Source organism: Lycium barbarum, chromosome 7 (genome assembly GCF_019175385.1).
Source record: "Lycium barbarum isolate Lr01 chromosome 7, ASM1917538v2, whole genome shotgun sequence".
Taxonomy (NCBI): domain Eukaryota; kingdom Viridiplantae; phylum Streptophyta; class Magnoliopsida; order Solanales; family Solanaceae; genus Lycium; species Lycium barbarum.
This window is the reverse complement of record NC_083343.1, coordinates 115,096,725-115,168,813: the sequence shown is the minus strand read 5'-3', so window position 1 is coordinate 115,168,813 and position 72,089 is coordinate 115,096,725. Positions and strand designations below refer to the sequence as shown.

At 37.2% G+C, this 72,089-nt stretch overlaps 2 protein-coding genes, 3 long non-coding RNA genes and 1 pseudogene across 5 annotated transcripts; 2 read left to right on the top strand and 4 right to left on the bottom strand.

Annotated features, from left to right (window-relative positions):
- The first annotated feature begins 5,421 nt into the window (after nucleotides 1-5,421).
- Nucleotides 5,422-6,905, top strand: LOC132603900 (probable carboxylesterase 120). Its single transcript, XM_060317201.1, has 2 exons — nucleotides 5,422-5,992; nucleotides 6,287-6,905. Exons 1-2 carry the CDS (start codon nucleotides 5,485-5,487, stop codon nucleotides 6,748-6,750), a joined length of 972 nt encoding a protein of 323 aa, XP_060173184.1. The 5' UTR covers nucleotides 5,422-5,484; the 3' UTR covers nucleotides 6,751-6,905.
- Nucleotides 6,906-12,018: 5,113 nt separating this feature from the next.
- LOC132601791 (uncharacterized) lies at nucleotides 12,019-13,609 on the bottom strand (annotated as a pseudogene).
- Nucleotides 13,610-19,807: 6,198 nt separating this feature from the next.
- On the bottom strand, nucleotides 19,808-20,752 carry LOC132601790 (F-box/LRR-repeat protein 25-like). The gene has a single exon (XM_060314855.1). The coding sequence runs from the start codon at nucleotides 20,750-20,752 to the stop codon at nucleotides 19,808-19,810; it is 945 nt and encodes a 314-aa protein (XP_060170838.1).
- An 8,343-nt stretch (nucleotides 20,753-29,095) lies between these two features.
- Nucleotides 29,096-30,596, bottom strand: LOC132602462 (uncharacterized). The gene is made up of 2 exons (XR_009567787.1): nucleotides 30,376-30,596; nucleotides 29,096-29,458 (listed from the first exon to the last, which is right to left on the bottom strand). It is a non-coding gene; the product is annotated as an uncharacterized LOC132602462 (long non-coding RNA).
- Nucleotides 30,597-49,370: 18,774 nt separating this feature from the next.
- LOC132603899 (uncharacterized) lies at nucleotides 49,371-51,128 on the top strand. The gene is made up of 2 exons (XR_009568568.1): nucleotides 49,371-49,394; nucleotides 50,711-51,128. It is a non-coding gene; the product is annotated as an uncharacterized LOC132603899 (long non-coding RNA).
- A 3,104-nt stretch (nucleotides 51,129-54,232) lies between these two features.
- Nucleotides 54,233-54,791, bottom strand: LOC132602461 (uncharacterized). Its single transcript, XR_009567786.1, has 2 exons — nucleotides 54,651-54,791; nucleotides 54,233-54,542 (listed from the first exon to the last, which is right to left on the bottom strand). It is a non-coding gene; the product is annotated as an uncharacterized LOC132602461 (long non-coding RNA).
- Between the last annotated feature and the right edge of the window lie 17,298 nt (nucleotides 54,792-72,089).

Here is a 72,089-nt window from a genome sequence, read left to right as displayed (position 1 = left end):
GTGATATAACTAATGGCGGTAGTGAATGATGATGGTGAATTGTGATATATAGTGATAGCTGGTTGTAGTGATGTCGTTGGTGATTGGTGGTTGTAATAGTGATTGGTGTTGATGATTGTAAATGGTGGATAATGGTGGTGACAACTGACTTACACGATTGATGGTGCTAGTGGTTGTGGCTAGGAGTGTTCATGGTTCGGTTTGGGTCGGTTATTGATTAAAATCATAACCAAACCAATTTAGTCAGTTTTTAAATATCTAAAACCATAACCAAACCAAATAAAATAGTAACCACTGGTTTGGTTATTGTCGGTTTGGTTCGGTTGGGTTTGATTTTTCAGTTTATGACTAGCAGCCATGAGACTTATCAGTAAAACATTAAAAAGTTAAAAAAAATATGTCTTTTTTTTGTTCAAACGATAACTTTTATTTATAATTTAAGATGGAACATACATCGTAGAAACATTTTCACTATTAGTGATAGTGCAGTACTCAAGTTACCTAAAGTTGCTAAACTATTACATATAGAGCTAAAAACTAACTTAGTAGTGGTTGCACCATTTTTGTCATCTTAATACACATATCTGGAAATAAAGTAGAGCATAGGAGCTTTTAGTTGTTGTTACAAACATACATATTAATTAAACATAAAGACTACCTAAAATTAAAATGAAAATATATGAAATAAAAAAACTTTGTGTAATGATCCCAAACTTTGGGGCAGTACTGCATTTTGCCCTCAATTCTCCCATTTTATTAAAAAAACTTTGTGTAATGATCCTAAACTTCAAATGTTTTTCTATCATTATCCCCAAGGCTAGGGTCTCGACTACTAGGAGTTGTTCTTTTCTGCTTTTTAGGAGGATTACCCACGGAAGAAGTATTAGGGCATTACCATGTGCTTGAGCTGCAGCAAATGCTGATGTTACTGAAGTATCTTCTATAGGAACCTCTAAATCTACAACCTCTGTTTTTTTTATATGAAAAATATTAGAAATTTAAGACCCATTCAGACGAGAAAAAAGAAAGGTATAAATTCAAAAAAAAAAAAAACAACCTAAAATCAAATGGCTGACAAGGAAAAGCTAAAAAATTAAATTAAAGACATTAGACACTAACGTGAGCTTCTGAGTAGGTTTACACTTAAAAGAGTTAAAAGACTTAAAGACATGGGCTTAGACATATTCCTAAAAACATGGGTCTGGACATATTCTTAAAAACATGGGCCTTAAACAATCATGTGAAATAAGTAGACCAAAAATCAAATTAATGATTAAAAGGTACAAAATATTTATAATTATTTATGAAAAACTAATATTATACATATAAATAATTATAACATTTATGTATAAAATTTATCAGTTTGGCTTGGTTATTTATTCGGTTATTTTTTAATAGAACCATAACCAAACTAAATATTAAAGGTTTTTAAAATTTAAAATCAAACCAAACCAAATGTCGGTTTTTTATTCGGTTTGGTTAAATTTTCAGTTTGGTTTTGATTTTAACCAAAATCGTGAACCACCCAAGTTGTGGCTGATGATGATGATAATGGTGGGAGGCGACGGTTAACGGTGACAATGAATGGAGTAGTGATGAACTCATTCCATCTTTGTGAAACATTTAAATAAACATCTTAATGAAATTAAGACTTTATTATAGATCTTCATCACTTAGATCTATTCAGTGGTTGTAAAATTAAAAAAAAAAAACACATTTAATAATTAAGATTGAGACCTTAAAATAAGACTTAATGACTGAGATATAAATGATTAAGATTAATACTTTCATTAAGTGCAAATAAATGAGGCCTTACTAACTCTAAGACTGATATAATAAAAGAAATCAAGTTCAATTATATAATGGTATGTATATTACTTATTGTGACTTCAAGGCATCTCATGTTTCAGTTGAGGTATAATAGTTTGGAAAGGAACAATAAAATAAGTGTTTAATAAAATAATTAATGTTGATAATTAAGCTTCATATTACATAAATTTGGCAATGTATATTTCTAATTAAAATAATTAGAGAAATCTCTATCTGCAGTATAAGTTTTTTCTTTTTCTTAAATACAATTAACCGCACTTGTCCCCAATTCTAAACGGAGGGAAAAATTATCTCATTTCAAATAGCTCAATGGAAAAATTGATACTTTTCCCTCTTGTTTTGCATAAACTGTTAGAAGGACGGGTGTTTTTGAGCTACTTGGCTAATAGGAAGGTTGATTAACGGCGAGGGCACATTTATGCCAAAAATGTACCAAAGGGTAAAATTGACCAATTTCGAATAGTTTAGAGGTATTTTTGACCTTTTTAATTCCTTTATTCTATTATTTTTGTATGCATTTCAACTTTATTTAAGCTCTTATTAAAGTAATTGATTTTGCAAGGACAACACTATAATTGGAGTACTAGTTATTAAAACTACTGCTAATAACCAATATATATATATATATAGTAGTAATAGGAGTAGTTTTTTATTTGTTCTATATACGATAAGAAAGTTTCTTTTATTTTTCATTTGGAGCCAAACTTTCCCTCCCAAACACCAAATCATTCCCCCAAAAATTTAAAATCCAAGCATAAGCCAAATCAGCAGTTCCTTCCCAGTTCCCACGAATTAAAAACTGGAATTCCAAATCCCTTTTTCCCAATTCCCTTTCCGTCAAAGTCAGGCCTCATCGGCAATTCACCAGCGGCCTATATCTTCTCCTTTCTCCCTTCGCCCCTTACATTTTCTTATCTCTTTCTGGTTGAAATTTGTGGGTCATTTACCTCTTTTGACTTGTTCTTTTGTAGGTTTTATAAAGTGGAGATCTGAAAGAGACGAATTGTATAATATGATTGTTGTTGTGTATCATACTTCTGTGGATGTGAAGGTAATCCTCTGTTGTGCAGGCTTTACGATTCACACTTGATTTTGAGATCTGTATCTTTACTTTTTCAATTGTACCGTGAATGTAGCATTAATATATCTTAAAGCCATTCGTGAATATTTGACTTCCAATTTTCGTCAAATTATATCCGACCTTTAATGGATTTCACGTAAGCCTCAATTCTGTTTTTCTTTGTTAAGGACCATGTAATAACTTAATTCTTGATTGAATATGATTACTGCTATGTCCTTGTAACGTAAGGCTAAATTGCTAATAAACCAATGCTGGCCTTGGTGATTAGTAAATCAAGTTCAGCTTCTTAATCTCTACCAATTAAAGTGATCTTGCTCCAAAATTGCTGGTGAAATGCTAGAGAATCTCATAAGGCATAACCTATACCCCAATTGTATCAAATGCTTCTTGATCTTGGATCATAAAGGTGGCTACTTAAATCTTCACACGTGAAAGAGTACTAGAATTACTATTACTAATTAAATGACAGCATTGTAGATTAAATTTTGATTGATATTTGCATGACTTACATATTGGGTTCTGTTATTCTTTCAATATGTTAAATTCACTAGATTCATAGGTGTTATTCAGGTAAACAGAATGGAACGTGAAGGACAAGATAAGACCAACTTATAAATTAACAATGAAGTGAGTAACACTTCAGACTACATACTAAATTCAATAAGCACCATGATCTGATTTCGGTAAACAGAGGCTTAGATTGTGTTTTGGGTGCTTACTTAGATTAGGAATAATTCATGAAGTTGTTATTATTAGCTATAGTGTGCATTGGAGGACATTAGAGACGTAGGAACTAAAATTTTATGGTGATATGTATCTACAATTTAGTTACTTGTTAGTTGATGCTAAATTACTACTTATTGTGGTTGATTCTTTTTGATAGTCCAATAACCATAATTGCTTTTAGGCATGCTATCTTAATTATCTATAAAGTTTCTAGTTAAGCCACCTGATATTGATGAAGATCGTATTTTTGTTACATTATGTTTGTGGTTTTTCTTTTACTTTGTCTCTCTAATTTTTGCTTTCTTATTGCAAAATTCTTCAAGCACAATAACATGTTTGACCATTATCAAATTAAATTTATCCTTCCATCCATGTTTCAATAGATCTTTGTCAAGATGAAAGCTTCGTATGGACTTGCTTTTGAGATGAATTGAATTATGAATTTTCTTTTATATGTTTGCATATTACTTTGGTTTATTCGTACAAGGATATGTTATTTTTCTAATTAGATATACATTTTGTTGATCATTTCAGCTTAGTGATGCAAATACTGAGTTTGCTTTACCCTGGGAAGAAAGAAGATAATGTGGTGAACCAACTCGAATCAACAAATGTTTAGTGCTTTTTTATGTTTACATGATACAGAATTATTTTTGAACCTTTTAGATTTGAAGTTGTAACATTTAAGTTATCATATACGAGTTTGTATTACTTAAGTTTGACATGAATTTAAATTTGTGTTGCTTCTTACTATGAATTTATTTAATGAAACCTGATTTACATTATATGTTTTTTAGTAAATTCTTTGTATGTATGTTTATATAGGCTTGATGTAATTCAAATTCAATTTTCTTTTTAAAATTAAAAAAAATCAATTTGTGGCGGTTATAAGCTTGCACAAATTAAGTCGTAATAAATAGTAGATATCATATTGTGACGGTTTTAATCTAATGCTAGTTTAATACTTTAAAATATTGAGATCATATTGTGGAGGTTTTAAACTGCCACAAATTAAAAAATCATTTTGCGGCGGTCGTCGTGGAGGTTGTAAGAAACCGACGCAAATATGCTCGTGGCGGACGTAATTGTAGCGTTTTTCAAAACCGCCGCAATTTAATTTGTGGGAGTCAAAAACCGCCACTAATTGAAGAAATACCCCCCACAAATTGAGCCTTTTCTTGTAGTGATATTTTGAATTGTTATTTATTGTGACTTATATTTATTTCTATTGTTGCTAAATATGTGAAAGAAATCAAAAAATTGAAGATTCTATATTCGAATTCAAACTGAAGGTTGGTTAGTTTGACCCTCGTCAAGCCACAAATTGATACAGCAAGAGTATTTTATTGAAACATAAATTAGTCACATACTACTCATGAATCTATACCGAAAACTATAGGTACTAAGGAAGAGGCAATCAAAGTGGAGAAGAGGGAAAAGAATTATCTCCATACACTTTGATTGGGTATGCAAATAAAAGTCCTGTATTAATCGTTAAAAGAAAAAGAAGCTACATTTTAGGTGAGGAATACTTTTCATGGTACGAGGCCTTTCGACACTCGGTTGACTAGTTTCTTAACTCATTCAGTTTAAAATAAAAAATAAAAAATTATAATCGGGGCATATGCCGTGCACATTCCCACATTGAATTTTCGTGGTGAACAATAGAAAAAAGATGCTTCCAAATGTCATACTTGACCTTGTCACTATGACTCCCCCACTACAACAACTCTCAGTTGTCAGTATAGTTTTTTCTTTCTTATATATAACCTCCAAATTAAGCTTTGCTAGATAGAAGTTAACTAACCTCCTACACACTTGTTTCCAACTGATTTGTGTGATCGATTATGGCTAGCCAAAAAATTGTTCGACCAATTTTTGACAATCCCTTTCTTAATATTGAAGAATTACCAGGTGACACAATTAAACGTACACCCGAACCCCTCACACAAGCCAATTCTGATCCCAGTGGTACGACCTTAGTTATATCTAAGGACGTGGCCCTTGACATCAACAAAAAAACTTGGCTGCGAATTTACGTCCCACGACGTTTAATTGGAGAGAAATTGCCTGTCATTTTCTACTACCATGGTGGAGGTTTTGTTTTCTTCCATGCCAACAGTTTTGGCTGGGATCTTTTTTGTCAGGGACTTGCTGAGAAAGTTGGTGCAATGGTTATAGCCCTCGAATATCGTCTGGCCCCTGAAAACCGCCTTCCTGCAGCTTATGATGATGCTATGGACGGGTTATATTGGATTAAATCAACTCAAGATGAATGGGTCCAAAATTATTCTGATTTGAGTAATGTCTATCTTTTCGGATCCAGTTCTGGTGGAAACATGGCTTACCACTTAGGTATATTTGAATTCAAGATTTAAATTTGATATGTTCAGTATATATTAATATATGTTCATTACAATTATCATTTAACAAGGAGATTAGCTAGCTTCCATTAAAGTCCATGCCTTCCATTAATTATACTTCTTAACTATATGTCTTCTTAAAAATACTTAAACAAAGTTTCTCATGGATTAATCTGAACGACATATTAGTACAATTTTAAATTAGTTTAATTGTGCGGATCAAAATGGGCTTAGTTAATAAATAAGCAAGTCGTTGATGGGCTAATTTTATCACCCGTACATGCAGGGTTACGCATAGCAGCTTCAGCATATAAAGAACTAGAGCCAGTGAAGATCAAAGGGCTAATTTTGCATCAACCATATTTCAGTGGAAAAAACAGGACAGAATCTGAAGAGAAACTAAAGGATGATCAACTTTTGCCACTTCATGCAATTGACAAGATGTTCGACTTGTCCTTACCAAAAGAGGCACTGGATCACGATCATGAATACTCCAATCCATTTGTTAATGGAGGGTCAAAGCTTTTAGATGATATGATCGCACGAGGTTGGGGGGTCCTTGTAACTGGTGTGTCCGAAGATCCTCTAGTTGATGCTGCAAGAAACTTCGCCAAGTTTATGGAAGAGAAAGGTGTAAAAACTTTCAAGCTCTTTGGAGACGGTTACCATGCTATTGAGTTGTTTGATCCCTCAATGGCGGCAACCTTATTTGATGCCACCAAGGATTTTCTAAATGCAACTAAAAATTAGAAAATTGTGTCGTTTTGATACATCGAGTGAGCTTCTTAGTGCAAATAAGAGAGGAGCGTACGCTCTCCTTCGTGTATGAGATTACTTTAAATTGTTGTATTTTTCTCTTGAAGATAAGTTACTGGGTTTGAGTTAAGCCTGGCATCTATTTCGTATCCGCAATATCCAATCTAGCTACTCTTCTCTTTCTTTTGTTTTTCTTTGTTAACATTTGTCTTTTCTTAATTATTTAGGCAAAGATGCAAATATATTCCTCGACTTTGCGATTTAGAACAGATATACCCCTCATTATAAAAGTAGTGTATATATACCCCTGCCGTTACAAAATGGTGCAAATATACCCCTGCCGTTACAAAATAGTGCAAATATACCCTTTTCGCTGATAAGATTTTTTTTTAAAAATCATTTAAGTTATTATTTTTTTTTAAAAAAATATGACCTGACTTTAAAAAGAAGTTTATCTTTTTTTTTTAGTAGATATATTTTTCTAAAGCCACGTTGTAATTTTGTTTTCTCGTGTGTGTCTGGTCTAATTCGTTTAAAAAAATATCAGTGTGACTTTAAAAAAATAAGTCTACCCATTTTTTTAACCAGACCGGACCCACCAGAAAAAAAATTACTATGTGACTTTAGAAAAGTATGTCTATCAAAAAAAATTGGTAGACTTTTTTTAAAGTCACGTGACATTTTTTAATTAAAAAATGACCTAAATGATTTTTTTTAAATCCCATCAGCCTAAGGGGTATATTTGCACCATTTTGTAACGGCAGGGGTATATATACACCACTTTTGTAACGAGAGATATATCTGCTCTAAATCGCAAAGTTGAGGGGTATATTTGCACCTTTGCCCACATCACGGGGTTTTCCTATTAAAAGAGGACAAACAAAAACGTCTTTAACTATTTTAAAATTAGGAGTGCCCTTTAGGAACAGTTTGGCCTTCCTAAAACAAAGTTTCTCATGGATCCCCTTAAGAGATAGGTTTACAACTTGTGAAGGCTAAAAAGATAACACAATTTTTGCTAAAATAAATGAGAATTCCGTTGCATCTCCTTTCCTCTAAAATTAACCAATTTTTTTTAAAGGTGTTGTATTCATCACTAACGCACAGAAACAGGGGAACTGGAACTTACCTCTTCATTACAATTTATAACACAGAATATACAACCATCTTAGCTAATAAATTAGGAAAAGCTTCTATGCACTGCCTTTCCTGTCTACTATGTCATACCTAATTTTTTTATATTAAGGAGTTGCAACTTATCCAATTGAAACATCATGTCCTTTAGCCTTTTTCTAGAAGTTGTTGGAAAGAGTAAAAGAACGTCCTTTATCAAGTGTGGCGGCTAATATGGCAAGACTCCCCACCTGATTGACTTCCCTACAGTAGTGTGGAATGTTGACATTAGCTTAGGGCGATGAAAGTAGCTCGTGAAAGTATAAACTATCCAATTCGTACAAGTTTGTACGGGTTATTGTCCGACTCAATTTATTAATTCAGCCTATTTTAGTTTATCCAAATTAGCACATCTAAGAGTTGAATTGATATTTAGTCCAAATAGATCTATGAGAAATTTTATCAAAATATTTTTAAATAGTTATTTTAATTGATATGTTATAAATAGTTATAATTAAAAAAAAATACTTTATGAAGTAATTTAACAACTTATAAGAAAATAAACAAAGGAATTGTAGTGTAGAACTTTGTGAAAGTCGGGTAGATTGGGCTATGACCCATTATATAATCAATTTTGCCCCAGCCATTTCAACCCAAGTAATATTTGGGCCATTAATAAGGGAAAAGAACCATTTTTTGCGCGGAATGCCTTCAAAGGCACTGGTCTTTAATTTTTGCCGCTCAAATTGTTAGTCTGCCCTTCGCCTAAAAACTCATGGGTTTCGAGTTTAAACTCTCGCTCAGTCAAAAATTAAAAAAAAATTCTCAAGAAAGAGTTTTGGATTCAGTTTGAACTTATAAGGCAAAGTTTGGGCAAAAGTCTGCCTTAAGGCAAAAGCTGGCAAGGCAAACCTCTGTCTTAAGGCCTAACTTTTGCCCGAATAGGTGTAATTTTGCTACAAACCTCTACCTTGCGAATTTTTCTTTTCTTGCTGAGCCAGGGTTCGAACCCAGAACCTCGAGATATTAGGCGAAAGACAAAAATTAAAGACCAGTGCCTTTGAAGGGCAATCATGCAAATGACCTGAAAAGGATGACCTGAAAAGGACACACAGTGGCCATCAGAAATTTGTTTGGCTCACGTTTGGGCTTAATACCGAGTTGCCCATTCGACCAAAAGTATTGCTAAGCGCTGGCCCAGCAGTCCATTCACTACAAAAAAAAAAAAAAGGAATCGCCACAAAGATCGAAAAGTCGTCACTAAAAGGTTCACTACCAAAAAAAGGAATATTTGTGGCGACGATCAAAACGTTGCCACTAAAAATCGACGAAAAATTCATATTGAGCCTTCAAAAAATAACCCAAAACATGTATAATATGTGTATAATTAGTAAGTATACATTTATTAAACATAAATTATACACCAATGATACATTTTCTAGTTATACGTTGATTATACATTTATTATACAACAATGATATATTTTCTATACATATACTTTAGGGATACATATTCTATACGATAATGATATAGTTTCTATACGGATGAAACATTTTCTATACATATTCTATACAGTTTCTATACGTATGATACATTTTCTATACATATACAGTAGTGATATAGTTTATATACATGTGCTGGAATTAGTTGAAAAATGGCTTGGAAATGGAATTATTTTGAAAAGGCTAAAAAAAGACTTATAAGATTCTTAGGCCATCGGGTGTCAATAGTTTCACCCGGATGGCCATTTGTGTCCTTTTCCCGATTAATAACTCATACATTTGTTAACTCAGCCCATTTTTATCTCCCCAAATTCAGCTCTATCCATCCATTTGGCACCTCTAACGTGGATCAAAGTCAGACCTCTCTATAACAACATCCTTATATGACAGCGCATCATTATAACAACGAAGTTTTTCTCAAAACTTTTTATGCTAAAATATTTTACCTCTGTATAACAATTTTTTACCTATAACAGTAGCAACCATCATATATAATCCTATTATGTGTTTTTCCAGTGAGCTGGTTCGGTGGGAATGAGGTGACAAAATCATATTTTTTAATACAAATTGAAAAACCTCTCTTTCTAGAGTGATAATTCTTAAGAGTAAACTTCTGACTCATTTTTTTATTTTATTGTTCTTCAGCTATACGCAATGGCTATCAACTCGAAGACGGAATTTCCGGACAATTTTTTCTACATGTTAAGCTTTGTTTAGGATTAAGATGATGTTAATTTCTGCCAGCTTGTTTGAAGAGCCTACATTTGTGTACTTTTTTTCCTAGATATCTCAATGATAAAATTATGTCCTTTAGCTGCCTTGTTTGAACAAGAACCACCGGTTATCTGCTTAATTGATGGAGTGCGATCTAGTTGTTCAATTTGGACCCTGATTCGGATAACATTGTATAATCATTTTTAAAAGTGAAGTGTAATTAGAGTTAAATTGACAGTTTCACTATACGTGCAATGATTAAACATATACTTTTAGGAAATTTTGCATCACCTGCTCGAAAACTTAATTGACGTGGTTTAAGTTCAGTTCAGCGTGATGGTGATTTTATGTTAACCCTTAGATTGGTTAACGGAATGCAGCAAAGTTTGAAAAACAGTGTGTTATGGATTCACAAATTATTTGATAAGTAAAATAGGAGGGGAAGCAAAATATGTCTCTATTAAACTAATTAATGAGTTCCCTCACAAATTGCGTGCTGTCCAATACTGTCCTCACAGCCAGGTTTAACACATCAGATTCCGCAAAGCTCAAAAGCAGATTATTATACAAGCATAAAACATCAGTGTACACATAATTGTTCCAGGATTAACATCATAGTCCTGAACTGGCTCAGGGAGCCTTTCTTGTTCAGGCTGATTGTATATGGTAAAAATCGGATATATGTTAAAACCGGTAAGACCAGAGATCGAAGGAAGAGAGGGAAGATCATCATTTGGTCCGGTTTCTCCATAGCCGAGTTGATCGTGGCCGTTGGTCCGTTTGATCGTGACCGTTTGTCCGGGAGATCCGTTACGCGATTGCCACGCGTCGATACCGTCCTACCATGTTTAACTGCCAATCGTACGGATGTTAGACCGTACAACCCACCTAATCCAACCTAATCCATTTCAGAGTTTCTTCTTTATTTTTGAGGGCCTCACGTTGTATGAAGCCCATGGGGCAATACTATAAATAGGGGTCATTGCCCTACTTTTGAGGGGTTGGTTTTTCAGATCAAGAACTTTTGTAATAGCAAAATATATAAAATCTCTCTCTCTAACGTTTGATTTTGGTCCAGATTATCGTGTTCATCCTTAAATTGGAATAAAGGAGGGACAAAATTGGGTGTCAACACCCTATATCGTCGACTTCTTCCAAATACCAAAACAACTCCCAAACAATACCAACAACATCAACAACAACATTCTCAACTTTCTACAAGACAAATGTATGTATTTTCATTCAAATTTCCCTTCAACTTCATCCACAAGCCAACAACATCAACACAACAAACTATGACTTTTATTCTTATAACTATTCCTTAATCAAGGTTGATAAAGGGAGAGATTCAAGGATTCATACCTTATTTTTACTAAAATAGAAAGATCTCCAATAATCACTTGTTCCCAAGCTAACTCCAACACAAAATGATATGATAATCGCGACTTCAAGTTGTCCGGTCTTCGATTAGTATTCTGTAGCTTGAATTTTTGCGCAAGATCCTCACTTCTATGTAATATTTAAGACCCCTTTTTGGTGCTGAATTTTCTGGAACAATTTGGAGAATTTTGGATGAAAAAAATGGGGTTTTAACCCTTTTTATAAGGGCTGGGGTCGGCTGCACTGTAGCAGTACTATAGCAGTGCTGCTACAGTACTGTAGCGACCCTGTTTCTGCTTTGTCAGTTCAATTTGTAACGTCTATAATTTTCTACTCCGATGTCCTATCGACGAGCGGTTTGTTGCATTATAAACTAGACTTGACGAACTTCATTTTAGGATTTTGAAACACCTTAAAAATCCTAATACACATGGAGATATATCCCTCCCAAGTTGACTCAAATCCTATTTCAATTTTTTAATAAACTTATTTTCCTTGACTTGTTTGGTCCCAGAGTCTTTCATAGCTTATTATATGAACTCAAACCCTCGTAACCATGAAATAAATGCTCCACGTCTAGACTTAGACAACTAACGCCTAATAGATTTCACGTACACGACTACGAGGTGTAACAATAAACTACATCACCAATCTAATAAAAAATATATTGAATCCATTTCCGTAAGGGTTGCGAGTTCTCCACTTCTGAATTCCACTGCCGAGCCAAATTTGTAGGCTCTTACTTCATTTAATTGACTATGCCAAGGCTTTCTTCCATGAGAAGTAGAATGACTCGAATTCTTCATATGCATTAAACAATTCATGAAGCATGTAATCATTTCAATAGTTGAGAATAGGTTGAGTTTCTTAGGATGGCAACTCCATAGCAAAGCATCCACCAAACTTGGGCATTCCTTAGATGACTTTATATACACATCTAAAACATCCACTTGAGGGGTACCAACACTATGGTGTGGTTGCAGACCTTCATGCTGATCTCATTGCAGTTTTTGTAAAAATCAAGGGAAACGTGAGACCAAGAGGTTAAGTTTGATAGGAATTTCCTCAATTTACAGAACCATGCGACATTAATTAAATCATTGTAGTGGCAATTAAGATCATTGTAGCAGCAAATAAGTTTTGTTTTTGAGTTCTTTATTTGACCTGAATCTCTTGCAATTTTAAGCTCAAGAATTTTACTTCCAACATACTCAAGTGATACCAAATTTGAAGCATCAATCTCCCCTATATCTTCACACTATTGAATTCTCAAGACCTTTAGGGATTGACTCCCGCAAATGTTAAACTTTTCCAACTCTCCAGCAACGCCAACTAATATCAAACTATCAAGGTATTGGAATGTAGAAATATGGTTTCGGAGAAATCCTTCAGTTATCTTCATATCTGATAGCTTTAAAGATTTTAGATTCTGACATTCAATAATATCCAATACTTGGGACTCTCCCCAACGACACCCAGAATAAGACAAGTGTTCTAAACTTGGTGCTTGGATTTTAACACTCTGGTTCCGATCACTATAACGTGTTGAAATAGAAACTGACTTGATATTTTGAAGATTCTGCAACTCAATCTTTGTCAATAAAGGACAATTCTCAATGATGAAATCAACAATTAAGCAGAGTTTGAAGCATGTTGTCGTCTAAACGAACAACATATAGAGAAAGTTTTCTCAAAGAATGGCAGTTCACCACTTGACTAGTAGATAATGAAAGATCCATCAGATTACAACTCATCAGAAGCAATTCTGTTAAAGATTTTGATGCCAAGAATGTGGAAACAGGAAAGTGTGAGGTGGAAACCTCACATACTTTTACACCATTCTGAAGAGCAACTCCGAGCCACTTGTCAATCCTAGGGAAAACAAGAGGACAAGCATAAATTGTAATTGTAAGTGCAAACTTTTCTATAGGGATTTTTCTTTCTCTATATCTCTCCATGATTTTGTCCACTATTTTGCTTTCATTATTGCCTTTGACCAGCCCAAATCTGAACTGCAAGTTGGGATAAGTGAACCAAGCTTGTAACCATGTTTTGGACAGAGTACTCGTCTTGGCTGCTTCTTTATAACTAAGGCACGACAATATTTTGTGAATGAGGTGTTCAGGCAATATAATATCAGCCATGGTCGTGGCTTGGGAATTGCTATGATACAAATCCTGTGTAGAGGAATGAATTTATAGTATGAGGATTTTGTAATAAGGAGAAAATTAGACAAAACCCTCTTTCCTAGGCAGAAGCGGCTCACCTCTAATAAAAAAAAGATACCCTAGTTTATATATTTTGTTACTCTTTTCTTGCTTTTGTGGACTTCAAAATAACTATTTTTGTTTTATGTTTTGAGAAATTTTAATTTGTTTGCATTTATTACTTCTTAGGAAAAATAAATCAGAAATTAAATTAACCTAGTAGCTTAAACTAAATAAGAAGCGTAAAACTATCTCCTTTTTTTTCCATCTAGAGAGAAATTTTTAAGAAATTGTGATTTTTAAATTGTTTGGAAGTTAAAGACATATAATTGATTTGAATTTCATTATAACTTTAACACTATTTCTTTAATTATACTTGTAAAACATGTTAGATATTTTGTTTCCTATGAGTTTCTTTAATTTTCTTAAACTTTTAAGGGAAAAAGGCTCAAATATGTAATCGAACTATCACAAAAGGTTCATTCATGTCACTCGTTAATAGCTGGGCTCAAAAATACCATCGTCGTTACCATTTTGGGTCATATATGTCATTACTCACTAATAGAACTCTACTATTACCAAATTTTGCCACGTGACATTATCTAAACCCTTCGTTTTACGAGTGGCATATATGAGTCATTTCGTAGTTCAGTGGCATATTTGAGCCTTTTTCCCAATTCTCATATAAATCTTCATTTTTCTAATTTTATGTAACAAGCTTATAAGGACAAGTTTGTCCCTTATACTAATAAAATTGTTATTTTACATGAAAAAGCTATATACTCTCTTATTTAGTTATATTATGAATCTAATCGTATTTTACATCCTTCACAATTTTTACATACTTTATGGCTCTTTAAAAAGATTTAAAAACACATAAAATTTATTTAAGAAAAAAAAGAGATAAATTTTAAAGAGAGTACACTAATGAGGTGTAGATGAATATGGAGAGTTACATACGAGTGAAAAGTACTTTTCCCTTACCGTAACACTATTTCTTTAAGTATACGAGTAAAATGTGTTAGATATTTTGTTTTCTACGAGTTTCTTTAATTTTCTTCAACTTTTAATGTACTTTTTATATTTTTTGTTTTATTATGTTGTTTTATTAAAGTGTAAATAAAGAAATTAAAGATCCATGGGGCTTATGTGCCGCCATAAGCCAGAATTGATTTTCCTTGATACCTAACATAATGCATGAAAGGGTCTCATGAATATCTATATAACTTAAGTGACACACTAAAAGCTTTTCTATTCTATAATCAGCTGATTTATGTATTGGATTTCGTAATTCCTACGGGGTAGAGATGATGGGGTCGGTTTATGAATTTTTCCTTCTCTTCTTTTATCGCATTACGCTCAAAAGTTCTTCTTGCGAAGAAGTCCGTGCTCTTTTGTTGAAATAAGGACAAATGGTTTGATTCTACATTTACTAAGAATCAACTTCATGAAATTCCCAATTCGGTATATAGGAAAAAGGACCAAATTTGTAATTTTCCCTTTAAAAAGCTCCTATCTGTATTAACTTTGACCTCCCTCTTGCTAGGTTTTATTCAGGAAACCTGTTTCCAAATAAGTACTGACTTAATTATCCAAACAATCTACTGTTCCATGCTGGAATAAAATCTTTTTGCAGTAGTATATCTGCAGGAAAATTTATTTTTCCACAATTCACGGCATATTACAATAGGGGTATAATTAGCGGGGGAGCTAGCATGTAGGAAGTAGGTTCGACAGAATCCAGTAATTTTAGTTCAAACCTTGCATATGTTTTAAAGAAATTCATTTAATTTACAGGTTATTAATTTATAAACCGCTAACTTAAAAGAACTATAATTTCAAAACCTTAAACATAAAACTCTGGCTCTGTCTCTAGATAATACGCACTTACGCACCAATAATTTGTGCACTCTGTTTCGTGTTTAAACTGCCACTACCACTATCATGTTTTGTACAAGTGCGTTGCTAAGTCATATATATCATGTGCAAGACGTTTGGTGAAACTCATAAAAAAATTATTGAAGTAATGATATCAAACCATGCTTCACCAGTTCTGGAAAAAATATTCCCCAAAAAGGAAAAGAAAAACAAATAAATCACCAGCAGAAAATAACAAAAAGAAGAGCCGACGGAAAATACAATAGACCAAAAGGGTTATTTGACAAGAGGAGATGCAAGTCTCTTTGTTGAAAATTAAGTTATATACTTTGAAAGGGTAAAGAAATGTTTCCATTATCATGTTACCAAAAAGGTATCTCCACGTAACCTTTCATAAAAAATAAAAAATAAAAAAGATTTTGTAGTTTTGAAGATTAGGCAGGTTACCTACTACAACATGCAACAATGATCTAATAGTACAAGAAATTATTTGCACCAATGTATATAAGTTAAATCTATTTTGAAACCAAGAAATGTGAAGTCATTTAAACAATTCGTCGCAGATAAGTTAGGTGTATATTCATGAAAACAATTTCCAAACAGATTTTGAAAATGCAAAACCACCTTATAAAAGATATCCTTCTTGCTACTAACAAGAAATGCATACTCATTTAAATATAGACACCCATTTGCAAATGTTATCCCTGTATTCAAATTATATACTGAAAACAGATAATGGAAGAAAGAAACAAGAATTTAATCTACTCACAATTGTCCAAGATTTGGATTAATTCCTCCCAGGATAGAAAGAAACTCTATTATACAATACTGGCAAACGAAATTGCAAAACTTTAGCGAACTCAACAAACAGCAGTAAGTCACACACACATACTTTTGCTTTTGAAAAACGATGCACAGAAGAGGGGATGACGAAATTAGCACAGCCGCACAGAGAACACAATCTCTGTCCATTGCAACTAGTATTGAACGCGCTTGGAATATTTGAGAGAGAAACAGGAGACAAATGGATTGAAGGAGGAGGAAATTTGGAAGGAGCTTACTAGATGAAAAAGAAGTGGCAAAGACAGTGTTGTCTTAGCAACTGATGATTCCACATATGTGAGTGGCATAATCTCGCCTTGATGGTGGTTATAGCTCCACAAATTTGTCTCTAACAGATGCCTACAACAAATTGTTCCCATGATATACCATCTTTATTTAATCCCACTTCCTTTAAGTGATCTCGTAAAACCAGATAATTAATCTCATTAAAGGAAGTGGTATTAAAAAAAGATGGGATTAAGGCATAATTTGTAGAAGAAATAACACGGAAACTGCTGACAACTTAACTAAATTTAGGGACTAGATCAAGGAGGTTGTTTACCTCAAATTTGGATAATCAATTAGATTTATGAGTGAGGTATAGGATATGTGGTTAAGTCTTAATTTATTTGATAGAGAAAAGAAATATATGAATATGCTACGAAGAAGCCATTAATAATCAGTGATTTGCTATAGATTTTTGTATCTAGTAATATATGAATATTGTTTGATCGAGCAGATCTAAAGGATGAACACAACAATCCGGACCAAAATCAGATGTTTGAGAGAGAGATTTTATATATTTTGCTATTACAAAAGTTCTAGATCTGAGAAGCCAACCCCCAAAAGTAGGGCAATGACCCATATTTATAGTATTGCCCCATGGGCTTCATACAACATGAGGCCCTCAAAAATAAAGAAAAACTCGAAAATGGATTAGGTTGGATTAGGTGGGTCGTACGGTCTGACACCCGTACGATTGACAGTTAAATATGGCAGGACGGTATCGAGGCGTGGCAATCGCGTAACGGATCTCCCGGACCAATGGCCACGATCAAACGGACTAACGACCACGATCAAACGGACCAACGGCCACGATCAATTCGGCTATGAAGAAACCGGACCAAATGATGATCTTCCCTCTCTTTGGTCCAAACATTCCTCCGGGCCAGAAAGAAAGTCTTCGTGCATGTGCTCGTCCCTCTCTTCCTTCGATCTCTAGTCTTACCGGTTTTAACATATATCCGATTTTTACCGTATACAGAGGCGATGCGTGCACGCTTAACTCAATATCTCCAGAGCAAACTAACTATAAGAAGATAGAGAAAATCTACGTTAGCTACGCAGGGAAAAGAAAGGAGACTGGGAAAGTAACTTTCCAAGCCAAACAACAATACAAGAATTTTTAACCATGCTCTAGAAACCACTTGAGACGAGTAACTGTTATTCCCACGTCCTTTTACCTTTGACTTCTAACTAATGCTTATATTGGTTGACGGAATGCAGCAAAGTTTGAAAAACAAAGTGTTGTGAATTCACAAATTATTTGATAAGTAAAATAGGAGGGAAAGCAAAAGAAGAGGGATTGGAAGAGGATCCTCCCCATTGCAACGGAGACAATAGGGATATTAGAATATTGTAGAGATGAAATATATCTCTAGTAAACTAATTAATGAGTTCCCTCACAAATTGCTTGCTGTCCAAATACTGTCCTCACAGCTTGGTTGCACACATGAGATTCCGCGAAGCTCAAAAGCAGTTTATTATACAACCATTGCTTCCAGGATTAACATCCGCAGTGAACTCAAGTCTTTTTACTGGCCATTACTATCAAGAGATGCTGCAACATTCAAAAACTTTCTGTACCTCCTTGATTTTTCCTTCCCTGCAGACTTGTTTGATAAAGCAACTCTTGAAGCCTATCCCTAGAACACCATTGTCTGTTGGACATATCTGGATCGGAGCCATGAACCTTCAAGCTCAAAACAGATGGGAGCTTTATCTATGGGATTGGAAAATCTGGCAAGGGGAAATTTGTTATGGCTTTCTCCTCCCCAATGCAGAAGCAGAGGCGCAAGCTGCTAAGTTGGGTACTGGCTGGACAAGCTCTGTAGTTAAACAGCGAAATCCATTACTAATCCTATTTAGCAACGGATTAGCCACTGATTTTCAAAAAATTATGTTAGCTATGACCAATTTAGTGACAAAGTTCGTAGCTAATTCCAGCTTTTGTTTTTTTGTAGTGTTCAGATGCTTACCAACAAGAAGGCTAGCAACTTTAAACTAAACTTGACCATAGAAGACCTGTTACAGATGATGAACCAGGTTAATATCAAGGCTAGCCACCACTTAGAGAGGCTACTTAGTAGCAAAGCTTGCTACTAGCAGTCGGGAAAATTTCATCTGGACAAAGGCCAAATATGCCATCCCTTAGGCTCAAACATGATAAGAAAAATTTCTTTGTTAGTTAGTCTGAAATTACATTCATTTTTGCCAAGATTTTATCCTTGTGTTGTAATCTGAGGCATGGCCAAGCCCTCCTCTTATACACTATCTCACGATATATTACATTCCCTGCCGATCTGGGAAAACTTGAAAATAAGGGAATGATCAAGTTTAGTGGTTTAAGCAACAAATTAACTCTTCTGTACGAAATGCTTGTGATCATCTCAAAAGAAATATACCACGCTACAACTAAATCTAATAACTTCAGTACAACTTTACCACTGCAAAGCAGGTTGAGTATCAAAACATTGTTCTTAAGAAAAATTCGATGGGACTAGGGGAGAACTTAACTTTCGAAATTCTTAATTATCAAGAATCTATCCTTAAAATTATAGTAAACGTTATAAATGAATAAGTGCATTCAATTTAAACAATAATAAACTACATCACCAATCTAATAGAAAATAAATTGCAACTATCTCCGTAAGGACCACCAGTTCTCCACTTCTGAGTTCCACAGCCGAGCCAAATTTGTGGGCTCTTACTTCGTTTAATTGACCATGCAAAGGCTTTCTTCCATGATAAGTGGAATGACTCGAATTCTTCATATACATTAAACGATTCACGAAGCATGTAACCATTTTACTACTTGAGCGTAGATTGAGTCTCCTAGGATGACAACTCCATAGCAAAGCATCCACAAAACTTGGGCACTCCTTATATGACATATCTTTTATAAATACATCTAAAACGTCCACTTGAGGGATAGCAACACTGTGGTGCACTTTCAAATCATTCATGTTGATCTCATTGCATTTGTTAAAATAAAGGGAAACATGAGATCACGAAGTCAAGTTTGATAGGAATTTCCTAAACTTACAAAACAACGCAGCATTTAAACAGTTGCAGCAATAAAGATTTGTTTGTGAGTTCCTCAATTGAGCTGACTCTTTTGCAATTTTAAACTCGGGAATTTCATTTTCCACATACTTAAGTGATAACAAATTTGAAGCATATGCCCTTACAAGACTGAATCCCCAAGACTTTTAGGGATTCACTCCCGCAAATGTTAAAGTTTTCCAACTCTCCACAAACGTTATATAATATCAAACTCTCAAGGAATTGGAATGTAGAAATAAGGTGCCGCAGAAATCCTTCAGATATCTTCATATGGGATAGTTTTAATGATTTCAGATTCTGACATTCAATAATATCCAATACATGGGACTCTCCCCGAAGACACCCAGTATAAGAAAAATGTTCTAGAGTTGGTGCTTGGATTTTAACACTCTGGATCAGATGAACATTTATTGATATAGAAACTGACTTGATACTTTGAAGATTCCGCAGCTCAATATTTCTCAATAAATGACAGTTCACAATGATAAAATCAATAATCAAGGGACAACAAGCAAGCAGACTCTGAAGCAAGTTGTCGTCTAAACGAACATTAGTTAGAGAAAGCTTTCTCAAAGAATGACAGTTATCCACTTGACTAGTAGATAATGAAAGATCCATCAGATCACAACCCGTCACAACCAATTCTCTTAGAGATTTTGATGTCAAGAATGTGGAAATAGGCAAGGGGTATGAGAGGACATAAAAGAAATCTACCAGCACTTTTACGCCATTCTGAAGAGCAATGCCAAGCCACTTATCAATCAATTGGAAATCAAGAGAATGATAGTAATAAGCAAAAACTGAAAGCGCAAACTTTTCTATAGGGATTTTTCTTTCCCTATATCTCTCCATGATTTTATCTATTTTTCCATAATTATTGTCTTCGCCATACCCAATTTCGAACTTCAAGTTGGGACAGGTGAACCAGGCTTGTAGCCATGTTTTGGACAGAAATCTCGTCTTGGCTGCTTCTTCATCAAAATTAAGGTACCACAATATTTTGTGAATGAGGTGTTCAGGCAATATGTCAACCATGGTCGTGGCTTGGGAATTGCTATGATACAAATCGTATAGAGGAATGAATTTATAGAATGCTGATTTTGTAAGACATAATCGGCTTCTCACCTCTAGAAAAAAAATATACCCTACTAGTTGATATATTTTTTACTCTCTTTCTTTTTTTCCGGTCACTTATTAGTTAAGTATCTCTATGAAGAAAATTGTGGATTTTAAATTACTTTTTTGGTTTTATGATTTGAGAATTTCTATTTTTTATGCATTTAATATTACTTATTAGGAAAAAGAATTTTGAAATCAAATTAACCTAGTAACTTTTACTAAAAAGGGAAAAAAACTCAAAATGTCATTGAACTATTAGAAGTGGCTTGTCCATGCCACTCGTTTAAGGAAAAAAGAAGACGGGATTAAAAGAGAGTACACTAATGAGATATAGCTGAGTAAGGAAAGTACATATGAGTGCGTGAATTAAGAGTATGTATGTATTTTCATGGTAGAATTGTTACGGTGGTTGGGATGTGATGGTGGCTCGGGAAAAGAACATAACATTTGTTTAAGAAAAAAAATACGGGTTTAAAAGAGAGTACACTAATGAGATGTAGCTGAGTGTGGAAGTACATATGAGTGTGTGAATTAAGAGTATGTATGTCTTTTCATGGTGAAATTTGGGGTGTTAATAGTGGTTGGGACGTGATAAGGGATTGGGAAAAAGCTCAAATATATCACTGAACTTAACGAAATGACTCACATATGCCACGTGTAACAGGGGGTGAGAAGGGTGGAAGCTGGTAAGTAATAAAGGTTTTAGATAATACCACGTGGCAAAATCTGATAGTAGTAGGGCTCCGTTAGTGGTTAGTGGTACGAATGAGCCAAATCTGTCACGGCGATGGCATTTTTATGCCCAACTATTAACTAATGGCATGGATAGGCCATTGATAGTTCGGTGGCATATTTGAGTTTTTCCCAACTAATAAGAAGCTTAAATTTCTCCGTTTTTTCATTTAAAGCCACGCTCAATCGTGCATGCTTCATTTTTATAGCCTTACCAAACCAACCTTTGGATTTTATTTTTTTGTGTTTTTGGACAACACTGCTTGAGAGATTACAAACCCTAATGATGGAACTTGATCTAACCTTATCAACGATTGCAGGTACTTAATCCACCAGCTTGATGATTTCAAGACTCTACATATATACCGGGAGCAAAATATGGTGGCAAATAGACTTGCAAAGCACAGATGTACCATGCATGCCTACCTCCACCTCAGTCACACTTTTTGATACAACTCTTATCTTTTGTTTTGGATCTACTTACTTCTTATCGGTCATGAGGCACCATCATGTAGTGTCTAGTAGTAGCGATATCTCCGATCAGGGCCAAATCCATATATAACATGTGGGTTCACGTGAACCAATAGCTTTTGCCCAAGGGCCTTGTATATGTATAATAATATGACTACTTCTCTTACGGACCAAAAAAAAAAAAAAGAGTTATCAACACATGGATTAAGGCCTCATTTGTTTTCATTAAGATTAAGACGTCTGAATCTGAATGCACATCTGAATGATTAAGATGCTGTCTCTAGATTTGAAAACTGAATGATTAAGACTATTTGTTTTTCAACATCTGAATGTGCAGAACATATTTATTTAAACATAATAAATATACAATTCAAATAAAAAAGTAACTAAATAAAAATTTAATAAAATAAAAATATTATTTGACAAAAAAATGAAACATTTATGTTCGCTAGTGATGGTGGAGATGCTTTGTAGTGGTGGTGGGTGGGGTAAGTGTATGGTGGTGGGTTAGGTGGGGTAGGGGTGGTGGGTGGTGGGTGGTGGTGGTAGTATGGTGGGTCTGGGGTAAGGTGGTGGTGAGGGGGTGGTTGGGGTAAGGTAGGCAGGTGGGGGGGTTAGGATGATTTTGGTGGTGAGTGGGCGAGGGGGAGGGGTGGTGGTGGTGGTGGGGTGAGTTGTGGTGGTGTGTTGGTGAGGAGGGTGGTTGGGGGTAAGATAGATGGGTGGTAATGGTGGGTAGGTTATTGGGGTGGGGGTGGTAGGGGTGGGGTTTGGGTGGTGATGGTGGGTGGGTTGTTGGGGTGGGGTGGGTAGGTGGGGTTGGGGGTTGGGGTGGTGTTGCTGGTGAGTGAAGGTGTTGGGGTGGAGTCAGTGTTAAAAATTATTCATAAAAAAAGTACCTCTTAATGATATTCAGACTTTGTTCAAGATCTTAATGATTAAGACCTATTCAGACCAAATAAATTGTTAGATCTTAATGTAAACAAATGCACTTAATAGTATAAGGTCTGAACCATTCAGATTCAATCCTCCATTAAGTGCAAACAAATGAGGCCTAAGTGTTGCTGATGGTTAATTTGGGATTAGCATTCAATATCGATGAATAATGCATGTTCCCCCGCATTATCATTAGAACCTGCAATTTTCAAGATGAGTTTATCAACTCCTGCATTTTCTTTCCGTACCAAGAAAGTTTATCAACATTTATAAATAATTCTCATTTCCTTGTGTCCCATGACCTGTTAGAAGCCAAAGGCAACAATCTATCAAAACATGAAACAATTACAAAGCAGATAGACACTAGTAGAAATGTAAATTGTCGACCTACACTCCGTTTGTCCGCTGGAGCTGGCGATTGGTCACTTCCTGGTGGAGTCAAAGCAATGAGTCTCGTTAAAAGCCATCAATCCCTAAAGGTGTTTTACGCAAAAGACACAAAACACTCTGGAACTTTTCAAAAGAGGAAGTTGCACTAGAAGTTGAGCTAGGGCGGTTCAATTAGATCGGGGGCCTAAAGTCAACTTTAACGGGAGGCCTTTATTATTTCTGTTCAATATTTTTTAAAAGAAAATTAACCTATAAATCTATTATGGGTAAAAATTAGGTCTCATCCTCCTTTAACTAGATGTCTTAGGTTCGAGCCTCAGAATTAAGAAAATCTTGCCATGGAATGCTTCCCTCTTTAATCAGCCTTGCGTGTCTCGAAATCGAATTAACCGGAAATTCAATACGGGTATCGAACACCGGATGAAAACAAAAATGGGCCCTCCAAAATTTTGGGGCCTAAAGCCCCCGCTTTAGTGGCTTGGCCCTCTGGAGTCTGGCCGGCCATGAAGTTGAGGTATACTGGGATTTGGGACATCACTATAGTTGCATATAGAAATTGAACCAGGAAACATGTTTTTGACAGATGTAGTTTTATTATGTTAAACAAAAAAGAAGGTAATTTATAATTCAACCATTGAAATATGGCAAGTAAAAGCTATATATCAAGGTCTGAGCTAATGTTAACAAAATCAAATTGTATAACTGCAAAAGAAATACATATTTTGGGTGATGAAAATCGAGCCTTTTGATCCTCCTGAGACTAAACGATATACGAAGTTGTGTACTCACCTCTTAGTTACATATCATTAACCATTTAAATTCAATACAACTATCAATGACGTTTAACTTCTTGCAGCAAGGTGTTGGTCTGCTAGGTTGGGGGAGATAGTGTTTTCCTGAGGCACCCCACGGTATAGAAAAGAAGTCCGTTAAAATGAAACCAACAAAAACTGGTGTATTAAAGGGCAGCTGCTTCTATACTAATAAATTTTGACAATCAGGCCTCATGACTCATTATTCTAATGTGAGTAGGCTTATTGGAAAATGAAAATGGAGAATAGAAATTGTCCTCTAAAGGCTGAAGTTATTATTTTAATTGAAGTTATATATGAACATCCTGTCAAAACAAGGAAAACAAAGTTCCTTGCTTTTATATTGGGTGGTAAAAGAGAAATATACCACACTTAAGGTGTGTTTGGTATGGAAGATAACCAGAAAGTGTTTTCTAATTTTCCATGTTCGGTTGGTCTACATTTTTGGAAGAACATTTTCTCTAAGAAAACAAATTCCTTAAAAATGAGAAAAATGGCATCTCTAGTGGAAGTAGGAAAAACAAGTTCTACAAATGGCATTTCACATTGATTGTGTCCTCCCTACCCTCCAACACATGTCATCATCGCCCCCACCCCCACCTCCCGTAGTATTTATTTAGATAAGATACAAATGCTTTTATGATAATATTTTTTGCTTACGTACTGAACACAAGAAAATAAGTAAGAAATCCATTTATGTTCCTAGAAAACATTTTCCGCAGAAAACATTTTCCTTCATACCAAACACACCCTATAACTACATCTAATCATCTTAGTAATAGTACAAATACAACAGTACTATGGATAAAATTGCTATAATGAGGAGTGACAAAAGATACTCTACGTTGCCTTTGTCAAGTTGCAATAGAAACAAATGAATACTTAACTTTTGAGTGTGTGCTTACACAAACAACTTCTGCTTAGCAGTGAACCTATTTAGCGCGGGGTGAAAAAAAATTGGAGCTTAATGGTTCTATACTCCTACCAAATAAAAAAAGATGCGAGGTCACATAAAATCACAAGTCTAAGACAAAACTATATGCAGAATTATGACTTCTCTATTCAACACAGAACATACTTTGGGGCCTCAAAATGACACAAAAGACGCACAAAAACTCTGAAATTTTTCAAAAGAGGAAGTTGCGCAAGAAGTTGAGGTATACTGGGATTTGGGATATCACTATAGTTGCATATAGAAATTGAACCCCGAAACGTGTTTTTGATAGATGTAGTTGTATTATGGTAAACAAAACAAAAAAAAAGGTAATTCAAAATTCAACCATTGAAATACGGCAAATAGAAGCTATATATGATATCAAGTCTGAGCTAATGTGATAAAATAAATTGTATAACTGCAACAGCAATAAATGCTTTGGGTAATGAAATCGAACCTTTTGTTCCTCCTGAGACTAAAAGATGTATGAAGTTGTGTACTCCCTTCTTAGTTACATATCATTAACCAATTGAATTCAATACAACTAGCAATGACGTTTAACTTCTTGCAGCAAGGTATTGGCCGGTTAGGTTGGGGGAGATAGTGTTTTTCTGTGGCACCCCACAGGCAGCTGCTTTTATACATAATAAGTTTTGATAATCTAGGCCTCATGACTCATATTCTAATGTGAGTAGGCTTATTAGAAAATGAAAATAGAGAACAGAAATTGCCCTCAAAAGGCTGAAGTTACTATTCTGATTGAAGTTATATATGATCTAATTTTCTTAGTGATAGTACAACACAATGTAAGTTTAGTACTGTTTACCCCGAATTTGGATAAGCAATTGAATTTGTAAGTAGGTATAGGATATGTGTTTGGATCCCGATATAAATCGTATGGAAAATGGAATGTATGAACGTTATGAAGCAAAGCAATTGGTGAAGTGTATTAATGTTTGCCAAACGCCGTATAATACTTGTTTGAAGAAATACAACGGAAATGCATATAATTGCTATGGACCGAATCCAATCTTAGAGAGAGAGAAGTTGCATATATGTTTTGCTATTACAAAGTGTTCTTGATGTAAGGAAGCCAACCCTTCAAGAGGAGGACAATGCCCCTTATTTATAGTAGTGCCCTATGGGCTTCATACAACATGAACAATAAAATAATGATGAAAAAGCTCTGAGTTGGATTAGGTTGGCCGTACGGTCTGACACCCGTACGATTGGCAGTTGAACATGGCAGGATGCTATCGATGCGTGGCAATCGCGTAATGGATCTCCCTGATCAACGGCCATGACCAAAACGGACTAACGGCCAGGATCTCCCGGACTAACGGCTACGATCAAACGGACTAACGGCTATGATCAAATGGACTAACGGCCACGATCAATTCGGACCAACGGCCCCGGTCAAACGGACCAACGGCCACGATCAATTCGGACCAACGGCCCCGGTCAAACGGACCAACGGCCACGATCAATTCGGCTATGGAGAAATCGGACCAGATGATGATCTTCCCTCTTTTCCTTCGATCTCTGGTCTTACCGACATATGTCTGATTTTTACTGTATACAGATAGCCCCCACACTTTCCGGACCGTAGTTTTATCGGAGTAACGGGAAGTGGATGAATCACGCCTTCATTTCATTCTTCCTCCATTTTATTTTCTTCACTTCACTTTATTCTCTCTTCATTTCGTCACCTCTAATCATCTTCTATCTCAAGTTTGTTGCTGATTTAATCGTTTATCCCCTTTGGTTCATCGCTTGTATTATGAACGGTGGAAGTCTCGGAGGATCACCCTTGAGCAAGCCGGGCATGATTTTGCGGATCTTCCGACCCTGATACTTGAAGCTAAGAGGGTCGAGAAAGAAGCTAAGAGAGCCCTCGAGACTGACTCCCACGACTCCGAGCGGACAATGTCCGAACACTCCGGATCCAGCCATATCGGATAGACTAGGGGCTGTACTTAGCCTTTTGTTTTTTGCTTTTGTAGGGGTTTCCGGTGTAAAGACCTTCGTATAAATGGAACACGCATTTTTCTTGATTTCCTTTATTCTTTTGCTTGAATATCTATTATGACCTTCGCCCGAGTTGTCGGTCCGATTTAAGGACAAGCAGACTCGGAGTCATTATTCCGCGCTGTGCCTGAATATCGGCTTTCCTCTTCATCCGGTATGTTTTGTCCGGGAATTTGATGGAGTTTTTGCCCGTGGGACTTATCTTATGCTTTGTGAATTCAGACGTCTCCGAATCACGATGGGCATTTTTAGGGCCGGTATTTTTCGGCTATTTTTTAGGGCCGATATTTTTCGGACACCTGAATCTCAGCCTTAGTTAAATTTCGATGTAACAGTCCCCGTTTGAGGGGTTAACGATTTTGGCTCGGTTCACTATGACCTTGTTGCCTTTGTCGAATTTCGACCGTAGTGCCCGGAATAGGGTATATGAATGAAGTAATGCTGAAATACGGCGACAATCATCGGGGTAGAGTATTTTAACAAGAAGACATCTGAGATATCGTTATCCGAACTTTCGATGATTTTTGTATTGCAGATATTTGTACAAGATACGAGAATTTTGTTTCCTTCTGCTTTTGCCGTAGCCAATACTGTTTGGACACGATTCATTCTGATCGTTCGGTCCTTTCATCGACACCGAATGCAGAAGGTCCGGTTTTGGTTTTGCCGTAGCAAATATTGGGGGGACACGATTCATTTTGATCGTTTGGTCCTTACACCGAAACCTAACGCAGAAGGTTCGGTCTTGATTTTGCCGTAGCAAATATTGGGGGGACACGATTCATTTTGATCGTTTGGTCCTTACACCGAAACCTAATGCAGAAGGTCCGGTCTTGATTTGTTGAGTTCCTCCGTTTTCCATTAACCGGGGTAAACCTTGATGTGGGTATAAGTCCCCTAGTGCTTATCCTAGCTGCAAGATCAGGCGAGCGCTATCAAGCCCCCACTCGTAGGCTGTGAACTCGAGTTCCCGGGCGTTTGTCCTTATCTTTGTTAAGTAACACGTTGTACTTGTTGCCTCATTAAAAACCTTGTCGAAAAACCCATTTTGGGACAAAACCGTACTAAGGAAAAGAGTGCAACACGCGTTTTCAGACCTAGATCCTAACTTTATTCGGTACTTGACTTCATGCAAAAAGAAAAAGGTTAAACATGAGGTGTTCATACCTTAGCAGTAATATCCCTTCAAATGAGCCACATTCCAGTTGTTGCACAATCGCTGCCCGTCCACGGATTCCAACTGATACGATCCTTTGCCCGTTACCCCGGTTATCTTGTATGGTCTTTCCCAGTTCGGACCCAGTTTTCCTCCGTTGGGATTCTTGGTGCTCAAGGTAACTTTCCGAAGCACCAAGTCCCCAACTTAGAAATGTCAAAAATTGGCTCTCCGATTGTAGTACCTTTCCATTCTCTGCTTCTGGGATGCAATACGGACCAACGCGTTTTCGCGAAGTTCATCCGTGAGATCGAGTTTCACAGCCGTGGCCTCCTCGTTTGACTCCTCGGTGGTATACCTGAACCGGGGACTCGGCCAGTTTATCACCCCGCCCGGAGAAATGACTCAGGCCATGTCACGACCCAATCCTGTAGGCTGCGACTAGTGTCCGTGCTGGACACCCATACGTACCCAATAACCCAAACCAGTATATAAGCAGAATATACAGATACAGAAGTCGAATGGCTCTACTAATTATCGCGGACAAACGGACATATCGCACGAAAGCCGATAAGGCTATCATAGAACATATGTCACGACCCAACCCCGTAGGCCGTGACTAGTGCTCGATCTGGGCACCCGAACCCATCTATCAAATATTATCTCAAATTCTATCAACTCATTCTAGTATATGGCGGAAGCCGACAAGGCTTTATTTCAAATTTAGGTAATTTCCAGAAAAATTTCGACAGAGTTTCCTTTGTTTTACGGACTATCCAATATACCCTGCACGCAGAAAATACCAACAAAAGCCACACAGGGCTAACCAAGCAATATATAAACATATACGGACCGGCCGCCTCGGCGTATAGGATCGCCCAAACAACATATGCGGACCGGCCGCCTCGGCGTATGGGATCGCCCAAACGACATGTACATACATCCATACAGAAAGACCCTAACCCACAAACATGTCCACAGACCTCTAAACAGACCGACAGATTCATATGACGGGACAGGGCCCCGCCGTACCCATGAACGAATATATACAAATGCACTAATAAATATATATACCAAAAGTATAAGCTCCGGAAAGAGAGGAGCACTCCGAATAGCAGAAAGGGTGTCCTAAACAGGTGGATCACCAGGCTGTGCGTCTGTACCTGCGGGCATGAAACGCAGCCCCCGGAGAAGGGGGTCAGTACGAAATATGTACTGAGTATGCAAAGTAGAAAGTACAGAAATAAATCTGAATAATAATCGAATCAGATATATAGAAAATAATACATATCAAAATGTTTATTTCCAAAGTATAAATTATGCATAGGGCACTGGAAAATGTGGTCGCCCGCCTGTCGATGGCGCCACAACACAGCATAACACCAGAAAGTTTCAAATCTCCGAATCCCCGTCACACATCACAACACAGCATAACGCCAAACACAGCATAACGCCAAACATAAGTGGAACCCGACCCTCGAGCGAGGAGCACGGTGAACCATAAACACAGCATAACACCGGAATGTATCAAAAAGCGCACGACAACAGAACCGGCCCGGGAACCAGCGAACGATATCATAGTAGGCACGAGCGGAGTAGTGAGGAATCATATGCATAAAATCATTATTATAAATCCGAAGGATAAGTAAAATAGTCATATTCGAAATCGGAATGATAATTATCACTTTTTGATTCAAAGTTGTCAAATTTACATAAAGGGCGTCGCGGGACCCACGGACGAGTATAGACCCGAACTGAGCCCGCCTATGAAAAACATACCCATTATACATCAAGCAAACTCCTATAAAAATTATTGGAACGATCCGAGCCTCTATGCGAAAAATATGGCATTCAGAGATTACAAAATTCCTTAAAGTGAACATTTTCTATGCGAATGTCGGAAAGCGATTACTTCAAATACATCATGGTTCATATTTCATAAAAACATACATAAGAGTGCCAAAGAATATATATATGGATCATAACATGCTCGGATCTCGAATTTGGAATTCCCTTAAAGCTCTAATCTAGCCTATGTGAAACTAAGGCATGCCAAAAGAAGGAAGGTTGCTTTACATACCTCGTACGCACTTCCAAAATAGTCAATCTAAAGTAAATTTCCAATCCACGCCTCGGGCTCCCCAAGGTCTACAAATACGCCAACGAATACCAAACATTAGTTAAGGGCACTTGAGCCATTCTTTCCAACTAATCATTAAATTCTACAGAAAATTCGGCAGCACTTCCCCTATAAATAGGCCATCCCGAGAATTTATCTCGCTCAAAATCAAAAACAACAACCACAATAACCAACCTAGCAACATCAATAATCAATTCAAAAGGCAAAACAACAGTAATAGCTCTCTTTTACATCTTTCAACAACTTTCCAAATATTCGTTTCAACGGCTTACTTTCAAGCCACAATATCGTTCGTACATTCGATTATTAACCCAAATCCATACTAACAACATTCAAGAACATTCTAAACAATTCACATAATTTTTCCAACAAGCCAAGAATTTTTCTCTATGTTGCCCGAAAACAGTCCCCTTAGCCGAGCAACCCTTTTTTTTTTCACTTTCCTCATTTTCAAGTCATGTTTTGTATCACAATCCACAATAGAACGATATGATTTTCATAAAATATACAACTTACGTCAAACGCACAACTAACCTCAAAACAGCCCACAAATTCTCAACATCAATCTTGAGTTATTAATTGCTCATTTCCAACTAAAATTCATAACAACGACAACTAAAACGTTAAGCGATACTAATGCGATCTTCGACATATTATACGACCCACATTCGTCCACACTACACATACATATATATTAATGGTTCTCATATATAAGGATTGCATTCAATGCACAAAGTTCTCCAAATCAGTCCGCACATTTACCATTTCAATTTCGGGGTATTTAACTCTCATTTTCAACACAAAAGTCATCACAACAACCATTTCGACGCTAAGCGATATTAATTCATTCTTTGCTACAAATTGGAGGCCATATACACGGCTACATACCCACCTATATACATACATCGATAGTTCTCATTCATTTCTTCACCCTACAACAATCAACATACTAAATAGAGTTAATTCTTCACTTAGTCACAACACCCATTTACACAACTTCACACACCATACACGACCCAACTTCCAACATACTACATTTCATGATTTTTCATCCATATTGACATACTATAATATGCATACAACATTTATAACTCAAAAACAAGATTAGATCTCACCTTTCTTCTTCAATCCACCAATAGGCTAGGGTTTGCAAATCTCTTAAATGAAAGACTTGATCACTCCAACAATGCTTCCAAGTTACTTAGGGACATCTAATTAGTTGATTTGTACCCAAGAAATATTTTTAGAGGGGCTTGATTTGGATTTGGTTTTCCATGGTCTTGGCCGTGAGCCATGGTTTTGGTTCCTCAACTTCTTGCTTTATTTTCTAAGTGTGGGAATGTGAAATGAGAGAAAGATGACTAAGTGGTCATCTTTTAAGTCCCCTTAAAATATCTCTTATTGCCTTTGGGCCCACACATGTGTTGGACCAATTAAAATTGGCCACAACAATGTGTGGGGACCACTTCAATCCACACATCTTCCTTTTTTTTTTTTTTTTTTTTTTGCAAGAGTTTTAATTTCCAAATTTATGAATTATGGTCCCAATTTTTCCTAAGTGTTCAAGCTAACAATTTCATACACAACTTATGTCTCAAAATAAAATCAAAGGTCAAAAGTCCCGACTTCAAATCCCGGAATAGTCTTGGCCTTAATTTATCATAGTTAATCCGGGTTGTCCCAATGCATAAAAATACGGGACGTAACAACATAGCAACCCAACACATATACAGAACCCACATGTATGTCTACAGACCTCTACGAACAACAAACAAATCACAAGACGGGACAGGGCCCCGTCGTACCCCTGAATAATATACATATGTGCAACATAAAAGTCTGTACCCAAAATATAAGCTCCGGACAAAGGAGCACTCCAAGATAGCAGAATAGGAACCTAAGCGGGCGGATCTGCAAATCGGTCGTCTGTACCTGCGTGGCATGAAACGCAGCCCCCGAAGAAAAGGGGTCAGTACGGAAATTGTACTAAATATGTAAAGCATAGAACATAGTAAATAAAGTCATATCCGAGGCAGAAGGTACAGAAAATGAACGGAATATCCAGAATATCAGAATGCTGATCATAAGCATAAACAGTGCATGCAGAAGACATATGTCATATCTGGTCCCATTACGGGACTGAGTAAACAGAACGTGGTCGCCACCCCGACACTGGCGCCACAACACATCATACTCCGGAGTAGGGAATATCTCCATAACATATCATATCTTATCAGAGTGTGCACATATCATAGCATATCAGATGGCCATATCATATCATATCATAACATATCAGAATAAGTGTACATGGCACAGCATACTTCACAACCCATGTACACGTATACCTGCCCCCTCACATCGAGGCACGGCGAACAATGCAGTGGAATACGCGTGATAACATATCCTGGCCCGGGCTCAGTGAAGGAAACATTGAGGCATCCACGAATGGAGTAGTGAGAAACTAATGCAAAATAAAATATAGCACATTTACGGAGACTTAGTAGCATAATTCAGATGACAAACCATATGACAGAAGCAGAGCAGTAATCATAGTGTATGCCTTTCGGATATCACAATAGTATATGTCGAAATAAGCTTTCTGAAATCATTTTCATGTTTCAAAAACATTATAGGACTTATCAAAATAATTCAAACAAATGCCATATAGTAGTTAGACGAGTAGCCAAGAGTTTCCTTTGAATTCTACTTCAAAATAAGTCAAACGGAACAAATCAGAAAAATCCGGGAATAGTGGGCCCACCCCGGGTCAAACGAGGTGGCGTACAGAATTTACGTATGTTACACTTCATAACCTCACTTGTGAGAGTTTTGAGGTAGTCGGGTCCTATTTGTGTAAGTTCTAGATGTTTAGGCAATTTTCCTAACTATTCATACACTTTCAATTCAATTCTACTGAATGAAAAAGGGGCAAATTCAGATGCGGATTTCTAAGAGTAGAGTCGTCCCCGAGGCTCGTATCCAAGCCTATCATACCTAGGACATGCCAAGAGAATGAAAAGCAAAGCTTTACATACCTTTTTCGCTCCTTACGCCTCTCCAAACTCAATTCCCGTTTCCTCAAAAATCTGCAATTGGTCACATTTACCAATAATCAATTTCAAACCTTTAGAACTTGAATCTTAACTTACACTTTTCTACAAAAATTTGGGCAGCATCTCCTCTATACATGCAGCATCCCCGAGATTTAACTCGGCCCCAAACATCAACAACCAAACCAACAACAATACCAACAACACCAACAATCATTATAAAACACAATATAGCATAACTAGTCTTCTTTCCAACATAGTGCAATAGCTTTCATTCCAACTTCACATTTTCAATTCAATACCAACATTCACATATCCATTTACTAATCAAGATCACTCCAATACAATTCGAAAACATTTTCATATCATTTTACAAAATATTCACAAAATATACAAATTTTCCACCAAAATCATAATTCATCCTAAACTTCTAATCTTCAACATACATATTCATAACACATTTTCATCTTGCAATTTCATCAACAATAATCATAATTTGCACCTTAACAACTTCATTTCCATAAATTCATAAAATCATTCTAAAATGACATAATCTTCTACATTCCATTTCAATGCCAACTTAAACCATTTTCTTCCATTTCCATCACAAGGCCACAACAACACAATTACCATACTAAATAATTTAATTCATGTTCTTCCTCCAACTCAATGCACACGGCCATAAACACACACACCCACAACACAAAATTTTCATACTTTTCATTTGTTTCCACACACTACAACATATATATAATTCTTCCATAACAAAAAAGAGTAAAATCTTACCTTTTCTAAAATTCTCCACTTGCCACAAAAGGTATTTTCTTGCCCCGAAAATTATACCACGTTGAAGAGCGTCTTGAGCTTAGTAGGAATACAAGAAAATTAAGATTTTTGGACCAAAGTTGGAAGGCTTCCAAATTATTTTTTCCTTAGCCGTGAGCCCTCCTTGGCTCTCTCTCTCTCTCAAGTTTTGTTTTGAGTTTCTTGAATCTTCCAAAATAAAGATGACTAATGGCTCATCTTATTTATTTCATTTTAATTTTTTTTTTCATGGGCTTGGGCCCCTTTTAATGACCATGGCCGGCCACCCCATGAAAATTGGGCCTCATTTTTTCTTTTTGGGCCAACCCGGTTGGTCCCGAGTTGGGCCTAGCCCACTGACCTTTCGACCTTAAAACGTCCATATCTCCTTGTACCGACGTCACCTGGGAACCCACGACCTATGGTTGGAAAGCTAATTCAATTATCTACAACTTCTACTTCTTGGTATTTTTCAAATTCCAAACTTATAATACCGTGTTTTCCCCTCAAAGTCAGGTCACCCAAAAATGTTTTCTTAAAAATATTCGTTTGGAGGGCTTCCACTTTGATTTGGCCCAAGGGTCCTTCATGAGTTGTGTTTAACTTTACATATGTGATTCATATAACTTGTCACATGTTCCAAAAAAAAATCTTGACGTGTGGGCCCCACCTCAGCTTACAAATAATCCGACGTTCAAAAATACGGGATATAACAAGCCATCCCTTGATTTTTCCGACCTGAAGCTTGGTTTTCGAGAGTATGGCCGATACCTTTCCCTCGATGGTCCGGCCTCCGGTTCGTAATTCTTTCGTGATCTCTCCGAGCTTTTGTTCATTTTTACGGGCCCCGGGGGAAGCTCGAGTTGGTCATCCTCTATCCGAATTTTTGACTCGTATCGGTTATGGACATCCGCCCAGGTCACAGCCTCGTATTCCAGCAAGCTTTCCTTTAATTTGAACGAAACCGTCGAGCTCCGAACATTGAGCCCCTTTGTGAAAGCTTGTGCGGCCCATTCCTCCGGAACCGGGGGGAGCTCCATTCGTTCCCTTTGGAACCGGTTGACAAATTCACGCAATAACTCCTCGTCTCTTTGGGCTATACGGAAAATATCCGCCTTTCGAGCCTGCACCTTTTTGGCTCCGGCGTGTGCTTTTATGAAGGCATCGGCGAGCATTTCGAAAGAAGTGATTGAATGCTCGGGCAGATGATCGTACCAAGTCAATGCTCCTTTTGACAGAGTTTCCCCGAACTTTTTCAGCAACACGGATTCGATTTCATCCTCTTCCATATCATTGCCTTTTATAGCACAGGCGTATGAGGTACGTGTTCGTGAGGGTTCGTTGTGCCGTCATATTTTTGGATATCCGGCATTTTGAACCTCTTCGGGATCAATTTCAAAGCCGCACTCGGAGGAAAAGGCCTTTGGATGTACCTCTTTGAATCCGGCCCTTTCAAAATAGGTGGAGCCCCCGGGATTTGATCCACCCGAGAGTTGTATGTCTCCACCGTTTTTTCGGTCGAGTCCACCCGCTTTGCCAACGTTTCGAGCATTCTCAGAACCTCGGTGGATGAACCAGCTCCGGAGCCATTGCTTTCAACCCTCCGTGCCTCATCTCTCTGGGTTCAGCAACACCCTTCGCCTTTTCCGGGGTCGTTTTATCTCTTCCGTTTTGCAACTGGGATATTGCGATTCCCTGTTCGGCAATCACCGCTCTCTGTTCCTGCAACATTTTAAAAATTAAACGCAAGTCAATATTATCATTCGGGGTATCCGGTTCTTTCCGAACTTGTGTCCCGGACAAAGTAATTGAATTGTTAGTAGTTAAAGGGTCAGTGGGGTTTGGCAATCCTCGTGGCCCGCTGCCTTTATTTTCGGCCACGATCTCGTTGTTATTGACGTGACCAGATTGCCCACTGTTAGCCATTTGGTCCGTTTTTTCAGGGACGAACAGTAGATGTTTCTGATTTTGATGGGTAAGATAGAGATCAAGATCAAAGACCACTATTATCCTAGCCCCACGGTAGGCGCCAAACTGGTTACCCCGAATTTGGATAAGCAATTGAATTTGTAAGTAGGTATAGGATATGTGTTTGGATCCCGATATAAATCGTATGGAAAATGGAATGTATGAACGTTATGAAGCAAAGCAATTGGTGAAGTGTATTAATGTTTGTCAAACGACGTACAATACTTGTTTGAAGAAATACAACGGAAATGCATATAATTGCTATGGACCGAATCCAATCTTAGAGAGAGAGAAGTTGCATATATGTTTTGCTATTACAAAGTGTTCTTGATGTAAGGAAGCCAACTCTTCAAGAGGAGGACAATGCTGTTATATCCCGTATTTTATACATTCGGATATTCCAAGGTAGTCGTGACGAAGTTAAGGGAATGACCATTTTCAAAATTTATTCTCATGTATAAGCTGTTGTGAATATTATTTACGAACATTGGTAGTATGAAAATATGGAGAAGAGGCCAAGGGTAAAAAGGAAAATTCGCGAAAGGGTTCATGAAAAATAGTGCGGAGGACTAAGGACAAAAAGGGAATTTCACAAGAAGCCTTGGAAGCTCAAAAGAGGCCCTTGGCCGTGTGGTGTGTGGCATGTGCCCACATTTTTATTTAATGGGACTAATTATAAATAAGTATGGACTAAAGCTTGCATAGGAAGACTAATGGTCTTCTTTGTCATTTTGAGAAAATTCAAAAAAAAAAGAGAAAATTCTAGAGAAAGAAAGGAGGGGGAACATGTGGCTATTTCATATTTTAAAGGGGTCCATGTGCTCATTTCATATTGGTAGGGGGGAGCATGTATAAATATATGAGTACAATTCATGACCATGTAAAAACTAGAATTCATCTTTGACCACTTAAGAGAATTCTAGAAAATTGAAGAAAGTTGAAAAAAAAAAGGGTAAAAACGGCTAAAGGGGGTGCACATGACTAGCCATGTGCCATGAATAAATATATATATGTGGGAGATGACAAACAAGGCATAAGTCATCACTTTTCCTCTAGAGAATTCAAGAAAGATGGAGAGAAAAAGAAGAAGAAGCAAACGGATGAGGGGCTGGCCGAAATTGCCCCTCAACCCTGACCATGGAAAATTATTCTTTTCATGTTTTCCTACTAATTGGAAGGCCCTCGTCGACGTGGAGTAGTTGTTGGGACAAGAAAGCCGTTCGTTCTTGCGATTCTTCGTTCTAGCGGAGTGGTGAAGTTGCATGGAAAGGGTGAGGTTCAATCTTGATTTCATGTTTTATAGATGTTTATGCATGTTGAAGTGTGTGGGAAAGGATGAAAGTCATGAAATCTTACATAGAGATGTTGTGGCCGTGAGTGTAGGGTGTTGGTACAAGCATGATGAATAAATTTTATTTAATGTTATTTGATTGTTGTATATGTTGTGGAGTGTGGAAATGAATGAAATTCGTAACAATATGGATGTTGGGGTGTTGGCCGAAAATGGGCTGCCTTGTGTGTTAGGTAATGAACTAATTTCATTTAGTATTGGTTGATATTGTTATGAGCGTTTTGAACATGTCGTAATGTGTTGAAATGGGTGAAATTCATAAAGATATTATAGTGTTGTGTGGCCGTGTGTTGCAAGATTGGCCGTGTATATGTGTTGTGTTGTGTGAGAGGATTGAATTAATTATATGTAGTATGTGGCTTGTTGTTGTAATATCTAGAAAAGATGGATGAAAATGCATGAAAATATGTAAGAAGAGGTTATGGTCAAATAAGAGGCGTTTGGGTAAGTTAAGGTAAATCGATGTTATTTTACATTCTAGTTGTCGTCGTTATGGATTATGTGATGAAGAATGAAGGTTGTTGTTGAAGTTAGCATACATGAATGATGATGACATACACGGTTGATGTTGAATTGGAGTGTTTCGGGCAAAGTAATATGTTGATTAAGTCGTTGAAAGATTATGTGAATTGAATTGAATTAAATTGAATGTTGGAATGTTGCTAGAATGAATTGCTAATATTGTTGTTGGTTTGGCCGAGTTCCATTCTCGGATTGTTGTTGTTAAATTTGGCCGAGTTAGAATCTCGGGGGTGGTGTATTTACAGGGGAGATGCCGCCGAAATTTCGGCAGAAAATAAATGAATGTGTTTGAAAGGTTAAGGCAAGTATATGACAAAGGATCTAACGAATGTGTGAACTCCTTTGAATGTAGATTAACAAGTTGGACGAATAAGCGTAGCTAGTAAGGCGCGGCGCAGGTATATAAGGCTAGTCCCTTTCTTTCTATGGCATGAATCATACGATATAGTCTTATAAATGTTCCCATAACGTCCTTGTTTTCAAAATCTAGAAGTTATGAATTCAAAATATGATTTCCTTTCTAAAAGTTATAAATGTTTTCCAAAATATTCATTTTTCTCCAAAATCCAAGCTTTACGATTTTGAAAGTTTTTATGACTAAAACAACGACTACGATACTATGACGATAATAATGATGCCAGACATGATAAAGTGTCCATGACGAATATGTCAAGGATATGTTCTTACCATGATTACGACGATATGAAATGTTAAGCTGTTTTTGGATAATGACTATTTTGAAGGTTTCAAAGTATATGAAATAAAATGTTATGATCCTGTTTCATGTTTCCCCGTGATGATATTCTTCATTGATAGTCTCGCCTTATAATTGTTCCTTCAAGGCGAGACATGACGACCAAGGTGATTCCATAATACAATCGGAGGTTACCGACCTTACGTCACTCCGATAGACACATGACTTTCCTTGGGCTCTCATGCATGCTATATATGTAAATGGGAGGGGGGAAGGGATACATGTATATGGGGACATGGGGAAGGGAAACATGTTTTATCGCCACCTGGTCAGCTGGCATTATCATCCCGGACGCGGGATATATGGGCGAGCCGACATATTTCGGCGCAATGTGGGCGAGCCGACTTGTTCGGCGCAATGATATGATATGACCAAATAAGCATGCATGGTTTCCGCCCTAAGTGGCATTCACATGTACAGGTATCTCAGTCAGCCTATGATATGTTATATGTCTCCCTATGATATGATACGACAGGATATGCTATGATATGACATGGTATAATATGATATGACACGATATGATATGACATGATATGTACCCTATGAGATGCCATATGATTCCTTTGTGATTATCTCCACTGGTACCTCTCATTGTGTTGTCGTTCATGCCTTACATACCCAGTACATTGCTCGTACTGACCCCTTTTCTTCGGGGGCTGCGTTTCATGCCGCGCAGGTACACCCAGATGAGCCGAAGTCATTATAGAAGGCGTTCCAGCGAAGTTGGCGAGCTCCGCTTGGCCCTGGAGTGTCGCCGAGTCAGCGTACTATGCTATGATATCCTTGTTCAATGTTAGAGGCTTTGCAGACAGAGTCGTGGGTATAGAGTGTCATCTTTGTAGACGGCTTCGCCAGTCGACATAATATTATGTTTCATGTCACGGGTCCCATATGATGATAGATTTTACTTATGAAAAAAAATAATTGAGAGCTTACTATGTATTTTATCCTGAACTGATTCAAGAGTTATATATGTAATAAGAGTCAACGGGTTCGCTCGGCTCCAGATATGGAGTCGGGTGCCCATCACACCCTAGTAAGGTCGGGGTGTGACAAATGCCCCTTATTTATAGTAGTGCCCTATGGGCTTCATACAACATGAACAATAAAATAATGATGAAAAAGCTCTGAGTTGGATTAGGTTGGGTTAGGTTGGCCGTACGGTCTGACACCCGTACGATTGACAGTTGAGCATGGCAGGACGCTATCGACGCGTGGAAATCGCGTAATGGATCTCCCGGATCAACGGCCATGACCAAAACGGACTAACGACCAGGATCTCCCGGACTAACGGCCACGATCAAACGGACTAACGGCTATGATCAAACGGACTAACGGCCACGATCAATTCGGACCAACGGCCCCGGTCAAACGGACCAACGGCCACGATCAATTCGGACCAACGGCCCCGGTCAAACGGCCACGATCAATTCGGATATGGAGAAATTGGACCAGATGATGATCTTCCCTCTTTTCCTTCGATCTCTGGTCTTACCGGTTCCAACATATTTTCGATTTTTACCGTATACAAGTACTGTTAAATATGTAACTAGTAATTAGGGACCTAAGTCTAAATAGTTATATCTTTATAACTGTCTAGTGTATATATTTGAGATGTACAGATTATTGAAGGTATATACGACTTATTTTTCATTCTCCATATTTCTCATGGTATCAGTCGCCTAGGGTTGGGTCTCTAGAAGTTTTCTGGCGGTTTTCTCTCTGTTCTTGTTCATAATCGTCCAGTCTTTCCCTTTGGTTTTCTTCTCTCTGATTTCTCCTTGCACTTTGTCATCTATTTTGTGTGTTCTTCTCCATTGTGTCAATTTTTCGTCGTTGGGTCTCTTGCTTTATTTTGTGAGTTCTCTTCAATCCAAAGATGTCAAAAAAACAAGTTATGTCCGGAACTCAAAATGTTTCCCCAATCTATGGGAATCCTGTGATTTCCACCATGAAGCTTAATGGAAATAATTTTGCTGACTGGCAAGCAATAGTTGAAATGTGGTTTTTAGGCCAAGGACATCTAGAACATCTCACAAAGGATGCATCAGAGATTGATGATTCTAAGAAAGCATCTTGGGTTCAGATTGATGCATACCTATGTACTCTGTTATGGCAATCAATTGAACCATCTTTGATGGCGGTGTTTCGTCCTTATCGGACATGTAAGGAAGTGTGGACTCATGTTCATGAGATGCACACTCGAGACATTACAAGAGTGTATGATGTTTTGTCTAATTTGTTTCAGATTAAGTTATTTGATAATAATATGCAGTCGCATTTGGCACGGTTACATGCCCTATTTACCGAGTTTGATGAAATTATGCCCTACTCTACTAACTTGAAGACACAATTGGAGCAACGTAACAAGATAAAAGCAGTCATATGCTTGCAAAGTCTTGGGACTGATTATGAATCTGTTCGATCTCAGATTCTTAGCGGAGAATCAATTCCTCCGCTGACAGATGTGTTTGCTCGTTTAATTCGATTTGCTAATTCTTTTGTGGCTCCAACAAGTGTGCCACATGAGGAAAAGACAACATTTATGACTAACTCTACTCCATCAAATGCAAATTACCGTGATCGCAAGGGTAATCGTGGCTTTAAAGGTGGTAAAGGTAAGGATGGTTGGGGTAATCCTTTAATCTGTAATCAATGTGGCAGACGTGGACACACTCGGGATAAGTGTTATTCATTGCACGAATTTCCTCCCAAGGTTGCTAATGCTGCTCAAACACAGATTCTTGTTCAGTTGGACAGTGGCACATATCATGTGATGTTCAGCACACTGGAAAGTCTTCTATAGTTCTTCCAGCAGATGAGTATGCTCAGTACATCCATTTTCTACAACATCAGGCAGCACAACAAGCATCTCAATCTGTTGCCTCCCTCACACAATCTGGTCAATCTGTGGCTTGTCTCGCTAGATCTTCATTGGACCTGTGGGTACTTGATTCGGGTGCATCTGATCACATGTCTGGTAACTCAAGATTATTATCTAACTTTCATACCATAGCACTTTACCATTTGTCACTTTGGCTAATGGTTCTACCGCTCCTGTCCATGGTCTTGGAACTGCAAAACCGACTGCATCTTTGTTCTTGTCCTCTGTTCTATATCTCTCTAAATTTCCATATAATTTAATCTCCATTAGAAAATTAACAAAGGACCTTGATTATATTGTGATTTTTACTCATGATTCTGTTTTTATTCAGGATTCAAAGACAGGAGGAATGATTGGAACGGGGCATAAGTCTCATGGTCTTTATCGTCTAGATGTTCCAGTGGCTTCTAAGAATCCAACCGCCTGTATTGTTGCTGCTTCTCCACAAGAAATCCACTGTCATCTTGGTCATCCCTCTCTAGCTAGTTTGAAACAGATGGTTCCAAGTTTGTCTGATGTTAGTCAATTAGTTTGTTAGTCCTGTCAGCTTGGTAAACACACTAGGGTCCCGTTTCCAAGCAGAGTCAATAAGCGAGCTAGTGCTCCATTTGTTTTAGTTCATCCAGATATTTGGGGTCCCTCCCCAGTTGTATTAAGTCAAGGTTATCATTACTTTGTAACTTTTATTGATGATTATTCAAGAATGACACGGGCTTGTGTATTGAAAAATCGTTCTGAGTTATATTATACTTTTGTGAATTTTACTACTGAGATTCAAACACAATTTGGAGTTCCTGTTCGCACACTTCAAACTTATTATGTAAAAGAATATTTTTCAGTTTCTTTTCAATCGTATATGTCTTCTTGAGGCATGATCCATCAATCTTCTTGTGCATATACTACACAACAAAATGGGATTGCAGAAAGCAAAAATAGGCACCTAGTTGAAATGACACGGACTTTATTGATACATATGAATGTGCCAAATCGTTTTTGGGAGATGCAATTCTTACGACACATTACCTTATTAATAGGATGCCTTCTAGTGTTCTTTATGGTCAAATCCCTTTTTCAGTTCTTTTCCCTCGTGACGCTATTTACACCTTGCCTCCACGTATCTTTGGTTGCCTCTGTTTTGTGCACCAATTGCTCCCACGTTCATCAAAACTTTCCCCACGTTCCATAAAATGTGTGTTTTTGGGGTATTCTCAGACACAAAAGGGATATAAGTGTTACTCCCTGATGAGTTACCATCTCCTTCTCGACCCAATGAACCAAATGAGTTGATTACTTATTAACGTAGGCATAAACGGGCTCAGACAGAAGCAGTTCCAGTTGAGGCGGCAGATGTGACTTCTCCGGAGGGACATATAGACTCCACTCCCGTTCCAGTTGCACCTTTATCTCCGGATCCACCATTGTATCTTTCTCCTAAGCTAGATTTGCCTATTGCCCAACGGAAAGGTACTCGCTCTACCGCTAATCCCTTATATAGTCGGTCCTCTAATTCTATCTGTAACTTCCTTAATTATAATCGATTATTGAAACCTATCGTGCATTTCTCTCTTCTTTGGATTCTGTCTCTATTCCTAGGTCTGTTACCGAGGCACTCTCACACTCGGGTTGGAGGACGGCAATAGAAGATGAGATGTTTGCACTCCATACTAACGATACTTGGTAGTTTGTATCTTTGCCACCTGGTAAGACTACAGTTGGGTGTATACGGTAAAGGTGTCCCCTAATGGTAAAGTCGATCGATTGATAGCCCGTCTTGTTGCTAAGGGCTACACTCAAGTTCCTGGTTTGGACTACGGGGAAACTTTCTCTCCTGTAGCCAAAATTGAAAGCCCGTCTTGTTGCTAAGGGTTACACTCAAGTTCCTGGTTTGGACTACGAGGAAACTCTCTCCTATAGCCAAAATTTTCTCGGTTCGCCTATTTGTATCATTTGCTGCAATTCATCATGGCCACTTCACTAGTTAGACATCAAGAATGCCTTTTTACATGGCGATTTAGAGGAAGAGGTTTACATGGATCAACCATCAGGGTTTTTTGCTCAGAGGGAGTACTTTGGCAAGGTATGTAAACTCCGCAAAACTTTGTATGGTCTCAAGCAATCTCCTCGAGCATGGGTTAGTCGTTTCAGCTCCGTTGTTATTAACTTTGGTCTCATAAGGAGTCAATCAGATCATTCGGTGTTCCACAACTATTATGATGGAAAATATATCCTTCTAATCGTATATGTTGATGATATTATCATCACAAGAGATGATGCTGCTGGTATTACTCAATTGAAGGCCTATTTGAATTCGCATTTTCAGACCAAAGATTTGGGTTCCTTAAAATACTTTCTCGGAATTGAGGTTGCTCAGTCTCAAAGAGGCATTTATATATCACAAAGGAAATATGTACTAGACATCGTAGAGGAAACTGAGTTACTTGAGTGTAAAGCGGTCGACACTCTAATGGATCCTAACGTCAAGTTAGTACCGGGAGAAGGGAAACCTTTTTCAGATGTTAGAAGATATTGTCAGCTGGTAACTATCTTACAGTTACTAGAACAGATATATGCTTTCATGTAAGTGTTGTAAGTCAGTTTTTAGACTCACCAACAGAGATTCACTGGAATGCGGTTATTCGGATTGTAAAATATCTTAAGAATGCCCCTGGAAGAGGACTATTGTATCAAGACAGAGGTCACACTGAAATAGTTGGCTACACTGATGCTGATTGGGCTGGTTCAACGCCAGATAGGAGGTCTACTACAGGTTATTGTGTTTTGTTTCGAGGAAACTTGATCTCTTGGCAGAGTAATAAACAAAATGTTGTTGCTCGGTCAAGTGCTGAAGCAGAATATAGGGATATGGCTGTAACTACATGTGAGTTGTTGTGGTTGAAGCAATTGCTTGAGGAAATAGGACTGTGGCAGCCTCGTCCTATGAAATTATATTGCAATAATCAAGCAGCTTTGCATATCGCATCAAACCCAGTGTTTCACGAGAGGACGAAACACATTGAGGTTGACTGTCATTTTGTTCGAGAGAAGTTGCAAACTCAAGATATTGTGACCGCATTCGTTAGCTCGAATGATCAGTTAGCAGACACTTTCATTAAAGCTCTTAGAAGTCCTCGAGTGGATTATATTTGTAACAAAGCTGGGTATACATGATATATATACTCCAGCTTGAGGGGGAGTGTTAAATATGTAACTAGTAAAGAGCTTAGGGACCTAAGTGTAAATAGTTATATCTTTATAACTGTCTAGTGTATATATTTGAGATGTACAGATTATTGAAGGTATATGCGACTTATTTTTCATTCTCCATATATATTTCTCAAATACTAAGGATAAAATTGCTATTATAAGGAGTGACAAAAGATATTCTATGTTGCCTTTGTCAAGCTGCAACAGAAACAAATGAATACTCAACTTTTTGAGTGTACTTATACAAATAGCTTCTGTTTTGTCTACAATAAAGCAGCGAACCTGGTCCAGAGAGCTCTATTTAGCGCGATATGGAAAAAAGGAGCTTAATGGTTGTATACTCCTACCAAATAAGAAAAGATGCACAGGTAACAGAAATCACAAGTCTAAGAGAAAACTATATGCAACATGATGATATTCAACACAAAACACTCTTTAAGGCCTCAAAATGAAATTAGAACATCAATAAGTTGAAATAAGCCCAAAAAAAATTAACAGGTCGCCAATTGCAGTCATGCAACTTTTAGAATTATTTGGGTTAAACCATTTTCAAAGTATAAACGAACATCTATAAGCCGAGCGTTTGAGATGCTTATGTGGAACTCTCTAATAGATTACAACTTACAAGAACTAAAATAGACAATATTAGTATCAAAATTTTCATATGAAGAAGTACCAATCAAAATGTATTGCTTACCAAGTATCTGCTGAACAACATGAAAAGTCCAAAAACGTATAGCAAATTCACATGAGTTGGAGAGAGAACAGAACACCAAAGATAGTGTCTCTATGCCTTAATATTTCCAACTTAGTCCTATTTGATAAAATACCCTTATTATCCAAAGTGGACACTCCAACTTTGTTCAGATGTTCTTGGAGGACCTAATGTTATGTCAAAGCTAGCCCACAGTTTGTGGATTAATAAGTTCTCTGTTCTGTAAATAAACTTCAAATTTCTTTCTTTAAAGTTACCACTTTCTTCAATAAAGTTACATTATTACAACATTTTTCACTTTATTATTTTTCTGCTTTGATCTGAGGCAAGTTAAAACCAACAGTTACACACAAAGGTACCAAAAATATAAATCGTCATTAAACAGAATATTCACTACTAGAAACAGAAGTTTTTTTCCACCGCCATTCAGTGAAAAATTTGTGCTATAAAACATGATTTTCCCACTTCATTCCCACCGAACCAGTTCACTTGGGAAACGCATAGTGGGAAACAAGTTCCCATTGAAACGCTGGAAACTTCCTATTTTTTCTGTTTGAAAACACTATTATTTAGGTTTTTTCCACTGACATTCAGTGGGAAATAACCACTGAATATTTTTCAGTGGGAAATCAGTGGGAAAATAAAAAAAATTTAGTAGTGACTGAAAGCATAGGCATAAGAAAAAAACATTAAAGTTCTAGAACACTACCCTGTGGTCTGGTAACTATTCATAATTCACATGAAACCAGCAATACATTCTCTTGATTCAACTTTATCTTTAATATAGCAAATGAAAGCTATCAGCTGATGTAAAACATAATCAAATCGTAAGACCGCAAAAGCACTACATATTTTGGGTAATGAATACTGAATCTTTGATCCTCCCGATGGAAGGCTAAAACTAGCAAAGCTCTATGTAATCAGCAATACGATTAGCAGTGGCGTTGACCTCATAGCAGGAAGAAGTACAAAGTTAAGTTCACGCGAATTTACACTATGCTACAAGGTGTAGGGAGAGGGGATTTGTTTTCTGAGACACCCCATGGTTCAAGAAAATACATTGAAAAGAAACTGACGTTAGCACAATTACCTCACTGTTATAGGAACACGCGTATACTCTAGGGACGGTACACAACTAATTTTGATAGACAAGTCTCACTCCTATTTCAACTGTGAGCGAGTGTTTTTAATTTAATAATTATGGTGTCCCAACCGGCTTGCGCACACCTCGACTAATTCCATCTATACTTGCTACCCCATCAGCATAGGTGTCGGTTAACTTTGCCCACCAAGACTTGAACAGATGAAAGAAATCATCTAATGAATCATTCAAAAGTTAAAACATCAAAAATTATATGAGAAAGGTCTATAAACTGCCCTGTGTTCGGATACTGTGCTGACTAGTCTACTTTGCTGCGGATATTATCAGTTTTATTTATATGTGATGTATACTATTATGCTTAGTGGATAGCGACTCATTAAGTACCGGTTATGGGTCATCCAATTTTGGATACTATTATATCTCTAACCTCTACTCACAGTTAGGTTCATATCTTTTACTTATATTTTGGCAACTCTATCTTTAGGAGGTTGCTCAAATTTCATTCTCATTTGATTCCTGTTTTGGTAGGTTGGAATTATAGCACTAGATTTGTATAATAAACAAAACTCTAAGATGTACCGAAGAAAACTATACAATGAGATATCAAAAGTTTGGTGAAGATGCTTCAGAATTATTCCGATACTTTAGTCAGCATAGAGGTGAATTTTTTAAAGAAAAATAAGAAAGAAAACGTAATATAAGCTTTTCAGGTACGTAAACATAAGTGTTAAAGGCACATGATTTGTCATATCAACATCGGATGTTCACAAGACACATATCTAGAGGCGCATGTAGGATTTCTAGAACATGTGTGTACTACACTACAGAAAGGGAGAAAAAATGCATTAAGTGGGAATCCATCCTTTTAACCAACTGCACCATTAAGTCTTTTTGTAGCATGGATGCTACCAGGGAATATTAGATCAATTCTAGAAATATGTACATAAAATATCTAGTTTTGCGGAAAGATTATATGTTCACGTGTCCCAAAATTTATGCATAAATTCGCCCCTGCACATATCTATCAAGTAAATATGTCAAAATAATCATTTAAAAAGTTAAGGTGTCAAACTGACACTTAATGCCAAGTTTAAAGGCCAATATCTCCAAAAGTAAAGAAGGTCTAATTGACAAATAAATAATTTTGAGAGATCATAATTATTGCACTGGATTTGTATAATAAACAAAACTCTAATATGTTCACTGAAGAAAATTATACAATGAAAGATTAAAATGTTGGTGAAGATGCTTTACAATTACTCTGATAATTTAGTCAATATAGGGGTGAAATATTGAATAAAAAAACATATTATAAGCTTTTCACGTACGTAGATGTAAGTGTTAAAACACATGATTTGTCATGTCAACATGAGATGTTTCCAAAACACATATCTAACAGTAAAGATCATTGTTTTAAAAGGCAGTGTCAAGCCCCGGGGCAGGGCAATGGCAAAACACCCTGGGGTTAACGTGCGGGGCTTAGTTCCTATGAGGCTTACGCCCTAAGCGCCCAACCGTATGCCCTAAACACGCCTAACGCCCAACGCCCAGGGCTCGCCTAACAGTTCTTACACAAATTATATTTTAAATTCCTTAATTAAAATCATTCACCCTCATAATTGTTTAACAAAATAATGATACTTAATAGTTTTTCATCTATAGAAATAGAAGATTGGGTGTAACTCATATAACAAGTTGTAGTATTGGATATTTACTATTTGAGAACGTCGTGAGGGTGAATATCACTTATTTTTAAAAAAATAAAACACATAGCGGAATTGTACATTTTCACTTGTCATTGGTCATAAGTCCTATGTATCAGAATTATCATATAATTTTATTTTTTGTTCATGAAGAAGTTATGTTTTAATTGTAATATTGATAAATTTTATTGATTATTTGCTTATAGGGAGATAAAATGAATAGTATGGTAGTAATAGTGTTTTAAGAAACTGTGTTTTTTTCCGTGTTTGAAAGTTAAAATGTTAGAATTGTTTTGCATTTCATAATAGCTTTTATTTCATTGTATTGTTTATACTTGTAAAATTATGTTATATATAATTACAAGTTATAAGCAGTGTATAATGGGCTTTGATCATTTTTTTGTGAGGATCAAGCGCGCGCGCGCTCACACACACACACACACATACATATATATATATATATATATATATATATATATTTCATTTATTTAAAGTTTTCTTTTATTTTTTAATGTAATTTTACCTATTTAAAAATATTTATTGTAATTATATTATTTTAAGAAATACTAAAAATTAAATATCCATGGGGCTTACGCCCCTTGCCTCGAGGCTTACGCCTCGTCGAGGCGTATGTAAAACGCCCCGCCTTTTAAAATACTGGTAAAGTTATATAAATAACCATTAGAAAAGTTAGTGTGTCAAATTGACACTTAATATCAAGTTTAAGGGGCTATGTATGTGTTTAGCCAAAAGTAAAGAAGGGCTAATTGATAAATAAATAGTTTTGAGAGGTAAATTTACAAAATCTTAAACAGTTCAAGGACCTATTCTGCTCTATAAAAGCTCCACTCTTATTCCTTACGCCCTCATAACCCCACATTTCACTTGGCCGCCGCATATTGGTATGTTTCAATTTTTGTTTAAGTTATTTTTCATTTTCATTATATAGAGCACTATGTTAAGTCTTTGTTTGGTTTTCAATACAAGTGAATAGTTTTACGTCTTGGTTATTAATATATCTGAGTTTACAGTTTTTACTGTTAGTATTTTTGTAATATACACCATACTTACTAAATTAGTTGATTTTTTTTGCTTTTCTATTGCTGTGTTAATTGACAGAGGCAGATGTATAATTTAAACTCTATGAGTTTAATCGTAAGGTTAACTCATTATATTTTTAAAGTTATGTATTCGTATATATTATTTATTGTAATTTTAGTAAATTCTTACACATAAATTTATAGATCTGCCCCTGTTAGCTGGTGATGACTCTACATATATTGTCATAATAAATGCTTAAATGTGTTTGTGTTATTAGTTATTAATTTTTTTATGCAATAGTTAGCCAGGTCTGGTTGTGATATCCATCAATCTTTTTTTTTGTTCTGTGCTAAAAATTGGTAGAACTACAAATATGTTACCTTATTGGAAAAAAGATGATTGGTTTAACTCCAAATTGCATAAATATATAGAATGGAGATTGTATGAGTTGTGAGAACTAAGCTACATGTATTATGCAAAACATCTGGAACTTGCTTTCTTTATTTTACAACATTTAGCATGGCTGTGGGTCGCAGAGCAGTTTATGTGAAATGATGGAAGCTAGCAATAGAAAATACCTACTCTTTTGATGGAAGAAATAGTCAAAGAAGGTCAACAACAAAAGATATTGCTTTACGTTTCACATGAAACCCCTCTGCGATCCATAACCATGTTAATTTTGGGACTAGAATTATCTTGTCCTTAGTCTTGTAGAATAAGAAAGCAACGCTTTAGATGTTTTTTAATATTTGTAGCATAGTTGGAGTATATCCATGCATTGTTTGGATTAGAGTTATTTACTATTAATATTTGTGTAACTATTCTTCCATAGTTTTGTTAAATTGAAAAGTGTGATTCCATTTATATGCCTTGATAATTGGAGTGTATTGTAGTCCTATTAAGGATACAAAAATATTTGTGCGTGATCATATATAAATTTTTCTATGCAAAATTTAAGCCAAACATGACTATGCAATCCACCAAATTTTTCTCTTTAAAAGAGTTGTCGAAACTACAACTTGTGTACTTTCTCATTTTGTAAAAGTTGAAGTGTGCTATCCAATTGATGTAGAACATTGTGTAAGCGTGTGTGTAGTGAAACTACATGTATTATGCAAAATATCTAGAACTTGCTTTCTTCATTTTTCAACATTTTGCATGGTTGTGGGTTGCATAGGGTTTTATGTGAAACGCACCGGCAAGAAATAGAAGAAGATACTTGCTCTTTTGATGGAAGCAATACTCAAAGGTCAGGGACAAACGATAACAAAAGCTTTTATGTTTCACACGAAGCCTTCTGCAATCCATAGCCATGTTAATTTTAGGACAAGATTTTTCTTGTCCTCTTAAGTGTTGTAAAATAAGAAAGCAAGGCTTTAGATGTTTCTTCATATTTGTAGCATAGTCCCAGAATATCCATGAATTGTTTGAATTAGCTGCTTTATCAGAGCTTATACTTGTTGAGGTTGCATCTTTCTATTTGTCCTTTTCAAAGGGAAGTGACAACTCGCCTTCTATCCAATGTCGTAGATGTAAGAATTTTGTGTGCTCACATCTGAACTAAGGATTAAGAATTTAAAAGTATCTTCTTGGAACTATTTTGTGTTTTCTTTATTTTGTCTTTAAAGTATCTTTTTGGAGTTATATTTAGTGTTAATAGTTGTGTAGCTATTCTTCATATTTTTGTTAAATTGCCAAATGTCATTGCCTTGATAATTAGTGAGGAATACTCTTGTAGTCCTATTAAGGATATGATTGTGTGATCATATATATGTATAAATTTTTCTATGTAAGATTTAAGCCAAATTTGATTGCGATCCATCAACCTATAATACTTTCTTATCTTGTAAAAGTTGAAGTGTCTGTTCCAATATGTAGAACATTGTGCAAGTGTTATTAGACTAAACTGCATATATTATGCAAACTATCTTGAACTTGCTTTCTTTATTTTTTAATATTTTGCATGGTTGTGGGTTGCGAAAGGTTTTATGTGAAACACAAGCTAGCAATAGAAGAGGATGCTTGCTCTAACCCTCAGGGGTTGGCCTGGTGGCAATTGACTTGAGCCTTGGGGTGCTCCCTTTCAAGGTCTCAAGTTCTAAACCCGCTGGGTGCAAACAATTTCTGAGGGCCATCGGACTGGGGAAACCCTGAATTACCTGTGGTGCACTTGCGGGAAACTCCTTGCCGAGGGCTTGTGCACCCCCGGGATTAGTCGGGGCTCAAAGAGACTCGGACACCCGGCGCTAATCAAAAAAAAAAAAAAAGAGGATGCTGGCTCTTTTGATGGAAGCAATACTCGGAGTTCGACAACAAATATTGAAGAAAAGCTTTATGTTTCACGTGAAGCCTTCTGCAATCCATAACCATGTTAATTTTAGGAGTAGATTTGTCTTGTCCTTAAGGGCTTGTTTGGTTGGGAAACAACTTATCCGGGGATTAGTTATTCCACCCTCAAGGTGGAATAAAATAAGGCTACAATCCCGGGATAACTAATCCTGGGATTAGTTATTCCAGATTTTTATTCTAACCAAACATGGGATAAGGAGACACTAAATTTTATCCTGGGACTATTTTTGCTTATCCTTCACACCAAACGACCCCTAAGTGTTGTAAAATAAGAAAGCAAGGTTTCAGGTGTTTCTTAATACTTGCAGCATTGTTGGATTATATCCATGCATTGTTTGGATTAGCTACTACAACAATATATCAAGCTTGTACTTGTTGAGGTTGCATCTTGTTATTTGTCCATTAAAATATCAAAGGAATGTGACAACATGCCTTCTGTCTGATGCCTTTGATGCAAGAATTTTTTGTGCTAACATCCATGCTAAGGTATTTGAGTATTTAAAAAAATCTTTTTGGAACTGTGCTTATCCTTTTTTTTATTTTTGTCTTTATTTTATATGGTTGGGGTTGAAGAATTCATATGAAACAAGGTAGCAACTTCAAAGAATAAGGAAATTATGTTACATGTTACTTGGTGTTTCTGTAGAAGCCACAGTTGAGGAGAAAAATGTTCAAAGAGTGTTTAGAGAAGAATTGAAGTGGATAATTTACTTGAAGTTTTATGGATCTTAGCTCTATGGTGTATTTTATAATGAAAAGCATGATGCATTGTGTCGTCCATCATATTACGAGTTTATGAAGTATTATTTGCAGAAAATCTTAAGAGTTGTTATAATTCCAGCACATCTGTTCCAACTGTTATTACCTCACAAAAGGTACTGTTTTGAAGATATAGAAGAAACACTAAATCTGGGACTGTAATAACGGTTTCAAATGTTTGTTTAATAGTTACAGCATATATAGTTCAATCTTCATGCATGTTGGATTAATGACGATGTATCCCATCTTACTGTTTTTGAGGTTGCATCTGTTAATGGTCTCAAGCCAATAAGCACAGACATTGCTCAAAAACTTGATGCCCCAAAATAGTTTTGACTTAAAATTTGTTTAGAAAACGTTAGACTTAAGATTTTTAGAAACTGGTGGAGCTGATTTTCTCACTAACTAGAGCTCATTAGACTATCATTTATACGGAAAAAAGAAATGAATTTGTGGCAGAAAATAAGAGAGCCATTTTACCTTACCTTTGTAATCTTAAAAATGGGGTGGGCGAATGAACTCATAGTTGGGGTGGGCGAATGAACTCATTTTTTGTAACCAGCCCAACCTGCCCAAGTTGATTGAATTGGGTTGTGACCCGTTTATTGACTTGACCTAACAGATTGAACCCAAAATGACCCATTAAACTATTCGGTTAAAACGAGTTAAAATAGCGTAATCCTAAGGGTTAAAGCATGACCCATGTGTAACTTCTGTTATGTTTTCTTGAGCTGCCAAAAGTTCTTTTTTCACCAGTGAAGATTCTTAATCCTTAATCATTTCGTCGTCGTCTTTTTTTTTTTTTTTTTTTTTTTTTTCTCTTTCTAATTCTATTCATTTGTGCTTCTTTGGTTTTTAATTGGTATGCTATTTTCTATATTACATTCAGCTTCGACATTCCTTTTTTGAAAAAAAGTTCTGTGTTAGGCATTTTTGAAATACCTATCAAGGATTAATTTTACCCCTCATTTAGTCAATTTTTTGTTAAATGGCACTGGCCTTGTAATCTTCCAAATATGAATGGATCAACCAAATTGAGTAAAATATATAAAAGAATATTAAATATAAAGAAGGGGAAGTTGGGGTATTTTTGTCGGATTAGGTTATGATCCGTTGTTTGATCCATCTTGACCTAAGCAAACTTTGCGCTGGTTAGTTTTTGATCCGTTTATTGACCCATTTTGATCCTCCCATGTTTAACCCAACTGCCCGTTTTCCACCCCTGCCTTAGAGTTAATAACATAGTCTAAAACATTATTAGACAATGAAATAGCAGAGACCTAAGAAGACTGATAAATAGGGACAATGTCACCTTGCGACGGGAGAAATGATTTTTTAGTCCTTCACAAAAAAAATTTAATTTTATAGATAGTTGGAGAGGTAATAAAACCCTATACTTTTCATTACAAAACTAATAAACCGGAAAAAGATGGATTATTTTGTGAAAGAAATTTTGGTCCTATAAAAAGCGGAATTTGTGCTTGTGGAAATTATCGATTTCTTTGGTTTGGAAGTTTCAGAATGAACTTTTTTACGAGAGATTTTCATTTTTTTTTACGCATAAGACATTTGAAAAAAAATATATAAGAGATTTAAAAAGACCATTTTCTTCTATTCAAATTGTAAGAGAGCAAGAAATCTCATTTCCTCCCTTACAACAAGCGCGACGAGAATCTTTTTAAATATCAACATCGCTTATTAAAATTTGTGCGTACATCACTACTTCGTCGATGGTAGTAGACCATGTGGTGAACTTACCGGCGATGTATGAACTGGTGTATAGTCAATCACTATAGAATCATCAATTTGAAAGTTTGTATTTTTCTCCACTTCAAAAGGTTTTGTTTCACTTGCATAAGCTTGTTTTGTTCCAATTAATTCTCTTCTTCCAATTCCTGCTGCTAAGTAAAACAAATGAATAGGAAAAAAAAGAAAAAGAAATTATCACCATCACTATTATATATTTTTAAGTTGAAATAGTTATGACCAATGAAAGAGGGGGAAATTACCTTCTGTCACTATTAAAATGGAGTATAGCAAAAAGATAGTCCTCAACAGATGAAAATTCTTTGTTGCAACACCCTTCATCATGATGACTATAGACTAGTGTTTGATTAAGAGAAATTCTGAGAAAATATGGCATTACTTGCACTTTGTTCAGCCTTTTAAATACTAAAAGATCACGCACCTTCACATTTATTATGAACAAATTCTTTAATCAACTTTGCATTGGCCAAAGGCTGATAAGATTACAATAATTTGACTTCGTACTATATGAAAATGTTACCAAACTGTATTAAATTATTTAGTAGCAAGTTTGACCTTCACATTTGATTATGAGCAAATTCATTAATCAGCTTACCATTGGTCAAATTAAAGGCTGATAAGATTACAATAATTTGACTTCTTACTATATGAAAATCTTAGTAAACTGTATTAAACTATTCAATAGCAAGTTTGGTGTTTTCCCACTAAGCATATTGAAGTTGGAATTACATAGTGTGATATATATGAGTGTACTTTTGTAATTAGCAATATTCTGTTAGAATATCATTTTTTTGCACGGATTGCCCTTCTTTTGGGGTGGTTTTTAAATTTTGCCCCTCATATTTGTGGTCTTTAAATTTTATCTTTCGCTTGGATACCTGAGGTTCTGGGTTCGAACACCCGCTCAGGCATAAAATAAAAAAATAATTTCGCAAGGCAGGGCTGGGGGGAGTGTATGCCGGATCCGGCATAAAGTCCTTAAGAAAAAATTAAAGTTATGCCGGAGGGGGCATAACTTTTCCTCAAGGCATAGTTTAGTTATGCCTTATGGGGCAAAACTTTTCCTTAAGGAGCTACGCCTTATGGGGCAGACTTTTAATTAAGGCATCACCAAAAGTATGCCCCATAAGGCAGAACTTTTTCTTAAGGTATAGACTTTGCCTTATAAGACAAACTTTTAGTTATGCCTTAAGGAAAAATTCCGCCTTATGTGGCATACTATAAAAGTTTGCCCATTAAAAGTATGTCCCCACGGGCATAAACTTGTGAAGGAATTACCAAAGTTATGCCGGACCCGACATACTTATGCCAAGTCTGCCCATAAGGCATAAGTATGCCGGGTCCGGCATAAGTTTGGTAATTCCTTAACAAGTATATGCCGGTGGGGGCATACTTTTAATGGGCAAACTTTTATGCCAGACCCGGCATAAACTTGTGAAGGAATTACCAAAGTTATGCCGGACCCGGCATACTTATGCCAAACTGCCCGTAAGGCATAAGTATGCCGGGTCCGGCATAACTTTGGTAATTCCTTCACAAGTGTATGCCGGTGGGGGCATAGCGAAATTTAAACTCTGCCTTGCGAATTTTTTTTAAAATTTTTACTGTGTGGGGGTTCGAACCTGGAACCCATGGGGTTTAGCCAAAGGGCAAAATTTAAAGATTTCAAATATGAGGGGTAACATTTAAAGACCACCCAAAAGAAGGGCAATTCTGCGAATTGCCCTTAGAATATTGATTGTATGTAGAGGTGTGGCTAGTTGGGCTGAAATTAAGCATGTCAAAATGGGGCCGAGTTAATAAATAAGAGAGTCATTGATCCGTCTAAAAGTTACTTCGGCTGAAACAGTTTGGGTTGAAATGGACTAAAAACTGTTAGAAAAATAGGTAAACATAATCGAAGAAGATAATGACTTTGAGGCATGGAGAATCAACTTTCCTTAAAGAGATATAGCCCGTATCCAAATTGGGGAAAATACAAACAATTTCCTTCAAGGTACAACAAAGTCCGTGTTATACATGCAGATTTTTCTATATGCTACTTCAAGAGTGTCCTTATACATATAGATTTTGAGAGATGACTTTTCAGAAGAGTCATACCCTTTCATGAATAGATGTGTATGTTCATTTAAGGCCTTAAAATATTATAAAATATCTAACAAAAATCAGGTCATAACCTAATCCGCCCAATTCTTACTAAGTTTTAAATTCTTTGTTTGTTTTTCATAATTTATTTGAGTACCTAACAAAACTTTTTTCTTATATTACGACTATGTATTACATATAAAATAAAATATTGACTTTTTAAAAAAATATTAAAACAAAGTTTCTCATGAGTCAATTTGATTGCATATCAACCCAGTTTTCAAATGAGCTGAACTAAGCGGATCAAAATGAGTTGAGTTAATAAAATAAGCGAGTCATTAACCGCAACCTAAACAGGTTGGGCGGGATCATGATTTTATGGTGGGTTTATTCTAATGCTGGATTACCAAAAAAACAGAGAGCATATTTCTTTTAGAATTAATATAACCACGCACCCCTGCAGAGTACGTACTTCTTTGACTTTTATCAGTAATATACTAGCAAACTATGTCCGTGCGATGCACGATGCCCAACATAATTAATTTGGTTACTCACTTTAGTTAGTCCTTATGGTTTGTATATTTTGCAAAGGATACTGCGATTCTCTTTAGTGAGTCTCCATATTTTACTTCTTTTCCTCTTATTTTCCCCCTTAATATCTCAATTGTTGTTAAATTTTTTCTTATTTTGGTTATGTCCGCCTCTTTTTATATTTAGTAAGTTGACAATTCAAATATCCTACATGTCAAGTTTATAATCACAAGATTCAAAAGATATTTTATTATATTATATACATTTTTAATTTAGAATCACCATATTCAAAAGTCTATCTTTATTTCTTAAACTCCGTGTCTAGTCAAACTTAGACACTTAAATTGAGACAGATGGACTATATGCCAAATGAAGGAAATGAAAGGATAATTGAGACACCGCGGACACGTGGGGACTTAAAAAGTAAACACACGAGAGGTAGAATTAATGTTAAACTTCTGAAATGTACACATGTTAGTCCCTGCTTAGAGTACAATTTCATGTGCTTTCTATAATATAGTAATAAAATGAAGTGTAGAATTAAAGAAATATGATTACGTTGTTGACACCCAATTTTGTCCCGCCTTCCCCAAAACATTTACGCTTCTAATATTTTTAACAACTTAAGGAATATTTATATTTGTACTATAATTATTAACACTGGCGTTTCATTATACTGTTGTAGTCACTACTGTTCTTATCTTTTATTTTTATTACCGTTACTACCACCACCATTACCATTATCATCATCATTATTATTATTATTATTATTATTATTATTATTATTATTATTATTATTATTATTGTTGTTGTTGTTGTTGTTGTTATTTTGTTACTAGTATTATCGTAATTCGCATTTTTTATCATTTCAGCATTTTTACCAGCTTATGCACACGCATCGCATTTATTTTCGCGTAATTTAATAATAGCATTTACTTACTGTTGAATTTCAAATATATTATCGCACGGCTATTACGGCATTGTTATTTATCCTCTGAGTACTAATAAATACGTACTTTTATATTAGGGATATTTTCAACACCGCTTAGTATATAATTAATTAAAATGGATCTTTTATTTAAATTTAGAAGCCAAACTATTTCTTTCAATTCAGCCCATATTTTAATTCATCTGATCCAAAATCAAAGCCCAATCAACAATATTATTTTCGGACTAGCCCATTATCATTTAAAATAATCACCAGCCCATTCGTTATAATACCCAGCCCAGAAGAAATAACCCCGACCCAACACATTATTGAACCGACCCGGTCCAGTCCAATGACCCGACCCGGGTCGGTGAACAAAAGAACCCTAGGGTTCTTTCGCTCATTTTTTTCCTCACCGCCGCTCGTCTTCTCCCTTCTCTTCTCTTTCCCTTCTTTCTCTCCCTCTCTCATCGTCATCCCATCCCCACCACTGCCGTTCTCTCCCTGTTCCCCGCTGTCCCCCCACTTCACGTTGTCCCCCCGCTCCTCTCTCTCCTCACACCCTTTCTCTTTAACAAACCCTAGTTGTTTCCTATAAATACTCATTTCAAGTTTCATTGAAGTGGGGACTTTTTTTTTTCAGAATTGGGGAAATTCGATAAAAGAGGTTTCAATCATCGAACCCCCAGAAATAAGAAGTCGTTTAACCGCAAGAATCCCCCGAAAAAAATATAAGTTTAACCGTTTGGAATACCCTAAAATCAGTCCTCTAGCAGTTAGTTTGATTGTTTGAATATCAGGTCAAGGGTTGCTAAATCAATTTTTTGTTTCGTTTGCCTTGGTATTGCCTTGGATCGAAGCATCTCAAGCTCGGATTTGAGAGTGTTCGAGTGTAGATCGAGGATTTGCACCCACTTCGCTACACCCGAAGAAGGTAAATTTCCTTCCTTTAAGTTCTTTTAGTAATCGTTTGAGTGCTTTAAACTGTTTTGTTGATTTGTTTGCTTAGTTGTATTTTAGTTTCGTTTGTAGTTATTCTGGTCGAATTAAGCATGTTCAGTCCTGTTTAGTTTAATTCTGTGAATATGTTAGTTTTTATATGCAAGTTTAGATTCACCCGGTGTTTCAAGTTTACATTTGTTGGTTGATATGTCATTGGATTAATCAGGTGTGGTTCAGATTAGATGACCTGTTAATCGTGTTTTGTGTGCATTAGTTTTTTATTTTATTTTATGATTAGTTAGTCTCTATCTCACTTGATTAAGCTCATTTAACCATGTTTGTTTTAGCATTGAATTTGTGATTTACTAGATAAGCTCAGCTAGTTGTTGGTTGCTTAATTGTGTATATGCCTAATCTTAGTCACACCTAAGGTAAATTGTGCATGTTCATCTTAAGCTGCCTACTGTTCACTTTATCTATGTTTAGTCTTATATTATTTGGTAAACTTTCTTACATATTTAGTTTCCTTGTGGTTAGTTGAACCTAGATTAACCCCTGAAAATGATGTGCTATCTACCTATGTCAGCTTCAAAGATCATATTTGCATGCTTGAATGGCTTAGTCTTGCATGTTTAAGGCTCACAACTTGCTTAATTATGCCCATATCATTAGCTGTGTATGAGTCATTAGCTGTGAACTCTATGCTACCTTATTTTGCCTATGTGTGAGTGTTACCCTATTTATATGTCATAAATATGCTGAGGCTGAATTAGGTACAGGAGGTATACTTAAATATACATAGTATATACATATAGTCTACTGAGTTTTTTTTTTTAGTTCGTATTTTTACATGTTTGACCTTATTAATTGTATACTAATTCTTTTCCTTTTATCTTATGCATGACCGTCGTATACGAGTTCGAGGGACTCATCTTCCGCATTCGGTGTTGGGCCAAGGTCCAACGAAATACGATTTCCCCCTCAGTCCAGTTCTGTCCGCAGCCAAGGGATTAAAAATGGAGTTCTGGGTCAAAGCCCAAAAAAAAAAAAAAAAAACAGCAGCAGCAGTCCTTAAAAATGGGCTGAGCCCATTTAGCTTATTGGCTCTTCTATTTTTTTTTTTTTGCATTTAATTTGTATTGCATGATTAACTCTTTATTTTGTTCTGTTTTCTTAACTTAGATGAATTCTAGTAAATTAGTGGGTTTAGTTTAATGATGGGTAGTTAGTTTAAGGAAGACCAATTAATTCCATAAGTCTCATTTTTTCTTTTAAGTCAAAACTATTTATAGCATATAATAGTTATTTTATTTATTTAGAATAATTAATTTGCAAATAGCGTAACTATATATTTTGAGTTAATGGAATCATATTTTATTCTTACTATCTTAAAATTTCAAAATGTCACTAATACACAAATATAAATTCAAGAACATTTGATAAACAATTTCTTCAAGATTTATCAAATTATACATATTTGAGCCGAATACAACTAAATAAAGTTAGAGAAAGAAAACTCATTACTTTTTTGCATTTTATTTTAAGATAAGTTTAGATTTTCTACACCACTATACTCATATAATATAATTTATCTCAAGTTTAAATTGGTTAGTCTTCTTTTTTTAAAAAAGCTTCTAAATATGTGAAAATCATCATCTTTTGCAAGTTTCATTTTTTTTAAAATAACATTATTATTTAAAGCCTTAACAATATTTGTAGCTTATTTTAGATAGCATTTGAACTTTTCTTTTTGTGCAAATTATCCTACAAGTCTTGTTTTAAAATAGCATTTTTTTAAAAAAAATCCTTATTTAATCTTAATTAATTAACCTAAGTTTGGCCGGATAACCGTAGTTAACGGATCCTAAAGGATGCCTAACCCCTTCCCTTTAGGATAATATAGAACCCTTACTTAGAATTAAAATATAAGCAGACGATTAACGGGGTTTAGTTAGCTTTACCTTAGTTAATAATTAGGTGCCCTAATTCACCTTAAAATCAATTAGGTGGCGACTCCTTAAAATAAGCAATTTAGGAATCTCCAATATGTTGTACTCTACTTTAACCCGTTTAAAATGGGGTATAACAGCTTGGCGACTCCGCTGGGGACACTTTAGGTTCTTAACCATAACAACTTAGGTTAATAATTAATTAATTGGATGTTTTGGGCGTTTTGCCTTTATTTTTTGCTTTGTTTGTTTTCGTATGTGCTTTTAAATAGCTTTTAATATGTGAAATTTTCTATGTTACTGCTTTCTTTAAACTGGCATTCCGTTCATATTTCCTCCATTCCTGAAAAATTCACACAAATTCACACACTTAAAGTGGTTTCGCGGTTCGCGGCCGTGCACTACTAAAATTACCCTTTTAGTTGGATCGATCTTGTGGATTTAGTCGATCGGCGGTGCAGTCGACGGCCACGGACTTTCCACCCCAAGTTGCCCGCTTGGGCAGAACCTTGCGTCATAGGAAGCCAACTCCTAGTCAGCCTAAGATAGAGCTAAACCAAAACCCCTTTTAAGGACATGCACGAACCTAGGAGGCTTAATACCCAAGGTGTATTAAGTCCATTAGTCAGCCTTGTCCAAATGTCCGAGTGGGTCTATGACCCCAAGCGACGGTCATCACGTTATGTGTGTTTATTTGAAGGATAAACATGTATGTTATATAGACCGTGTGCTATTTAGGTAGAACTAACTATTTGTGAACGCAGGTAGCCATGAGTCAACACAACAGTTACCCGAGGTTTAGCATGGTTTTGAGCGTTCCTCTTCAACTAAAAGCATGGTGGATCGAATTGGGTGACTACGGGCAACGGGTAGTACGCGGAGCATTGGGGCATTTACCGTCTTTGATGGATATCCAACCGTGTAGAGACATCATCGAGGCAGCAACTGTGTTTTGGGACGAGAAAAGGGCCGTGTTTAGGTTTGGCAATAATGAAATGGCTCCATTGTTAGAAGAAATAGGGGGCTACGTAGAAAATGCTGCTTTGTTACGCAAGAAGAAAAAATGGCAAAATTGTGGCATGATTATTCCGAAAGAGCCTTCACCAAAAGAATTTGTTGACAGTTTCGGATTTAGGAAGGGTAAAGGCGTGGAATGCTTACAAGGGTCTACAATACCGTTTGATTACTTGTATCATAGATTTGGATATCAATGAAGTTTCACCCATCATCAAGATGAATTCTTCTCGCATGACTCTTGGGAACAAAAACGATGCTTTGCCTTTGCAGTATGTTTTTTAGGCACTATGGTATTCCCTAAAGGAACAACAAGAGATATTCACACTCGACTCGTTACTGTAACTGAAGCTCTATTTAGTGGCATTGACGGGAAATACTACACAGTGGTCCCTATGGTCGTGGCAGATATCTATCGAGCATTAGGACGTTGCAAGCACGGCTACAAGCATTTTGAGGGATGCAACTTGCTTTTACAGATTTGGTTGATGGAACATCTTCAAAAGGTTGATTGAAGTCTAGCACTTCGAAAGCCGATAGGTGAAAATCACATTCTGGGACATGTTCCAGGCGCAATTTTGACTAATAGAACATTCGAAAAGCCAAATTGTGTCGAAGGGTGGGTAAGACTTCTCAGCCATTTGAACGATGATTCGATTCAGTGGATGTTCAGTTGGTTTCCATCCGAGGGTTTGGTGTTTCGTACGAAAATTGTGCCATTTTTAGTTTTGATAGGACTTCGGAGCTTGCAACCTTACACCCCATTGAGAATTTTAAGGCAATCTGGAAGAAAGCAAAACATACCTTTAGTGGCAGACATGGATCATTATCGAGCCGACTACAAAGAAGGGAAAATTCCTTTTGCGAAAGAGGTTATCAGCATGTTGAAATCAAGGGAACTATGAAAGCAGATTCAATTGAGCCAAATAGATACCAAGCTGGATGCGAGGATAACTATCTGGAGTGGCTCAAGAGCAACGAAGGGCCTTCCTCATTTTAATTAGCTTGTGAAAGTCAATTAGTAATTGTAATAATTTCTTTTACATTGGGATATTAAATTTTAAACATTGTATGAGGCCTTCAACTAATAGCACATTGGGATGACATATAATTGCATACTTTATCCTTCAAATCCGCGTTAGGCTTACCTCTGGCACAATAGAGGTCCCTTGCATAATAGGTTGCACTGTGTTTGCTATATCTCCTTTTTTTTACTATGTGATTGGTTTGCTGTGCAATATGTGTTTTGTTTGCTATCCAATATGTGTTTCTTTCAATATTATTTGCCCAATGTTCGCATTATTTTATTTAAAGCAGCAGTCATTCGCACTATACTAACGCAGTTTTCTTCATTTTTGAAGGTTTTATCTTATTTTAATTATCCCCCAAAGGTTGATTCGTGTTGACTGCGAACTGGCAGACCACCCATACTTTACAAGATCAAAGGCGCGAGCATCTAACGACATGAATGATTCAGGGGCATCCGAACAGACTGGCTTGGGGCTCGTCACTCTTCCAAGAGATGAACCCGAGGCTTCAGGGGGAGGAAATGACGAACTCATCGCCCATTTGTTGCAGCAAATAGTCGATATGCAAAGTGAAATTGAGCGACTGCGAAATCTCACCAACCTGCCCATCACCCTAAACACTCTTCACCCTGAACAAAGAACAAACCCGACAATCCCACTATCCTTTTCGCCTGTTGACTCACCTGCTCCTCAAACTTTTCCTCCAAACCCTCCACTTCACACAGTCAATCCAACAGATCAGGCCATTCGGATGAAACTGTTCATAAAGAGTCTGACGGGAGAAGCGCTGGATTGGTATACATGCCAAGACCCGAAAAAATGGCACAGTTGGGGAGAAATGGCCCAAGATTTCATGGACAGGTTTAGGTTCAACACTGAGACTGTCCCCGACCGGTTCTACTTGATGAAGTTAGAAAAGAAGTCGACAGAGACTTTCCGAGAGTATGCTATGCGCTGGAGAGCGGAAGCCGCAAAAGTCCAGCCCCCAATGGCAGAGAGTGAGATGACAACGCTTTTTGTACAGTCTTTGAAAGATGCCACATACTATGACAGACTGATAAGCGTCATCGGACAGAAGTTTTTTGAAGTCATCAGAATGGGTGATTTCATAGAAGAGGGAATCAAGACAGAAAGAGTTACAAACCTCGCGGCCTTGCAAGCCACAAGTAAGGTGATCCAAGCAGACTCCGCTAAGAAGAAGAGGGACGGAGTGTCAGCGGCTACGACCATCCAGGAACAAAAACCGAACCAATTGTTACCCTACCAATACCCTTCATACCAACCTTCATACTATAGCCAAGCCCCTCAGCCTTATTACCAACCTCCACCCACTCCCCATCCTGTTTATCATACTCAATCAGCATATCACTCACCTTGAGCACCCGCCCATCAAAGCCCATCACAATACCAGCCAACCTACTCACTGCAACCCCAATACCAATCACCGAACCACCCACAAAATACATCTAGACCTCGCCCTAACTTCGAAAGAAAGCAAACTAAAACCTACACACCATTAGCCGAACCCTTAGCCCAATTGTATGAAAGATTGAGAGCCGCGGGGATATTACAACCCATTCAAGGAAGAATCCCTAATCCCCTTCCTGAATGGTATGACGAGACTAAACGCTGTGCATATCACTCAGGAGTCACCGGGCATGATACTGAGAATTGCCTTACTCTAAAGGAAAAAATCGAAGCACTGATCAAAGAAGGGGTCATCCAGCTCAATGGAGCTCCCCCAAATATAAACAACAATCTGTTGCCCAATCATGGCAATGCGAATGAGCACATGATTACCATTGATGAATATTGCAATTTGGAAGGGACTATCGTACCGGTTAAGGTGGAGGAGAAGGTTGAATCGTCAGCTTTTGTTGCTCCAGTGATCACAGTCCAAATGAGGGCCCCATTCGAAGTGGAAGTGCTCACCCCAAGGCCTAGGATTACGACCTTGGTTGCTAAAACACATTCTTGCAACCCCAAAGCAGTGCCCTAGAATTATCAGTCTGACGGAAGAGACAAAGCCAAGGGAAAATTGGTCGTGGAAACTGTTGCGGCCGGAATGACTAGATCTGGGCGGTGTTACGCCCCTGAGGAGATAGCGCGAGGAGCACCAGGCAAAGAAAATGGCCAAAAGAAGGTTGTAACTGAGGCTGAGATTGAAGAATTTTGGAGAAAGATGCTAACCAAAGAATATTCTGTTGTAGAACAATTGAAGAAAACGCTAGCTCAGATTTCTTTATTGGCATTGTTGACGAGATCTGAAGCTCATAGGAACGCTTTGGCAAAAGTACTGAATGAAGCTTATGTTTCCAGCGAGAATCTTTCAGCTATGGTGGGAGAAATCCTTGAAGCCCACAAAGTTTCTTTTCATAATGACGAATTGCCACCTGAAGTGTTACATCCGGCATTTTTGTGTATTCGAAAAATTCGAGATAACTTGACTTGTAATGAATGAGGCCATATTTGGACCTTACTTGGTATGAATGTGTCGGCTATGAATACATTGGTGTGGAATTATGAAAGGAGGCCAAGGGAAAAATTGGAATTTTGGAAATTAGTTTCGGAAATTACAAAATAAGAATTCTTGATGAATTGGGCTCAAAAAAAAAATAATAAAATGAGGCCCAACTAAGGGAGCCCAACCGGCCACACTTCATGGCCCAAGTCCATGGAATATTATTCCATGTGACAAATTATCAAAAGGGATAAGTATATACATGGATCAATGTTCATCTTTTGGAACATTCAAGAAAAATTGAGAGAGAGAGAGAGGGGAGAAAAAGGCCACGGCCAAAGAGAAAGAGAAAGAGAAAAAAAAAATCTTGGAGCTTGATTCTTGGTTCAAAAATCCATCTCTTTTGGAATTTCTACTAAGCTCAAGAATCTCTGGGCACCCAGGGGGATTTCAGAGTGAGTTTTCTCAGCGGCAGGGTAACAGGTATTCGTCCCAGCCAGCACACAGTACGCCCCCACAGTTCTCGGGACAGGACTCCATGGCTTCGAGTTCGCAGGTAAATAGGAGTTTCAGTCATATGGGACCATCCATACCTCGGTGCCCTTATTGCAGGAGGCGTCACCCTGGTGAGTGTTATCGTGCCACTGGTGCTTGCTTTTCTTGTGGCCAACAAGGCCATACGATGAGAGAGTGTCCGTATAGGGGTGGTCCAGGTGGTTCAGCCCAGCTTACTGGGTCAGTTGCTGGCTCGTCTTCTCCTTCGGCAGCCATACGCCCCACGGGGCGAGGAGCACCAGCACCAGCGCCAGCACCAGCACCAGCGAGCCGTGGCCGAGGTCGAGGTGCAGCTTCTGGTTACAGCGGTCCTTCGAACCGCGTATTTGCTTTGACCGGCCGGCAGGACCTAGGAGCGTCTTCAAGTGCACACCCAGGTATGTTAGTGATCTTTTCTTGAGGGATATGCGTATGAATGGGTTTATACTTTATCATATTATGTGATTTTCTTCTTCTGGGTATTAATAAGAGCAAGGTAATTGTTAACCTGATAGACATTGAGAATTCGGAAGGGTGATATGGTAATTGTGTGGTTTAGCCCGGGGTGGGACCCACTATGAGAATTTTCTGAAAATTTATTAAGACCCCGATCTGGCCTAAATTATGTGACAAAGGTCGTGCGGGGATGTCGACGAAATAATACCAGCCCTAATGCGTCAAAATGCATGAGAGTTTCGAGGTTAAGCGTGCTAAGGCTAGAGCAATTCTGGGATGGGTGACCCCCTGGGAAGGATACAAAATTTTTCATAAATGTAAGTATGATATATAAATGGAAATTTTGGGTAAACTAAAGGAAAAGAGGATGTGTGGAATAGCTAGTGCCATTACAGGAGCCGCGCAGACCGAGGCGGACTAAATGGGCGAAAAGGAGAAGCGCAATACCGCTCGGGAAATTGAGCGAATTCGAATAACGGTCGGAGACGTTCGCGAATAAGATATTAGTAAATGTATATGTATGTGTATGATTTTCGTCTGGTGCCCATATGAATCTGTCTGATATAACTCTGTATGTCTGACTCCGATTATGAATCTGTCTGATACATCTCTGTACGTCTGACTCTGATCTCGGATCTGTCTGATACCCTCCCATACATCTGACTTTGACTACGAATCCGTCCGATATGCTTCTATGCGCCCGATCCCAGTTGTGAATCTGATTGGTATGACGTGGAATCACGATAATATGGTAAGGAACCGAGGAGTGCAACAAGAAGTGATATTGATTATGATGTCTGAAAAGCTTTGAGGGAAAGGAAGAAGGGACACAATGTCTGTGAAGCAGCGAAAAGCATTCATCTGTTACTAGAATACAATTCATGGCCCAGCGATTATATGGGATATGAGAAAACACGTTATGAGAGCATATGAGTCAGTAATGTGAAGAATTACTCCGCCATATTGGTAAAGAATCCGTATCGAAAAGTCGACAAAGGACGATTATAAAAAAGACCCTCCCGAAATAGTATGACGCCCCATGAGGTCAATTTAACATTCGAGGACGAATGTTTTAAAGGGGGGGGGGGGGGGAGGATGTTACATCCGGCATTTTTGTGTATTCAAAAAATTCGAGATAACTTGACTTGTAATGAATGAGGCCATATTTGGACCTTACTTGGTATGAATGTGTCGGCTATGAATACATTGGTGTGGAATTACGAAAGGAGGCCAAGGGAAAAATTGGAATTTTGGAAATTAGTTTCGGAAATTACAAAATAAGAATTCTTGATGAATTGGGCTAAAGAAAATAATAATAAAATGAGGCCCAACTAAGGGAGCCCAACCGGCCACACTTCATGGCCCAAGTCCATGGAATATTATTCCATGTGACAAATTATCAAAAGGGATAAGTATATACATGGATCAATGTTCATCTTTTGGAACATTCAAGAAAAATTGAGAGAGAGAGAGAGAGGAGAAAAAGGCCACGGCCAAAGAGAAAGAGAAAGAGAAAAAGAAAAAAAAATTCTTGGAGCTTGATTCTTGGTTCAAAAATCCATCTCTTTTGGAATTTCTACTAAGCTCAAGATTCTCTTCAAGGTGATATAATTATTTTGACAAGAAACTACCATTTGTGGCAAGTGGAAGAGTTGAGAAAAGGTAAGAATTTTATCATTTTTAAACCATGGAATATATGTATATATGTTGTAGTGTGTGGGAATGAATGAAAAGCATGAAAATTTTGTGTGTTGTGATGTGTGTGTGTATGGCCGTATGTGTGTATGATGGTGTAGTTGAGATGTGTTGAATTTTGTATTGTAATCTAGTTATGGTTATGGTAGAAATTGTATTGGAAATGAAAGTTGAATGAATTCGACGGAAATTGGAAATATGGAGTGTAGCCGTGTGGTGTTGTGTTGATGGTGGAGGATAAATTAAATTTCCTTAGTATGATGATTGTGTTGTTGTGAATTGAATGGAAGAAAAATGGTTCTTGATGTTATGGAAAGTTTGTTGTTAAGTTGTTGTAGGAAATATGCAACTTTATTGTAGTTTATGTATATATGGAAATAAAAGTGGTAAGGTGCAAATCATGATATTCATCAATGAAATTGGAAGTTAAGAATGCATTATGAACGATTATGTTGAAGATTGGGAATTTTAGATGAATTATGGTTTTGATGAAAAGTTTGTATATCGTGTATACCTTGTGAATATATTGTAGAAAGGATATGAAATGCTTCCTATTTGCGTTGTAATGATCATGACTAATGATGAATATGGAAAGATTAAGATTGGTTTGGAAGTGTAAGGTCGGAACGGAAAATGTTAAGTTATGACGGAAAGTTGGCAAATTGTGCCTTATTATGTATTTTGAGCTACTTGTCGTTATTATGAATATTGTTGTTGGGTTGTGTTGATTGTTTGGCTGTGTTTAACTTTTGGGGATGTCATATATACAGAGGAAATGCTGCCGAAATTTCGGTAGGCAAGTATGTGTTAAGTTTGGACTATTGAAAAGTTGAAACTAACAAATGGTAAACATGACCATTTGTAGATTCTGGACGAAATTGGAAGTGAAGCTAAGCGAGCATAAGGCGCAATTGAGGTATGTAAAGCCTACCCCTTCCTTCTTAGGCATGTTCTAAACATAATAGGCTCGGCCGCGAGTCTTAAGTACGACTCCGTTCCTCGGAATTCGAGATGGAAATCCGCTCCAATTCCTTCAGTACAATTGTAACCATTTCCTTATAAAATGCCTTCAAAGTGAACTTTTGTACGAAACTTTCCTAAACGGAGTCGGAATATTTCCATATGATTGTGGATGACCTCATAAGGTCCATTATCAATAATTTACGTATGTCGCCTCGAGTTGGTCCGAGGTGGGCCCACGGAGCCCCGATACCTATTGTATGATCTAAATTGTCTCATTTCTGTCCGATTTTCACAAGTAACATCTGGACTATCATTCTGATCACGATATGTCTACTTTTTATATAAATCTTACAAAATGGATTTGATATCTGGAAATCCGATTCTGGTAAAAATCTGTCGTGCCTTCCCAAGTAGGATATAGGCGCACATTATGAATGCTATCCGAATACTCTGATTTGACTTGCCATTTGGCCTACTTCAGTTTGATTGGGTCTGTATAATGATCCGTATGTATATGGTTTCTCATTAATCAGTTCGTGCATGTGCTATGATTCCTTTCACCGGATCCCGGGCCGATTTATATCGTGCGGATGGGCCGCCGAGTCCCTTGTCGGGGGCCGGGTCCCACGTATGAATTCCGAAGTATGATCTGTCCGGTTCCGGGGTACTGTGGTATATGTCGCCCCGGTTACCGTGTATATGTTACGAAGTATGATGTGTCCGGTTTCCCGGCGTGTGATCTGCCCCCGGGGTTACCGTGGTTATGATATGATGTGTTATGTGACGGAGATGTTCGAAGGTGTGAAATCTTATGAAATATGATATGTTGTGGCGCCAAAGGCAGGAGTAGCGACCACGTTCTTGTGCCCTATTATGATTCTGTCTGTCTGATTGGATTCTGATTCTGTCTGTCCGTATGGATTATGATTCTGTCCGGTATCCTTCCGTCTGTCTGCCTGGACTACGACTCTGTCCGGTATATCTCTGTCGGTTCGTTGGATTACGATTCCGTTTGCTATATTTCTGTACTTCCGGTTCAGACTATGATTATGTTTGTTATGTTTCTGCTTTACATACTCGGTACATTTTTCGTACTGACCCCCGGTTCTTCGGGGGCTGCGCTACATGCCCGCAGGTACAAACGCACTTGGAGACACGCCGCCAGTCGAGGGCTCAGATTATGCTATTTGGGAGAGCTCCTTTGGTCCGGAGCGCGTACCTTTGGTATATATATCTTCTGTCTTCTGTATATTCTGTACGTATGGCAACTCCGGGTACGGCGGGGCCCTGTCCCGTCATATGACTCTGTATGTCTGTTAGAGGCCTGTAGATATGTTTGTGGGTTAAGGTCTTTCTATACGGATGTGTGTATATGTTGTGTTTAGGGCGACCCCATTCGCCGCGGCGGCCGGTCCGCATACGTTTATATGTTGCTTTGTTGGCCGGTGTGGCCTTTGTTGGTATTTTCTGTGCGCAGGGTTATTTTGGATAGTCTGTAAAACAAATGAAACTCTGCCAAAATCTTTCTGGAAATTATCTAAATTTGAAATATAGCCTTGACGGCTTCTGCTTTATACTTGAATGCGTTTGATAACAGTTGAGATAGCATTGGATATATGTGTTTGGGTGCCCAGATCGGGTACTAGTCACGGCCTACGGGGTTGGGTCGTGACATGAAGGTTTGGGACACAACAAGGCACTGAACATCGCCATCAGATGCAGGGACAAATTCATTTCCAAGGTGTTGATTGATGGAGGTTCAGCTGTGAATATATGTCCTATCACTACCCTACGAGCCTTAGGGATTGATGTCGGGAAACTTCGCGACAGTCAGGTGTGAGTCAAAGGTTTTGACGGAGCCCAAAGAGGTGTTGTGGGAGAGATTGATCTAGCTTTGGAAATTGGGCCTGTGGAGTTCATGGTGGAATTCCAAGTAATGGATATATCTGCTAGTTACAATCTGCTGATAGGAAGGCCATGGATCCACATGGCTGGCGCGATTCCCTCTACCTTTCATCAAAGTCTGAAGTTTGTTTGGAATCATCAAGAAGTGGTGATCCATGGAGAAGGCAGCAATTCAATCTATCCTGAAAGCTCAGTTCCTGTTATCGAAAGTGTAGAAAAGCTAGATGGATCTATTTTCCATATCAAAGAAACTATGTGTGCTGCTCAAGCAGAAAGGGTAAAATTGCCACAAGTGCTTGTGATGGTGGCGTGGGAGATGTTGAAGAATGGCTTCCGGCCAGGTCGGGGCCTCGGTTTGAACTTGGATGGAATTGTGGAACCGATTCAGTTACCCGGGCAGAAATATACTTTCGGTCTTGGATACGAGCCCACTCCTGAAGAGATTGCACTAGCTAGTCTCAAAAGAAGAAGTGACATTCCCTTGCCAAAACCTGTTCCTCTCCTGAATCAGTCGTTTCTAAAAGCATCTGTCGCCCAAGCATCAGAGGAAGAACCTGAAGACAGCCTCATGGAAAGTTTTAAGAATTTATTCATTGCCGAGGAGGAAGCCGAATGCAACATGGTTTCGGATGAATGCTCTAAAGGCCCGACTATCTGGGATGTTGAGCCTGGATACCGTTTGAACAATTGGACTTGTACCCCGCCCCCGTTTCTCCGGGAGTCTTGGTAGACAATTTGTATTCAATATTTAATGAAACAAACACGATTCAAAACTGAGGCCTAAATCGTGCTTATGCTTTTGTTGTTTTGCCTCCAAACTTTTGAAAGCTCAAATGCAAAATTCAAGCCATGCTTTTATTTATATTTCCGTCTTTGTTTAATTAATTTTCTTTTCATTTTTCAGCAATCAAATTAATAAATCTGCCGATACTGTGAATGTGACGCATAATGAAACAAGCGAGCCCATAGTAAATGCCGAGCAAGACTCTGAAGAATATGAAGAGGATATGCAACCTGAAGAGTTAACTAAGGATTTTGAATATTTCGAGAATAAGCCAAAGCCAAATTTGGATGAAACAGAAACTATAAATTTAGGAAATTCAAAAATCATGATGGAAATAAGAATCAGCGTCCATTTGACTCCGTCACAAAGGGAAGAATTGATCAACCTTTTGAAAGAATATATAGAT

Bases quoted from the DNA above. Each gene is read 5' to 3' on its own strand.
- LOC132603900 (XM_060317201.1), top strand. From the start codon at position 5,485: ATGGCTAGCCAAAAAATTGTTCGACCAATTTTTGACAATCCCTTTCTT. The intron at 5,993-6,286 runs GTATATTTGAAT...CCGTACATGCAG, and splicing joins AAACATGGCTTACCACTTAG to GGTTACGCATAGCAGCTTCA.
- LOC132601790 (XM_060314855.1), bottom strand. From the start codon at position 20,752: ATGGTTGACATATTGCCTGAACACCTCATTCACAAAATATTGTGGTAC.